Below are 69,090 nucleotides of genomic sequence, written 5' to 3' on the forward strand. Positions count from 1 at the left end.
AAGACATACCAGAGGTGGAGTGGAACAACCCTTTGTCTCTGCTGACACAAGAAAATAGAATCACCTGGTTGGAAAAGACCTGAAGAACATCGAGTCCAGCCACAAAGTTTGTGCTCATCTGTGAAGGCAAAGTGGAGACAAAACACCATGACACACCTTGAGAGCGAGGATGGGAACACCACCTCGAGAGCTCTTCCTAAGATGTGGTAGAACCAAGAGCTGCAGAGGACATTACCAAGGAAAGAGGCTCAATAAACACTGCTGTGGCTGACTGACTGCCAAGGACAGCCACGGCAGGAGCCTGCAGGCACTCACAGTTCTCTTGCATGGGTTTTCAAGCAGCCAGAACTCATTCCCAGAGCTCTATCACTCTAAGCATCTCCAGCATGACAACTCATCACCATCTCTTCACAGCTCTTCTTTCTCAAGGTTATTTTCAGACCTGCAACCTGATCAAACCTGAGGGCGGAAGGGCTGAGCCTGCTCATACCACTTTTGAGTCTGAACTGTGCTTCATCCAGGACACTTTTAACTTGCACTGGGCTGTGTTCTGCCTGGGCTCCAGTCTTCTTCCACTGTCACCTTGAAATGTGATTCTCTTGAAAATCAGACCCCACCTGCAGTGCTGGGGCCAGCTCTGGAGTCCTCAGCACAGCAGAGACAGGGACCTGTGGGAGTACAGCAAGAGGAAGCCACAACGATGAGAGGAGGGCTGGAATCTCTCTGCTGTGAGGCCAGGCTGAGAGAGCTGGGGTTGTTCAGCCTGGAGAAGAAAAGGCTCCAGGAAGACCTTCTGATAGTCTTTCAGGCTTGGAGGGGCCAAGAAGCAAGCTGAGGACAGACTTCTGAGCAGAGCCTGTTGTGACAGGACAAGGGGTGATGGCTTGAATTAGACAAGAGAGATTCAGACTGGAGAGAAGGAAGAAATATTTGACACTGAGGGTGGTGAGAGCCTGGCCCGGGTTGCCCAGAGAGGTGGCAGCTGCCCCATCCCTGGCACCATTGCAGGTCAGGTTGTTTGGGGCTCTGGCAACCTGCTCTAACTGCAGCTGTCCCTGCTGACTGTGTAGGGATTGGACTAGGAGACCTTTAAAGGTCCTTTCCCAGCTGAAGCTCTTTAAGATTTAATGAGCTGCTGAAAGCCAGGCCACTGGAGCAGCAGTGGACAGGATCACACTAACACCACTCACAGCCTCCTTCTCTGTGCTCCTCCACTGCAGCCCTCTCTGCTTTGCTGAAAATGCTCCTCAGGAACCGGCCACAGACATCACCAGACATCTCATTGTCTTCTGTCACCTGCTGCTGGTGCTTTCCCCAGCTTCATTTTCAGAAGAGCAGACACCTCCTGCCCTCAGAGAACTGTTGACTCCACGCTTTCATTGACATCATCCCCTTCCTGGTGGGGCAGGGAGGCTGGCACCATGGCCTCATGCCACCAGCAGCTCTGCTCACAGCAGGGACCTTGTGCTTCAGCTCTTCTGCTGCGAGCCAAGCAAGGCAGCAGGAGTTTGGGTGACGGCTGGCCGCAGGGAACGCGCTGCGCTCTGCGTGACTCCTGAGCCCCACAGGCTTCCTCCTGGAGCTCGGTGCTCAACACGAGGCAGTGAAGAAAGGACCAAACAAACCACCAGGCTTGGGTGCTAAAAAATAAGCAAAGAGGAAAAAGAAAGCAGCACAATTCCATGGAAGGTAATGGATGGGTGGCTTGCAGCTTGGCTTCCTGCCACCAGGACATACAAGTCCATGCAGTAAGCACCTTCCCTTAACTGCATCACCAACGAGCAGAGTCTTACTCAAGGTCTGCTGTCACCAGCTGAGAACATCATGGATGCTGCCAGGTATTTTCCAAAGAGGAAAAGAAAATGCATGCAGTGAGAGGCAGCAAGGAATGAGGCCTCAGAGAGAAATGTGGGGTAGGATCCAGCTTTCTAATGGTGCTCTGACTTAAGTGTCTACAAACCCAGGTCTGAACTTCCACAAACCCCGAATTAAATGCCTACAAACCCTGTTTTAAATGCCTAGAATCCCTGGTCTGAACTTCTTCAAACCTTAGTGTAAGTGTCTACAAAACCCTGCATGGACTTCTACAAGCTCTGGTGTGGACTTCTGCAGCCCCTGCTTAATCAAGCCCTTGCTGGAAGCGATGCTGTGAGCAGTGCAGATGTGGTGTGAGCTAGAAGAAGCCAGAGGGTGAGAAGATCTGTGCTTAATTAAAAAGCAGCTGGTATTCGGAGGTTTGCAGGGTACAGCCTCACGGAGCTCACACATGAGGTTTCAATGGACTCTGCCAGCTCTCCAGGAAACTCTGGCTAAGGCTGGCCAGAGAGGTGATAGAGACCCCATGCCTGGAACCACTCCAGGACAGGTTGCCTGGGGCTCTGAGCAACCTGATTTAGTTGAAGATGTCCCTGCTGGCTGCAGGGGGGGTTACATTACATGACCAAGAAAGGTCCCTTACAACCTAAGGGACCAGCCTAGGATTCTATGAAACACGAGAAAGAGAAGATAAACAACAGAGTGGATCTGTCTCAGGACTGGGTGGATCTGAGGACCGGATACATCTCAGGACTAGATCTGGATCAGGTAGGACGGATCTTGGGACTGGATGCATCTCAAGGCTAGACCTGGATCAGGCAGGATGCGTATCAGGACAAGCTCACTCCCAGGAGGGGGATAAATCTCAGGACAAACCTCCCTCTCAGCAAGGCAGGAGGGATTTCTTTCCTTCCCCTTGCCCCGCTCCCTCCCCCGCCCCAGTCCCAGCAGCCACTCGCAGCCGCTCGCAGCCAGCCGTGCTGGAGTTTCTCACTCGAATTGGTACTCTCCGCTTTTCACACCTCGGGCTCCTTCTGCCGGTAAAAGTTCCTGTGCGCTGCCCTTTCCCAGGCAGAAACCCCGCGGCAGGGCAGGGTCTGGGCTGCGGAGGGGCTGTCAGCCAGCCCCGGTCCGCTGGCGGGGGCCGGGGCCGTGCGGAAGCGGGAGGCTGCGGGGGCTCCGCAGTAAGTATCCCTGCGCTGGGGCAGGGCTCTGCGGCAATCTCCCCTAAAACGGGCTGAGGGTGGGGGGGGGGAGGTAGGTCACCGAGGCTGTTGTGGGATGCTCCTGCTCTGGGATGATCCTGTCCTGGGAATGGTCCTTGCCTTGGGATTGTCTTTGCTCTGGGATGATCCTGCCTTGGGATGCTGCCTGCTTTCAGATTGTCCTTGTTCTGGGACCATCCTGCCTCGGGATTGTCCTTGCTCTGGGGTGATCCTGCCTTGGGATGCTGCCTGCCTTCAGATTGTCCTTGTTCTGGGACCATCCTGCCTCGGGATTGTCCTTGCTCTGGGGTGATCCTGCCTTGGGATGCTGCCTGCCTTCAGATTGTCCTTGTTCTGGGACCATCCTGCCTCGGGATTGTCCTTGCTCTGGGGTGATCCTGCCTTGGGATGCTGCCTGCCTTCAGATTGTCCTTGCTCTGGGACCATCCTGCCTCGGGATTGTCCTTGCTCTGGGGTGATCCTGCCTTGGGATGCTGCCTGCCTTCAGATTGTCCTTGTTCTGGGACCATCCTGCCTTGGGATTGTCCTTGCTCTGGGGTGATCCTGCCTCGGGATGCTGCCTGCCTTCAGATTGTCCTTGCTCTTGGATGTTCTTTTTCTCCGGGTGCTTGTTGCTCTGGGATATTCGTTGCCTGCCCTGAGATGCTGGCTACACGCTGGGAAGGAGCTTTCTGGGGGACTTCATGACTGAAGGTCCATCCTCTAGACATCATGCCATCCTTTCCTCCACTTCATGAGATCTCATTAAATACCTTGTGCTTGGCAGCTCTGCAGAAGAGTCGCTGATCTCAGGCAGGATGGCATCAAGGTAGTGGTTCTCCATGCTTGGAGCACAGGGCACCATCATCCTCACTGGTCCTGGTGGTGGTGGGAAGGTTCCCTAAAAGCACAGAGAGTGTTGCTAGCATGGGGCAGGCAACAGCTTGATTTGGACATAGCCTTTTCTTCTGGGTGAGGTGTAAGAAGCATTCCTCTTTCCACATGTGTTGGGTTGGTTGTTCTCACAGGTTCCTTGTGAGACCCTCAGAGCAGAAGCTTTGCATGGAGCTCTCCTAGGGGGACAATTTTGGTCAGACATTGGCCCAGGTTACCCTGGGAAGAGATGGAGTCACCATTCCAGAAGGTGTTCAAGAATTGTGTGGGCATGGCACCTGGGGACATGGCTGATGGCCTCGGTAGTCTTAGCTCGATGGTTGGAGTGGATTATCTTAGAGCTCTTTTCCAACCCAAATAATTCTGTGATTCTATGAAGTGGGGACAGGGACATAAAGCAGTGGTTAAAAGCAAACTACAGAGTTTTAGTGCCCAACGAATGGTTTTATGTCAGAACTGGAGCTGACAATGGCACTATGGGGATCAAAACATCCATTCTGCAGCCTTTCTGCTGCCACTGCAGATTTCCATGGAGATTGCCCTGTAAGGAGAAACTTTCTGTGCTGTGAGGGTGCTGGAGCCCTGGAGCAGGTTGCCTGAAGAGGTTGTGCAGTCTCCTTGTCTGGAGAGCTTCCAAGCCCAGCTGGGCATTGTAATGCTGGGCAAGCTGCTGTGGGTGCCTCTGCTTGAGCAGGGGAGTTGTGCTGGCTGACTTCCAGAGGTCCCTTCCCACCTCCACCATGCTGGGATTCTGTGAGATAAATGTGCACAGAGATAATTTTACACTCTGTGAACACCTTCAGAGCTTCCTCCACCTTGTATGTACCAAGATAAGGTCCTTTATTATCTTTAACCTATGCACAGTGATCTCATTTTCCCCTCACTGACGTGGAACCTGGAGGTTTTCTCCTCTTCTTAACCTTTTTATTTTGCCACACATTTTTGCTACAAGCTGAAGGTTTTGCCCATTCCTTCTTCAGTTCTTACTCTGCTGGCAGCTTACACATTTTGCTGCCCTCCCACGACGCTGCACAAATTGTCTCACACCTAAATTAACAACTGATTAAAATCATTTGGCTGCCCCAAGGAGTTGTGGATGCTCCTTCCCTGGATGTGTTCAAGGCTTGGCTGGATGGGGCCTTGAGCAGCCTGGGCTGGTGGAAGGTGCCCTTGCACATGGTGATGGGGTGGATGATCTTTAAGGTCCTTTCCAACCCAAACCGTTCTGTGACTCTCTGGTTTGAAGTGAGATGTTCTCTGTTGACTCAAGTGTTTTGGGTGCAGTTTTGCTGTCAGCAAACATCTCTTTGAAGGATGTTTATGCAGTCATGGGGCAATTTCAGTTTATTGGAAGGCAACAACACTTACTTGAAGAACCTTGGTGCTGTGATTGCTCATCCTTGCAGTTACGAATCACCTACAGAAGGCACCGCGGCAAGCGGCACAGAGCGAAGCTGAGGCTCTGCAGCAAACCTGCATCTGCCTGTCTGAAGAACATCTGCACCAAGGAAAGAGTTGAATTGCAACCAGAGCAAGTGTAGGGTGCTGCACCTGGGGAGGAAGAACCCCCTGCAGCAGTACAGGTGAGGGGTGACCTGCTGGGAAGCAGCACTGAGAGGGATCTGGGAGTGCTGGGGGACAAGTTCACCATGAGCCAGCAGTGTGCCCTTATGCCCAAGAAGGCAAATGGTCTCCTAGAGAGCACGAGGAAGAGTGTGGCAAGAAGTTCAAGAGAGCTTCTTCTGCCCCTCTACTCTGTCCTAAAGAGGACACATCTGCAGTCCTGGGTGCAGTTCTGGGCTCCACAGGAGCCCAAACAGACAGGGAACTACTGAAGAGAGTCCAGGAGAGGCTACAAAGGTGCTGAGGGTCCTGGAGCAGCTCTGTAAGGAGGAAAGGCTGAGAGCCCTGGGGCTGTAGAGCCAGCAAAAGAGCAACCCCAGAGGGGATCTGAGCAATACTCAGCAAGAGCTAAAGCACCTCTGGGGGGAAGAGGATGGGGCCAGACTCTTCTCAGTGGCGTCCAATGACAGGACAAGTGGCATAAGGCACAAACTGGAACCCAGGAGGTTCCACCTGAAGAGGAGGAGAAACTTGTTTGTTGTGAGGGTGCTGGAGCCCTGGAGCAGGCTGCCCAGAGAGGCTGTGGAGTCTCCTTCTTTGAAGAGCTTCCGACCCCAGCTGGGCATTGTGCTGCTGGGCAAGCTGCTGTAGGTGCCCCAGCTTTAGCAGGGTGGTTGGGCTGGATGACCTCCAGAGATCCTTTCCAACCCCACCATGCTGGGATTCTGTGACCATGGTACAACTGTGGAGAATGGTCAGAGTGCAAATTTTCACTATATCACAGGCCTACATAGCTGTAACTCTGTGATGAGTCAAAAGCTCTGAGAAGTGGTTCTTGGTGTGGTCACTTCTGAGATAGTCTCACTACTGCTGTAGATCTGCAGGGGAAGGACAAAAAGGGAAACAATTCTAAATTCTGCTTTCAAAACTCTATGGGAACAAATTTAGCTTAGTCTAAACTGACCTGGGGTAATTTGTGTTCATCACAAGCTCACAGGATGTCAGGGATCAGAAGGGACCCAAAGAGATCAAGTCCACTCTCCCTGCCACAGCAGGACCATACAATCTTGCTCAGGTCACGCAAGAACACATCCAAACAGGCCTTGAGAGGCTCCACAGAAGGAGACTCCACAGCCTCTCTGGGCAGCCTGTGCCAGTGCTCTGGGACCCTTCCAGTCAAGAAGTTCCCCCTTGTATTGAGCTGGAACCTCCTGTGCTGCAGCTTCCATCCATTGCTCCTTGTCCTATCCCAGGGAGCAAGTGAGCAGAGCCTGTCCCCCCTCTCCTGACCCCCAGCCCTCAGATATTTATAGACATTGATTAAATCCCCTCTCAGTCTTCTCTTCTCCAGACTAAACAGCCCCAGGTCCCTCAGCCTCTCCTCCTCAGGCAGTGCTCCAGTCCCCTCATCATCCTTGTAGCCCTCTGCTGGACCCTCTCCAGCAGATCCCTGTCCCTCACCTTCCAGTAGTGATGTGTGGCTCCAAACACCCAGGTTTGCTTCTGGACAGACACCTCGTGGAGTTTTAAAACAATTAAAGACCTGTTTCATTTGGTTAAGTGGTTAACAGTGTCCTCGTGGAGGCATCTGTCCACCAGGGTACAGCTCAGCAGTCCCAAAGAGGCCGCGGGGGAGGTTTCCTCTGGGAAAGCAGTCAGGAGATTGCTGCTTCACAAGGTCTTATCCAAAATTTTGTGTAATACTCAAGGCTGGGAAGCTCCAGACTTAGTCATCGGGGTTGAAGTCACCTCACTTGGATCTGGAGTCATCTGCACAACAGCTGAGCCCAGGCAGGCTGCAGGGCAGGTGATGCTCCTGAGGAGGTCCAGAAATGAAGATGCTCCATCCAGGTGGGACCGCAGGAGAGAGTGGGATGTGACGGAGTAGGGCACAAAAACAGTGTCCTGCAGAGAAACAGCATGAGGAGGACTGAATCATAGAATCACTAAGGTTGGAAAAAACCTCTAAGGTCATCGAGTCCAACCACTAACCCAAGACCACCGTGTCCCCTGTTCAAGAAAGCTGTGGCCATGGCACTATGGGACATGGTTGGATGGCCACAGTGGAGTTGGGGTGATGGTTGGATTTGATCTTAGAGGTCTCTTCCAACCCAAACAATCCTATGCTTCTATGTCCATTCATTTCTTAAACACCTCCAGGAATGGTGACTCCAGCACCAACCTGGGCAGCCTGTTCCAACACCTGACCACTCTTGCAGCAAAGAAATCATCTCTCACATCCAACCTAACCCCCCCAGTACCACCTGAGGCCATTTCTTCTTGTCCTGAGGGGTCGTTCTCATCCTTAGCAAGAAGAAATTTGCTTCTGGAGATCTTTGGGAGGGAAGTGAGGAAATATTTCTTCTTCTAGAGCCCAGAGTTGTCTTGTTTTGAAATGCACACAATTCTGTCATTCCCCCAGCTCCTGTGCCTGTCACTGAGAGAATCACCTAAAAACTCAGCTGCTGCTTCACATAGGCTGCCCACAGTCCCAGCTTCCCAGTGCTAACAGAGGATGTTTAAAAGGGCAGAGATCTGAAGGAGAGAGTCCAGGGGAGGACTATGAGGATGCTGATGGGACTGGAGCACTGCCTGAGGAGGAGAGGCTGAGGGACCTGGGGCTGTTTAGTCTGCAGAAGAGAAGACTGAGAGGAGATTTAATCAATGTCTATAAATACCTGAGGGCTGGGGGTCAGGAGAGGGGGGACAGGCTCTGCTCACTTGCTCCCTGGGATAGGACAAGGAGCAATGGAAGCTGCAGCACAGGAGGTTCCAGCTCGACATAAGGTTGTTGAACTTCTTGACTGTAAGGGTCCCAGAGCCCTGAAACAGGCTCCCCAGAGGGAGTCTCCTTCTCTGGAGCCTTTCAAGGCCTATCTGGATGTGTTCCTGTGTGACCTGAGCTAGATTGTATGGTGCTGCTGTGGCAGGGGGGTTGGACTGGATGATCTCTTTGGGTCCCTTCTGGCCCCTGACATCCTGTAAGCCTGTGATGTGAATCAGAAAAGCCTCATGAAATCAGCATTTTGGAGTTTCTGAGGCTATAAACCAGCAAATATCCATGAATGCTTGCCCCACTTTTGAGTAGCTGGTGAAAGATCTTCCTCTCTCCCTAGGGAGCAAAATGCTACTGGTATGGACTGTGCTCACAGCATTTGGGTTGTTGGTGAACCTTAAAGCAGGTAAGAGCTGAAGGTGGTGGAGAGCAAGCAGTGCTGATGAGGTGTGCAGGGAGTAAAGTAGCTCTCTGGAGAAGAATCTGGGAGTGCAGATGGACAAGAAGCTCCCTACCTGCCAGCAAAGTGCCCTCGTGGCCAGGGTCAGTGGTGTCCTGGGGTGCATCAAGAAGAGTGTGGCCAGAAGGTCGAGGGAGGTTCTTTTCCCCCACTACTCTGCCCTAGAGAGGCCACAGCTGGAGTCCTGTGTCCAGTTCTGGACTCTGCAGTTCAAGAGAGACAGAGAACTACTGCTGGGAGTCCAGGGGAGGCTACAAAGATGCTGAGGGGCCTGGAGCAGCTCTGTGAGGAGGAAAGGCTGAGAGCCCTGGGGCTGTTGAGCCTGCAGAAGAGCAGCCCCTGAGGGGATCTGAGCAATGCTCAGCAAGAGATAAAGCACCTGTGTGGGGAAGAGGATGCAGCCAGACTCTTCTCAGTGGTGCCCAGGGACAGGACAAGGGGCAAGGGGCACAAACTGGAACCCAGGAGGTTCCACCTGAACAGGAGGAGAGACTTGTATGTTGTGAGGGTGCTGGAGCCCTGGAGCAGGCTGCCCAGAGAGGTTGTGGAGTCTCCTTGTCTGGAGAGCTTCCAAGCTCATCTGGGCATTGTGCTGCTGGGCAAGCTGCTGTGGGTGCCCTTTTCTTTAGCAGGGGAGTTGGGCTGGGTGATCTCCAGAGGTCTCTTCCAACCCCACCATGCTGGGGTTCTGGTGAAAAAGGAGTTCTGATGGATATTGTGTGGGGCTGGGCAGCTTTGTACAATGCCTGGCAGCTCGCCCATGGTTTCTGAGCCCAGTGAGTCAGACTGGGCACCCTGGCATGCTGTGAACTTACCACACAGAAACTCTTGCAGGATAAATTTGGGAAGCCTTTTTCTTGAGCAGACAGAGTGCTGGACCAGAGAGGTGATGTCTTTGTGTTTGTTTTCCCATCCTGTGGCAGAACCCTGCAGCCAAGGGACCTTGTCCCCCACCCAGTGTCCCCTCGGCACCGTGGAAATCTGTGACAAAGGGAACATGAGCACCAATGCATCTTCTTGGGTCCAGCCTGGAACCAGCATCAGCCTCTCCTGCCACCTGAATCCTCTGCCATCTCCTCAGCAGTGCAGGACTGCTATCTTCATTAACAGCTCTCAGTTACTGAGCTGCAGCTACTGTCGCTCGCTGAGCACCACGTTTCTGGTCCGCGCCTACGGCAGGCACATGTTTGCCTGCAGACAGATTTGTGACCACAAGAGAAAACTCATCTGTGGACTTGATGTTGAATCTGGAAGTAAGGAGGATGTCCTAAGCCCTTGCTCTGAAATGGCTCCTGTGATTTCTCTGAGATGTGGGTTAGGAAGCAGTAGTGGGTGGCCTTTCCCAGGGGAAACACTACCTTTGGGGTCTCTCTCGTAGAATCATTAAGGATGGAAAAGACCTCTGAGAGCAGTGACCCAACACCACCATGGCCACTAAACCACACCCCAAAGGGCAAGGTCCAGGTGTATTCTGAGCACCTCCAGGGACGGTGACTCCACCACCTCCCTGGGTTTTGTATTTAATACTCCTGGGTGGAAAACATGCAACTCCTACATGAAGCTGTCTGCTCAGAGCAAAGACCACACACTCCTGTCCCACCTTGGGCAACCACCAGCTGCCCTAGGGCACAGGGGACTTGCAAGGGAAGTTTCTAAGGCTGCTTCATATTTTCTTCTACTTAGGAAGAAGTTCTTCACAGCAAGAGTGATTGGCATTGGAATGGGCTGCCGGGGAGGTGGTGGAGTCACCGTCCCTGGGGGTGTCTAAGAATGGTCTGGATGAGGCACTTAGTGCCATGGTTTCATTAATTAGAAGGTGTTAAGTGACAGGTTGGGCTCGATGATCTCAGAGGTCTTTTCCAACCTGGTTAATTCTGTGATTCTGATGAGCTGCAGCAGCCATCACCTGCTGCATCAGTTGTGGAGGTTTGTTTTAAACAAGGGCAATGCTTGATTGCTTCAAGCACACCCCGTGGTGGCCAGCTGGAAGAGCTCTGAAGCACCTGTGTTCACCTGGCAGCCTTGGAAAGCCACTTGGGGTTTCACTCTAGCTGCTGTTGGATGAGATGATCATTAAGGTCTTTTCCATCCCAGCCCATTCTATGGTTCTGTAAGTGTCAGAGGTCCCAACAGGCTACAGAAGTCACAGGTTCAGGAGTCTCTTCCTCTGGAGAGACTTTAAACCCACCTGGACATTGTGGTCCCAGGCAAGCTGCTGTGGGTTTCCCTGATCAGGGGGTTGGACTGGATGACCTCAGGTTGCCCAAGCAGGTTGAGGATGCTCCCTCCTTGGAGGTGTTCAAGAAGAGGTTGGATGAGTTCTTGAGCAACCTGCTCTAGTGGAAGGTGTCCCTGCCCATGGCAGGGGGTTTGGAACTAGATGATCTTCAAGGTCTCTTCCAACCCAAACCATTCTATGCTTGTATGATCTCCAGAGGCCACTTCCAACCCCTCACCGTTCCATGATTCTGAACACTTTGTCTGTAAGAAACCCAAACCAACTTCTAAAATAAGCATTTCTCAAAATGCCTCCTGTCAACACCCTCAAGGAGGAAACTGACCCAAGTATCTGCTTAAGGTCCTCCAGATGAGCCACAGAATGTGTCATGTATCCAGTATGGGACAGATGGGCACCCCACCTGCACCTGGAATAAAGGGAGGCTCACCTACATCAGCACAGCCTACGTGCTACTGTAAGTAACATGGGGATGGAGGTGCTCCATACCTGGGGCTGTACTTTCTGCTTTCCCATGGTGGACCTCCTTGGTGCTGTAGGTAACATAGGGATGGAGGTGCTCCATAGCTTAGAGCTGCTTTCCCCTGGTAGACCTCCTCTGTGCAGTAAGCACCACAGGGACAGAGGTGCTCCATAGCTTAGAGTTGCTTTCCCATGGTAGACCTCCTCTGTGCAGTAAGCACCACAGGGACAGAGGTGCTCCATAGCTTAGAGCTGCTTTCCCATGGTAGACCTCCTCTGTGCAGTAAGCACCACAGGGACAGAGGTGCTCCATAGCTTAGAGTTGCTTTCCCATGGTGGATCTCCTCTGTGCAGTAAGCACCACAGGGACAGAGGTGCTCCATAGCTTAGAGCTGCTTTCCCATGGTAGACCTCCTCTGTGCAGTAAGCACCACAGGGACAGAGGTGCTCCATAGCTTAGAGTTGCTTTCCCATGGTAGACCTCCTCTGTGCAGTAGGTAATGTAGGGATGGAGGTGCTCCATAGCTTAGAGTTGCTTTCCCATGGTGGATCTCCTCTGCCCAGTAAGTAATGTAGGGATGGAGGTGCTCCATCCTTAGACCATAATTTAGAGCTGCTTTCCCCTGGTGGATCTCCTCTGTGCAGTAAGCACCATAGGGACAGAGGTGCTCCATAGCTCAGAGCTGCTTTCCCATGGTGGATCTCCTCTGCCCAGTAAGTAATGTAGGGATGGAGGTGCTCCATCCTTAGACCATAATTTAGAGCTGCTTTCCCATGGTGGATCTCCTCTGTGAAGCATACCCTAACACTGAGCTTTCTGGTTGCAGCAAGAGGAGCACTAACCAAGCAGCTGCCTTCTCTTGCAGGCTATCCGAGGGGACAGATGTCTCCTGTTTCTCAGCAGAAGGTGTGAATCAGACAGTTGGCTCCCTAGCTCTCAGCAAGTTGAGCTTTGACTCAACATACAAGGTTGTGGTTGTGGCCTCCAATGAGCTAGGAAGTGCTTCTTCACGGCCCCTTGTCTTCATGCCAGCAGACATCGGTAAGCGCCAGACTTCTGCCTTGCAGCTGCTCCCAACCCACTTGAGATGTGAACATAGAATCATAGAGTGGATTGGGTGGGAAGGGACCTTTAAAGGTCAACAACTCCAATCCTCCTGCAGTCAGCAGGGATATCCCCAGCTAGAGCAGGTTGCTCAGAGCCCCACACAACCTGGCCTGCAATGGTGCCAGGGATGGGGCAGCTACCACCTCTCTGGGCAACCTGGGCCAGGCTCTCACGCCCCTCAATATCCAACATTTCTCCCTTCTCTCCAGTCTGAATCTCCCTCCTTTGGTTCAAACCACCACCCCTTATCCTGTCACAACAGGCCCTGCTCAAATGTCTGTCCCCAGCTTGCTTCTTGACCCCTCTAAGCACTGAAAGGCCACCAGAAGGTCTTCCTGGAGCCTTCTCTTCTCCAGGCTGAACAAGCCCAGCTCTCTCAGCCTGGCCTCACAGCCCTCAGATCATTTTTGTGTACCTCCTCTGGGCCTGCTCCAGCAGGTCCATGTCCTTCTTGTGCTGAGGACACCAGAGCTGAAGCACTTTCTTGTTCAGACCTCTCAGAAAACCCACCCACCCAGTCTAAACCAGTAGCTCCTGCTCTCACCTAGCCCCCAGTTACATTCCGAGCTGTGCCATGACTCTGAGCACCACTTACCTCTTCCTGTTCTTGCTGCTAGTGATACCACATCCTCCCAGCTTTTGGGTGGAATTTGAAAACTCTTCTGAGAGCAGCTGCACCTTTGTTTGCTCCAATGAAACCCAAGAGAGACACTGCAGGCTGAGATACCGACCCCTCAGCAAGCACTCCTGGAGCATGGTAATCCTCTTTGGAAGAGTAAAGGGAATTGTGAACCTTGGGAGTTCATTGGATGGTCAAAAATGATCTGTGGATGAAGGTAAAAGGCTGATGCTGTCAAAAGAAGAGTTTTCCTGATGGCAGTGTCTGTGTGATGCACAGAGGAGTGAGAGGTTATGTTTCATCCACCGTCCAGCCATTGGAACAGGCTTCCCAGGGAGGTGTTGGAGTCACCATCCCTGGTGGTGTTCCAGAAACATGTGGGCATGGCACTTGGGGACATGGTTTAATGGGCATGATGGTGTTGGGTTGATGGCTGGACTTGATGATCTTAGAGTTCTCCTCCAGCTGAAATAATTCTGTGACTCCATGATTCATTGGAAGATAGTTTGGTTGATCTAGTTCAGGACACCTCTGCCTACTGCAGAGGAGCTTGGACTAGATGACCTTTGGAGGTCCCTTCCAAACCAGACCATTCTGTGATTCTGTGGTCATATCTTCCCACCAGAGCTCAGACCTACAGGCAGGCAACTCCCAAACATTTGGGCCTTTCCCAGTGTCAACTCCAAGCCTTTACTTTTCCTTTCAACACTAAAAGAAATTAACTGCACCAACTTGAGAGAATGAAAGTAAGAAGAGATCCTGCACATAACTGAGAGATTTTTGAGGTGAAGAACCATAAATTCCATGCATCATTCTTTGAGTTATTAAAGTTGCCTCAGCTCAGAGTTCTCTGCACTGATTTTTAAAGATGTGTTTTCACAGAATCCCATCATGGTGGGAGTTAGAAGTGACCTCTGAAGACCATCCAGTCCAACTCTGCTGCTAAAGAAAGGGGCACCCATGGCAGCTTGCCCAGCATCACAATGCCCAGCTAGGTTTGGAAGCTCTCCAGACAAGGAGACTCCACAACCTCTCTGGGCAGCCTGCTCCAGGGCTCCAGCACCCTCACAACAAACAAGTTTCTCCTCCTGTTCAGGTGGAACCTCCTGGGTTCCAGTTTGTGCCCCTTGCCCCTTGTCCTGTCCCTGGGCACCACTGAGAAGAGTCTGGCCCCATCCTCTTCCCCACACAGGTGCTTTATCTCTTGCTGAGCATTGCTCAGATCCCCTCTGGGGCTGCTCTTCTGCAGGCTCAACAGCCCCAGGGCTCTTAGCCTTTCCTCCTCACAGAGCTGGTCCAGGCCCCTCAACAATGTTGTAGCCTCCCCTGGACTCCCAGCAGTAGTTCTCTGTCTCTCTTGAACTGGGGAGTCCAGAACTGGAGGCAGAACTCCAGATGTGTCCTCCTCGGGGGCAGAACCATCACCTGCTGGCCACATCTGTCTTCATACCCCCTAGGAGATCATTTGCCTTCCTGGCCATGAGGGCACATTGCTGGTTCATGGGGAACTTGTGTCCCAGCACTCCACAGAGCTGCTTTCCAGCAGGTCACCCCCAACCTGTACCGCTGCAGGGTAACCAAGGCATTGGTAACTCAGCCTGTCACTACCTGAAGCCTTTCTTTCTCCGAGTTTACTGTTCCATGTCCTTTGTCTCCATTGAAGGTTGAGAGCTCAGTCAGTGGCAACTGGAGTCTGTGTGGGCTGGAGCCTTACACAGAGTACCAGTTCCAGCTCAGCTGTAGAATTCACCCCGAGCGCGGACGGTGGAGCAACTGGCACACGTACCAAGCCTGGACTCCAGAGGCAGGTAACACAGCAGTCCTCAGCACAGCACAGACAGGGACCTGCCAGAGCAGGGCCAGGGGAGGCCACAGCAGTGATGGGAGGGTTGGAAGGGCTCTGCTGGGAGGCCATGCTGAGAGAGTTGGGGTTGTTCAGCTTGAAGAAGAGAAGGCTCCAGGGAGACCTTCTGGTGGCCTTTCAGTGCTTAAAGTGGCCAAGCTGGGGACAGAATTATTAGAACAGAATTACAGAATCAACCAGGTTGGAAGAGACCTCCAAGATCACCCAGCCCTGTCCAATCAACCAGACCATGGCACTAAGTGACCCATCCAGGCTTTTCTTCAACACCTCCAGGGACAGCAACTCCACCACCTCCCTGGGCAGCCCATTCCAATGCCAATCACTCTCTCTGGCAACAACTTCCTCCTAACATCCAGCCTAGACCTCCCCTGGCACAACTTGAGACTGTGTCCCCTTGTTCTGTTTCTGGTTGCCTGGCAGAAGAGACCAACCCCCACCTGGCTACAGCCTCCCTTCAGGTAGCTGTAGAGAGCAATGAGGTCTGCCCTGAGCCTCCTCTTCTGCAGGCTGCACACCCCCAGCTCCCTCAGCCTCTCCTCACAGGGCTGTGCTCCAGGCCCCTCACCAGCCTTGGTGCCCTTCTCTGGACACCTTCCAGCACCTCAACATCTCTCTTGAACTGAGGGGCCCAATTTGAATTTGAGCAGAGCTTGTTAGGATAGGACAAGGGGTGATGGATTGAAGTCAAAAAGAAGAGGATTCAGACTGGAGAGAAGGATGAGAAGTTTGACACTGAGGGTGGTGAAACTCTAGCCCAGGTTGCCCAGAGAGGTAGCAGCTGCCCCATCCTTGCCACCACTGCAGGTCAGGTTGTTTGGGGCTCTGAGCAACCTGCTCTAGCTGCAGCTGTCCCTGGTGACTGCATGGGAGCTGGACTGGGTGACCTTTAGAGATCCTTCCAGCTTGAACCAGGCTGTGATTCTGTGACCCTTGCCAGGTGCTCAGGAGAGATCCCACCAAGAATTAGGTGAGTAAAGAGTGTCACTGCCCTCGAGCGAGGTACAGCAGATGCCATGGACACAGAGCACCAACCTGAGGGCACCTCTGCTAGTTTCTACCAACTCTGCCTTGGGCTGGCCACAGGCTCCCATGCCTGCCTGTCCTCACCTTCAGCTGCATAACCTCAGAAGCTGCAAAACTTTTGGCTCTTCTACATGAGGAAAGATTCTCAGAAGCTTGTGCTCCGACCCAGAGGTGTAGGCTGCTTTGCCATCCCCTCCTTTCATCTCCCCCTTGGCTTCCGCTGCTCTTTTGTGAGTTACTGCCAGCTCCTCAGGCTGGTTCCACTTTTACTCATCCTCCCTACCACTACAGACAGCAGCAGCTGCTGTAAGGAGCATTGATTGATGCAGAAGGTGTGAACTGCTCCTTCTCTCCCCCACCTTCCTCTCTACAGTCTGCTAAATCTTCTGGCTGCACCCAAAGAGTGGCTGTTGGTAGGTCCAGGGCCCACTGCAGGTAGAGACAAGTGGAACCCCTCAGGGATCAGTCCTGGGACCAGTCCTGTTTAAAGTCTTTGTGGGCACAGTGGCACTCAGGCACACTTAGCAGGTTCACTGACAACACCAAGCTGTGTGGTGCTGCTGACAGCTGGAGGGAAGGAGCCATCCAGGACAGGCAGGAGAGCTGGGCCCAAGCCAACCTCATCATGTTCAACAAGACCAAGTGCAAGGTCCTGCAGCTGAGTCGAGGCAACCCTAAGCACCAATGCAGGCTGGGCAGTGCCTGGCTTGAGAACAGCCCTGAGGAGGGGGACTTGGAGGTGCTGGTGCACAAGAAGCTCAGTCTGAGCTGTCAGTGTGCTCTGGCAGCCCAGAGAGCAACCAGAGCCTGGGCTGCAGCAAGAGAAGTGTGGGCAGCAGGGCCAGGGAAGGGATCCTCCCCCTCTGCTCTGCACTGGGGAGACCCCACCTGGAGTACTGCATCCAGTTCTGGAGCCCCTGGGACAAGAGGGATATGGAGGTGCTGGAAGGTGTCCAGAGAAGGGTCACAAGGGTGATCAGAGGGCTGGAGCTGCTCTGCTGTGAGGACAGACTGAGGGAGCTGAGGCTGTTCAGTCTGAAGAGGAGAAGGCTCCCAGGTGACCTCATTGTGGCCTTGCAGTATCTGAAGGGGGATACAAGAAAGCTGGGGAGGGACTTTTTAGGCTGTCAGGCAGTGACAGGACTGGGGGGAATGGAACAAAGCTAGAAATGGGTAGATTCAGCCCTGCTGCTCACACTTCTCTTGCTGCAGCCCAGGCTCTGGTTGCTCTCTGGGCTGCCAGAGCACACTGCTGGCTCAGATTGAGCTTCTTGTGCACCAGCACCCCCAAGTCCCTCTCTCCAGGGCTGCCCAGCCTATATTGGTGCTTGAGATTGCCAACTAACCTCAGTTTTCATACAAAGAGCTAATGCTGTCACTTCAATGGTTTCTTTGGGAGCCATCCTGATTATCAAACACAGGATAAAGTCACCAAGAGAATAAAATCCTCTCCTGGGTCTATGGTTTGTGTTCTTCACGAGTTCCACCATCAACCCAGCTAAATCACAGCCTCACAGAGTGCACGGGGTTAGAAGGGACCCCCAAAGCTCTGCTTGTCCAACCCCCCTGCAGTCAGCAGGGACTTCTCTGACTAGATCAGATTGCTCTGGGCCACATCAATGCTACCCTTGAATGTCTCCAGGGATGGGGCCTCAACCACATCTCTGAACTCTAGTTGCAACACCCAAAATGGGCTGGCATCTACCGCATCATTTCAGGGCCATGCTCAGTCTTCGTTTGACCTGTCCCTGGGGGGGCTACCTTCATCTACTCAACGCTTGGTGGCTTTGCTTCAAAAGAATGTTGCTCAACTTCTCCTTTCACACCAGTGCCAACTGGGCTCCTGGATGTCTGGTACCGACAGCAGGAAGTGGACACCCAAAGACAGAACATCTCTCTGTTTTGGAAGGTAAGCTAAGGGTGAAAACTGAGCAGAGGAGGAGGAGCTCTGCTTACTGTGCTCTCAGAAGACCAAGCTCAAGGAGAGCACCGTGCCTTTACCAGTGGCAGGGGCATGAACCACCTCTGCCACCCAAGGCTTCCCTCCCCAGGTTGGTTCATCAGCTCTTTTTCACCTACCACCTCTCCTTCACAGTTACCCAAATTTTCTGTTGTCCTGCCCTTGGGCTTCAAGGTCCTGTAAGGGCAGGATGAGGAGGAATGGGTTTAAACTGCAGAGGAGATGCTTAAACTGGATGTTAGGAAAAAGTTCTTTCCAGTGAGGGTGGTGAGGCACTAGCACAGGTTGTCCTGATCAAAGATCACATTCTGTGATCCACAACCTCCCTGGAGGTGTTCAAAGGCAGGTTGGATGAGGCCTTGAGTGACCTGTTCTAGTGGGAGATGTCCCTGCCTGTGGTGGGGGGTTGGAACTGGATGAGCTTTGAGGCTCCTTCCAACCTAAACCGTTCCATGACTGTCCCCAGGTGCTGGGGCCACAAATAGCCAAGCACACCTTCCTCCACGTGAAGGTCTGAGACCTTCCTGAGGCACCTCAGCTTGCTGCCAGCAGCTTTCTGCTTGCTCTGCTTGTCAGAAGAAGAGAGCAACAAATGGTCTTTCCTCACAGGCTTTGAGCAGGGCAGAGGCAAGAGGGAGAATCCTGCAGTACACAGTGACCTTTGAGGCCCTGGACACGTGGAGCTCCTCAAAAGCAGCACATGTTGTCACCCAAACCAGCTGCACCAAGGTCATGCCAAGGATGGACTACAAGATAACAGTCACGGCTGAGAACTCGAGGGGCAGGTCACCCCCTGCAACCATCGTGACCAACCTGGGCACCCAGGGTAAAGGCTTCCCCTGGCTCTGGACCTCTGCCAGTAGCACCACACTTCTGCTTTGTGCTGTTAACCTGGACCAGCTTGAGGAGTGGTCCCATGTGAACCTCACAAGGTTTAACAAAGCCAAGGGTGAGGTCCTGAACCTCAGCTGTGGCAGTCCCTGGTATCGACACGGGCTGGGCATGAAGGGCTGGAGAGCAGCCCTGCAAAGGAGGACTTGGGGATGCTGGTGGGTGAAAAGCTGGGCATGAGCCAGCACTGAGTGCTGCCAGCCTTGTCCTGAGCTGATTCCCAGCAGTGTGGGCAGCAGGGCCAGGGAGAGGATTCTGCCCCCCATGCTGAGCCTCCACCTGCAGTGCCGAGATCAGCTCTGGAGTGCTCAGCACAGCAGAGACAGGGAGAAGGGCCAGAGGAGGCCACAGCAATGATCCCAGGAAGGGGCTCTAAAGTTGTGTGGATGTGATGCTGAGTGATACGTTGGAGTGGCAAACTTGTTGGTGGGCTACATGATCCTGAAGGTCTCTTCCAACCAAAATCTGTCTATTCTGTTCCTGCAGCACCAAGATCACCCCCACGTGAGGAGCTTTCCCTTCACCTGCAGTTAATTGTCATTGATTCATAGAGCTGTTGGGGTTGAAGGGACCTTGAGGATCATCTAGTTCCAAAGCCCCTGTCATTGGCAGGGAGTGCCCTCACTTAGACCAAGGCTGCTCAAAATCTCTCCCAACTTGTCCTGCCTCACATGTGCCAGGGTGGAGAAGAGCCAGTAAGAAACACACATCAGACTTACCGAGTCCTTCGGAGGCTGCGTGTGTGCTGACCATGTCCTTTGTGTCTGGCTGTGTTGGCAGAGCTACCTCCTCCTCAGAAGGTCTCTGCCACAGCCAGGGGAAACAGAAGCATCCTGGTCAGCTGGAAACCACCCACAGGATCAGCTGTGCCCATCAGCGGATACGTGCTGGAGTGGGGAGGTGCAGGTGGGGACACGCACGTGGAGCCCCCTCCAGCCTGGGTGAAGCTTCCAGCATCCAACCTGTCCACCATCCTAGCAGGTAACAGCCACCTTGGGGCAACAGCACTGAGGGACCCTCTTGTCTTGAAGACCTTTTAAGTCAGATGGTAAAGTTTACTAACTGAGCATAAAAACAGAGGAGGGCATTGAACACTTCCTCTGTAGGAGAAGTCAAAGAGTCCGCGGCTGCTCAGGGCCATAGCAGGGAGATCTTTGGTTACAGCTGGACTCAATCCTGTAGGATGGCTCTTTGCAGTGAGGGTGGGTGAGGCTGCCCAGGGAGGCTGTGGTTGCCCCCTTGCTGGAGGTTTTCAGAGCCAGGCTGCATGAAGTCCCAAGCAACTCTGTCTAGAGGAAAGTGTCTCTGCCTGTGGCAGGGGATTTGAAGTAGGTGATCTTTAAGATCCCCTCCAATCCAAACCATTCTGTGATTCTAGAGTCTTCAGATCACAGCAGCCCCAGAGGGGATCTGCTCAATGCTCAGCAAGAGATAAAGGACCTGTGGGGGGAAGAGGGTGGGGCCAGACTCTTCTCAGTGGTGCCAAGGGACAGGACAAGGGGCACTAACTGGAACCCAGGAGGTTTCATGGTAACAGGAGGAGAAACTTGTTTGTTGTGAGGTTTTTGGAGCCCTGGAGCAGGCTGCCCGGGGAGGTTGTGGAGTCTCCTTATCTGGAGAGCTTCCAAACCTATCTGGGCATTGTGCTGCTGGGCAAGCTGCTGTGGGTGCCCCTGCTTTAGCTAGGGGTTGGAGTGGATGACCTCAACTGGTCCCTTCCAACCATGCTGGGATTCTGTGAAAGATCCACCTCACACTGCAGCAGCTGCTATAAGACCCTCAGCCAGGACTGTCAGTACTTAGCTGTCCCTCTTTGATGTCTTTAGAGCAGATAGAAGACAATGTGTGCTATCAGATCAAGGTGTTTGCCCTCTACCAGGGCAGAGCTGGACAAGTGGCATCAGTCATGGGACACTCGACAGCAGAAGGTAAGCTGCAGTCACACTCCTCCAGCTACCTTACAGGTAGCTCAAGTCCAGATCTAAAAGCCAAACTTGTGTCTTGCAGCACCATCAGCTGGGCCTCAGATGTACACCACACCACGAGCAAATGGAGTCCTGGTGTCATGGGAAGCCATCCCTGCTCACCAACAAAGGGGCTGCATCAGAGGCTACCAAATATACCTACAGAGGAAGGATGGGCAAGGAGCCCCTGACGTCTATGGTGAGTGCCTGTCGACGGGCAGCATGGCAGGGAAAGCTCCACCTAAGCGTAAGGAGAAACCTCTTTACGTCGAGGGTGGAAAGGCACTGGAGCAGCCTGCCCAGAGAGGCTGTGGAGTGTCCTCCTCTGAAAAGGGGAAGGAAATGGAGATGCCTTCAGAGAGCTCATGGTAGCCAAAGAGACAGAGAGGGGTGGTCTGCCAGGAGGGGCAGCAGCAAGAGTCAGTTGGGTCTCTCTGCTACAGCTGCCCTGCAGCAACAGGAACACCTCCTGAGGGCTTTCATCTAGTCCGAATTCATCCTGTTTCATCTCACTCTCTCCATGCTCCAAGCCCTGAAAACTTAGTTCATGGAATGACAGAATTGCTTGGGTTGGACAAGACCTCAGAGAGTCCAACCATCAACCCAGCACCATCCTTCTGAGCAAAGCACAGTGGGAAAGAGGGTTCAGGTGCTTCAGGTGTTTTTCCTGCTTCTCCTTCCAGCCATTTCCAACACAAGTGGCCAGCACTCACTGCACATCCCTGACCTGCAGCCTGGCAACTACATCCTGTGGATGACAGCATCAACAGCTGCTGGTGAGGGACCCTCAGGCAACAGCGAGCTCCTCCGCTTGGAAAGTAAGGAATGTCTGCTGGGATGGGGCAAGGAGAGGTCCTGGCCCATTGCCACAGACTGGGAATGACTTTCCTATTCCTCTTCATTTACTGAAGATCTCTAGATCTTGAATTCTTCCTTCTATCTCAGCTCTGGTGAGGCCACAGCTCCAGTACTGGGTTCAGTTTTGGGGACCTCACTCCAAGGAGCACATGGAGGGGCTGGGGCAGGTCCAAAGAATGATGATGAAGTTCATGAAGGGTCTGGAGAACAGGGCTGGGGAGGAGCAGCTGCTGAGGGAAGTGGGAGTATCCAGTCTGAAGAAGAAGAGACTGAGGGGAGACCTCATTCTCTCTACAACTCCCTGGAAGGAGGTTGGAGGCAGGAGAAGGTAGGTCTGTTCTCCCAAGGAACAAGCAACAGGACAGAGGAAATGGCCTGAAGTTGCACCAGAGGAAGCTTAGGTTGGACAGGAGGAAAAATTTCTTCAGCTTGAAGATTGTCCAGGCCTGTCCCAGACTACCCAGGGCAGTGGTGGAGTCCTCATCCCTGGAGGGGTTCCAAAGCTGTGAAAAAGCAGTGCTAAGGGCCATGCTTCAGTGGTGCCCTGGCAGTGATGGGCTAAGGCTTGGAGCTGGTGCTCTTAAAGGTCTTTTCCTAACCCAAACCAACCCAAATTCCATGATTCCGATTGGGTGTTTTGGGTAACAGACTGCGTATCTCAGGAGAGTTGAACAGGTATCTTTAGCTCTAAAGCCCTGTTGTCCCCAACAGCCCATCCAGATTCCTGATTTTAAGCCCAAAAGCAGTTGGCATATTGGCAGGTGGCCACACACCAGGCCATGACTGATCTCCAGCTTGGACCACACATTTACTTGAAGGGCCTGATTGAATGAAGATGTGTAAGGAGTGTTCCATCTTGCAGGTGCTGGGGACTGGTTGATTCTTGTGCTCACCTGCAGCTTCTTCATCCTCTCAGCCTGTGTTTGTTCTGTGCCTCCAGTGAGGAAAGCGTGAGTGGATCCATCTGTTACGCTACAACATGCCATGGAATCGGTGCTGGAAGGGACAGTCGCATCCTTGCAGGGCAGTGCTGCTGTGAAAGAGCAGTTCAGAGTGTGTGAATAGTGAGGAAGACACACATTGGACTTAAAGCCCAGCTTAAGCTCATAGCCATCACGATTTTTAAGCCAGTCCTGAAGGTCTCTTCACAGGCTCACAGGATGTCAGGGGTTGGAAGTGACACAAAGAGATCATCGAGTCCAACCCCCCTGCCACAGCAGGACCACACAATCTATCTCAGGTCACACAGGAACACATCCAGACAGGCCTTGACAGGCTCCAGAGGAGACTCCACAACCTCTCTGGGCTGCCTGTGCCAGTGCTCTGGGACCCTTCCAGTCAATAAGTTCCCCCTTGTGTTGAGCTGGAACCTCCTGTGCTGCAGCTTCCATCTATTGCTCCTTGTCTTATCTCAGGGAGCAAATGAGCAGAGCCTGTCCCCTCTCCTGACCCCCAGCCCTCAGATATTGATAAACATTGATTAAATGCCCTCTCAGTCTTCTCTCCAGACTAAACAGCCCCAGGTCCCCCAGCCTCTCCTCCTCAGGCAGTGCTCCAGTCCCCTAATCATCGTTGTAGCTCTCTGTTGAACCTTCTCCAGCAAATCCCTGTCCCTCTTGAACTGGGGAGCCCAAAACTGAAGGCAGTACTCAAGAGGAGGTCTCACCAGGGCAGAGGAGAGGAGGAGAATCTCCCTTGATCTGCTGGACACACTCTTCTTAATGCACCCCAGGATCCCATTTGCCCTCTTGGCCACAAGGGCACATTGCTGTCCATGGATGTTATCCAGCAGCACTCCCAGGTCCCTCTCCACAGGGCTGCTCTCCAGCAGATCACCTCCCAGCCTGTACTGGTGCAGTTTATTATTCCTCCCCAGATGCAGGACTCTGCACCTGTCCTTGTTGAAGCTCATTTGGTTCCTCTCTGCAGGAGGATCCTGCCCCATCCAGGTCTTGCTGGATAGCTGCACAGCCTTCAGTTGCAGCAGCCAAGCCTCCCAGTTTACTGTCTTCCCACCAAGACACAACTGAAGAGCCCCAACCCTTGGCTATTAACCTAGGAGAGAAGATAAGCCCTTGGGTTAAAATCTTAGGGAAACACAAACTTGTCCCTAGCCTTGTTCTCCAAGAGTGGGACTCGTGGTCATTGCAGGCAAACACAGGGCAGGAGGATGGTGCTGAGAAACATCTGCTGCTCTCTATTTGCTGTCTGAGCAGCCAAGGTATCAGCAGCTCTCTAAGACAGATTCATGCTTGCACCAAGCTTCTGGGTGCTGTCCCAGACTGTGCTTCAGATATCAACATCACATCAAAAGAAGGGTGAGGGGGTTGGAGTCAGTCTCTTTGGGTCCCTTCCAACCTCTGACATCCTGTGAGCAGCAGGTCCAGGGAGGTGATTCTGCCCTTCTGCTCTGGTGAGACTCCACCTGGAGTACTGCAACCAGTTCTGGTGCCTCCAACACAGGAAAGATGTGGAACTGTTGGAGAGAGTCCAGAGGAGCTCACAAAGATGATCAGAGGGATGAAGAACCTCCCTATGGAAACAGGCTGGGAAAGTTGAGGCTGTTCAGCCTGGGGAAGAGAAGGCTTCAAGGGAGACCTCAGAACAGTCTGTCAGCATTTGAAGGAAGCTACAGGAGAGCTGGGGAGGGAGTTTTTACAAGGGCTTGTAGTGACAGAACAAGGGGCAATGGTTTGAGCTGGAAGAGAGTAGATTTAGACTGGAGATTAGGAAGAATATCTATCCAGTGAGGATGGTGAGACACTGGCACAGGTTGCCTGGGGAGGTTGTGGATGCCCTCTCCCTAGAGGTGTCCAAGGCCAGGCTGGATGGAGCCTTGAGCAAGCTGGGCTGGTGGGAGGTGTCTCTGCCCACATTAGCAGGGTTGGAAATGGATGAAATCGAAGACTCCTTCCAGCCTAAGCCTTTCCATAATTGCATGATTCATGCTTCTCACTGAGCTTACTCTGCCCGCAGATTACACCTGCTCCTCTCCACACTGGTGCCCCAGTGGCAGAGCAAAGCCATTCCAGACCCAGCCAATGCTATGTGGGTGAAGAAGTATGCAGCTATGAAGGTAAAGGGTAGCTCCCTCTTCCCCCCACTTTTAATCCCAACATTTTCACTAAGAAAGTCACTGGAGTTGTGCAAGTCAGTGGTGTGCTACCAGGGCAAATCCAGAGATCCCCAAAAGTGGTCAAACTCTGCCCTCCTCAGCTGATCTGTCTGGGGTCTGTCAGGGTTTGGCTGGGAAGGGACCTTTAAAGGTTACCTAGTCCAACATCCCTGCAGTCAGCAGGGACAGCTACAACTGGAGCAGGTTGCTCAGAGCTCTGAACTACCTGACCTGCAACGGTGCTAGAGATGGGGCAGCTACCACAACATCTCTGGCCAGCCTGAGCCAGGGTCTCACAACCTCAGTGCCAAACACTTCTCCCTTCTCTCCAGTCTGAATCTCCCTCCTTTGGTTCAAACCATCACCCCATGTCCTGTCACAACAGGCCCTGCTCAAAGGTCTGTCCCCAGTTCTCTGATTGATCCCTTGAAGCACTGAAAGGCCAGCAGGTCTCGCTGAAGCCTTCTCCTCTCAAGCCAGAAACAATGCAGTGATCTTTAATTTTCAACCTCAAGTGAATAATTTTCACTCACTTGAGTGGTGAGTTCCTGGAAGGGGTTGCCCAGGGAGGTGGTGGAAGCCTCATTCCTGGAGGTGTCCAAGGCCAGTCTGGATGAGGCTCTGGATAGCCTGATCTAGTGTGAAGTGTCCCTGCTCATGCCAAGGGGGTTGAAACTGGGTGATCCTTGTGGTCCCTTCCAACTCTGACTGGTTCCATGATTCTCTAAGTTGTAACATGAGAGGTTTAGACTGGACATGAGGAACAGTTTCTTCCCCAAAAGGGAACAGGCTGCCCAGGGCAGTGGTGGAGTCCCCATCCCTGGAGGGGTTTCAAAGCCATGGAGATGTGATGCTGAAAGCCATGGTTCAGTGGTGAGCTGGCAGTGCTGGGTAAAGGGTTGGAGTTGATGATCTTAAAGGTCTTTTCCAACCACAGTGATTCTTGATTAGCTGCTAGGGACAGGAGTTTTGCTTTCTGGGGGTGGGAGGTCACAGGGCATCAAGCAAATAACTACCACTGCCACATCATCCCCCTCCACAGGCTGAGCTGATGTTCCCCTCCAGTCTCTTCCTGCCCTACCCCAGCAGCTTCGAAGAGCCTGAAACAACCCAAGTGGAGGAAGCCTTCCCAAAGCTCAGCCTCCAGGACAAGCTCCTCTTGAGTGGTACTAGCAGGAGGAGAAATGGTGACTGGGCAGTGCAGGAAGAATCTGAGTATCTGGTGCTGCCTGGCACCACAGATGGGGAAGTCGGTGAGCAGCAGCTTCCTGACCTCTACAAGCGAATGGCGGTGGAGGTGATGGAGCCAGCAGAGATGGTTTCTGAGTACACCACCAACCCCATCACTGACATGGCCACCACATACCTAACCCTGGTCATGGGCATTCCTGAGGAGCTCCCTGAACTCAAGTGTCAGCCATTCTCCATCTTCCCAACAGCTTCTTTGGCACCTTCCTTGGCACCTTCCTATGGAGGGAACCTTACCTTGGACCAGGTGAAAATCGGCTGCAGTTCTTTCAGAAGTCAGGAAGGAAGTGAGGGTGATGGAAGCCTGGTCTGACCTTTTGCACTCTAATGAAGTATTTTGGTGTGCTTCAGCACAACCAGCACAGGAACTTGTCCAGTGTTGCCTTGGAGTCATGAAAAACTCAAGTCACAAACCCTTCCAGCTCACTCTGCAGTGCGCAGCTCTTCACCCAGCCAGCAGGCTCAGGGGGAATCCAAGAGAGAAGACTGGGATTGCCACCCCTGCATGACTGGATTCTGGAGATGGTATGAAGAAAGGCTGAGTTAGTGTAGTTCAGTCTGGAGAAGGCTCCAGACAGACTTCTTGGTGGCCTTTCAGTGCTTCAAGGTGCCAAGCAGAAAGCTGAGGACAGAATTCTGAGCAGGACCTGTTGTGACAGGACAAAGGGTGTCATTTTGAAGCTCTAAGACAGAGATTCAGACTGGGGAGAAGGAAGAGATGTTGGACAATGGGTGTGGTTGTCCACAGAGGTGGTAGCTGCCCCCATCCCTTGTACCAATGCAGGTCAGGTTGTTTGGGGCTCTGAGCAACCTGATCTAGTTGCAGCTGTCCCTGCTGACCTCTAAAAGGTCTCTTCCAACCCAGACCAGGCTGTTTCTGTGAAGCTACCTCAAACCCACTGCCAGGCTTGGACCACCACAGGAACCAGAGCTCTGCCAACCACAATTTCCACTGCTGCTCACCTAAGAGCTGTTCCATGGAGGTGTTGGGTGGAAGGTTAAGGCCCGATCTTAGAGGTCTTTCCCAATCTTAGCAATGCACTGCTTGGAGCTCAAGATCTCAGCAAGGCTGTGGCTGCAGCTCATCTCCTCCAGCTGTCCATGTGACAGGCCACGGTGACATCTACCTCCGCAGGTTGCACTCACTGCAGCCCCAGCATGGCACTCAGTCATGTAGTTCCTAGTCACAGCAGAGCTCCAGTCCACAGGGCTGCCAAGGCACAGGGCTGTGTCCAGCCCACCTTCAGGGTCAAGGGTAAGAGGAATCCTCACCAGGAAGCAAATTAACAGGCAGTGCCCCCCTGCAGAAGTCAGATGGAGTGGTGGGAAGAATCCCAAGCGTTTATTTAAGTATCCTAGTGACAGGTCTGAAGGATGAGTTGCAGGTATAATGACTTTGCATAGATACATACACACACAAATAAAGTCTTGGAAACCTGGACCTTGCTTCTTGCCTCCTCTTAGTCAAACTCAAGTTTTACCTGCAGCTCCACACCAAATAAAAAGTCATTAAAATCATCCTTAAAAATACGTTGCTCCTAAAGAGGAAGTTACTCAGACCTGTACTTACCTGGAGCATCCTCTTCCTCACCTCCAGGACTGCTGCTGAGCAGTGGGCATAAGCTGGTGATGAACTGCTGCTGTGATACTACCATCTTGGAGCATCTCTATGAACAGCTCTCAGCAGCCCCACAAAGGTCTCCTTGCACCACGAGGATGCTAGCTCCAGGCCATGGTGTTTTCACCACCTTTGGCTTCAGTCACAGAATCGTGGGGGGGGTGGTTGGAAGGGAGCTCTGGAGATCATCCAGTTCAATGCTCTTGTTCAAGCAGGAGTTCCCAGAGCAGCTTGCCCAGGAACACAATGTCCAAAGTGGAAGCCTTCCAGAGGAGACTCCACAACCCTTCTGGGCAGCCTGCTGCAGGGCTCCAGCACCCCCACAGCAAAGAAGTTTCTCCTCTTACAACAGCTACAAACTGTCTTCTTCCCACCAGGTAACTCACCACTCGCTGGAGGACAGGAATCTTCACCCTGACTACCCAAACACCTGGTGTGAGCTCACCATGCTCATAGAAGAAAATCATAGAACAGTCACAGATGGTTTGAATAGGACCTTAAGGACCATCTAGTTCCAACCCCTATGCCACAGGCAGGGACACCTTCCCACTAGCCCAGCTTGTTCAAAGCCTCATCCAGCCTGCTCTTAAAACTTCCAGGGATGAGGCATCTACAACTTCTCTGAGCAACCTGATGCTCTCACCAAGAACTCAAGAGGCTCTCCCCAGACAGCACACAAGAGCCTCATGCTGAAGAGGTGCACCTACTCCTGAAGGCAGGGCACACCCAAGTGATGCTCACAGCCCACCTCCCACCCACTCTTAGAACAGGCAGAACTTTGGTCTCTGGGCTCCCAACAAACCATGTGAGGAGACTTTGCATCAGCTCAGCAACAAAGCCTTACTCGTGAAGCCACCATAAATTCACAGAATACTTTGGGTTGGAAGAAACCTTCAAGATCATCTAAGTTCCAACCTCCTGCCACGGGCAGGGACACCTCCTATTAGACCAGGCTGCTCAAGGCCCCACCAATGTGGTTCTGAGCACTTCCAGTGCTTGGAGCCATCAGAACTTCTCTGGAAGGTCATGAATTGTCAAGAAGCTCCTCAGGAAACATTTTCCCAAGGCAAACTCTTAGAAGCACCTGAGCACCATAACGACAGAACCTCTTGGGCCAGGACCTTGGTGAGACACTATTAACCTAACCTAAATGGTTCCATCTCCACCTGATGCTTTTTGTCCTTCCATAACATTTGTTAGAAGAGCACGAAAATAAACCTTTATTTCAGTTAACACCCACCAAGAGTCAAGAGAACATGTTCACATTTTGAGTTCTTGACACAAATGGACCAAAAAGAGGCAAATGTACATCTACCAGAACAGCAGATAGAGAAGTCTGGAGTGCAAGCTGTCTTGGAAACCATAGGCGATGCCATCAGACACCTGCTCTACAGAAGGTCAAGCTTCTGGCCACGTCCAGATAGCAGGAACTCAAACAATTCTAGAGGAGGAAAAGCTTCTGACCATGTCCAGTTAGCAGCAGGAATCCAAATAACTCACTGGCAGGCCCAGAAGTCACCTGGAATTGAAACTGTGGCCACTGGAAGAGCAAGCTGACAGCTGGGCTAGGAGGAGGAAGGTTTATCTCGCAGTGAAAGCTTCTCCTCCAAGTATGGTTCTACACATGAAGGTGTTTAATGGTACTAACCATGGTGGCCCTAACACTGGGCATGCCCAGCCACAAAACAGGAAGAGGAGCAGCTCAGTGCTAGGACCTCTGATCTGCAGAGGGTCAGGAGAAACAAACCAAGAGGCTTTAGCATCCACTGGTGGAAGCGTTGCTGTCTCCTGCCAGTACGCTTCCTCCAACTACAGGGGAGCCTAACACCCAGGGGTAGAAACAGTGGAAGCAGAAACTTCTGCAGAAGAGTTCAGATGAAGCAAGCCAACTCAGCACCTCAGCTTAAGAGTTTGATAGCTCAAAGATCTCCAATTAATTCTTTTTGACTGTCCTGTACAGCTTCTTGCTGTCTACTTCGTTATGAAACTACAAACATCTGTCCAAAGTGTAAAGCCTTAAAGACAAGAAACCTGATTCTAGTCTCCTGACCAAAACGCTCCTCAGTCATTCCCTCAGCACCTTCTGTGTCCTCAAGTGCTCACATTCCTGCAACACAGGGGTTAAATTAAACCTACAGTGTGTTCCTGACCTCTGAAAAACATTTAGCAGTCAGCTGTCATTCGGAGCGGACACGGCACAGAGCCACAGCAGAGCTTTCACACACCAGTTTGGAAGAGACCTCAGGGATCAGATAATCATCAGATGGTTTGGGTTGGAAGGGACCTCAAGGATCACAGAAGCAACAAGTGCTTTGAGTTGGAGGGGTTATCCAAGATTATGTAGTCCAACCCTACTAGTATGGGCAGGGACACCTCCTGCTAAGGCAGGTTGATCATGGTCCTGTCCAACCCTTCTTGGATCATCTGGTAGAGTCTCTCTTGGGAGGGACAGTCTAGACAAGTTGGCCCAGCACCTAGAACCTTAAAAGCATCTAATACTGGGAATGCTGGAATGGTGAAGCATTGTGGGGATTGTTCTCTATCTTTTTAGAATTGGTTTGGTTGGAAAAGAGCTTTAATGTCCTTGAGTCCCAACCATTCACTTACTCTACCAAGGCTGGTAATGAATCATGTCCCTCAGCACATCTCTGCCTCTTTTCAGTATCTCCAATGTCAAGGGATTCAGCTACCTCCCTGGGGAACCTGTTTCAGTGTTTGATAACGCTTTCAGTCAAGCAATTTCTTCCAACGTCCAACCTAAACCCACCCTGCTGCAACTGGAGGCTGTTTCCTCTGGTCATTTAGTGCCGTCTCACAAACGCAGTGTCTCAGTCTGCAGTGGAGGTAGAGCTCCACCCTGTGGTTCCTCAGAGGCCCTGCTGCTCTTGCAGCAGCAGTGCTGTGGGCACACTCAGAACAGAACTAGCCAGGTACTGCTGTACCCATACTGACACTCTGTGGGTTCAATTCCACATCCCATCCACAAATCCTGTTGGACACCAGATCAAGCTACCACCTTCCTCCACCTCCCACCTCCAAGAAGAGGAAAAGTTACTCCCATTGACAGGGAACCCACAAAATAAAAAGGAGGTAATTAAAAAAACTTTTTTTGGCCACAGAGAATGGTTTGGGTTGGAAGGGACCTTCAAGTTCCAACACCCTGCCATGGGCAGAGACATCTTCCACAGCACCAGGGTGCTCAAGGCCTCATCCAACCCAGCCTTGAACACCTCCTGGGAGGGGACATCCACAACCTTCCTGGGCAACCTGTTCCTCAATATATTTTATAGGAAGAGTTTGCATCAACCACACAGAAATGTTTTTGTTTAGGCTGAAAGCATTAAAATTAACTCCTGGAATAAGTTAATCTTCCAAGCACCCACTAAAAACCTTCTAAAAAGGGGAGGTGCAATAATTAAACCTCAAGGTTTTTTTTTGGGGGGGGGGAATGCTGCAAATGAAAACACCTTCCAAACACTCCACTAAAAACCTGCTAAACAGAGGAGATGCAAAGATTAAACCCCAGTTTTTGAGGGGAAAAAAACAACTAACAGGCTGCCAAATGAAAACATTTTCTGAGCACCCACTAAAAACAGGAGGTGCAATGATTAAACCCCAGTTTTTGAGTGGAGAGGGGAAATAAAGGCTGCCAAATGAAAACACCTTCCAAACACTCCACTAAAAACCTGCTAGAGAGGAGATCCAAAGACAAAGCTCCAGGTTTTGAGGGTAAAAAAAACAAATGAAAACATCTTCCAAGCACCCACTAAAAACCTACTGAAGAGGAGGTGCAATGATGAAATCCCAGTTTTTGAGTGGAGAGGGAAAAAAAGGCTGCCAAATGGAAACACCTTCCAAACACTCCACTAAAAACCTGCTAGAGAGGAGATGCAAAGATTTAGCCCCAGGTTTTGAGGGTAAAAAAAAAACAAATGAAAACATCTTCCAAGCACCCACTAAAAACCTACTGAAGAGGAGGTGCAATGATGAAATCCCAGTTTTTGAGTGGAGAGGGAAAAAAAGGCTGCCAAATGGAAACACCTTCCAAACACTCCACAAAAAACTTGCTAGAGAGGAGATGCAAAGATTTAGCCCCAGGTTTTGAGGGTAAAAAAAAGAAAACATCTTCCAAGCACCCACTAAAAACCTACTGAAAAGGAGGTGCAATGATTAAATCCCAGTTTTTGAGTGGAGAGAGAAAAAAAACCCAACACAACAGAGGCTGCCAAATGAAAACATCCTCCAAGTATCCACTAAAAACCTACTAAAAAGAGGTGGTGCCCCATTTTTTGAGAGGAGAAACCCCCAAAAAACCCAAAACAACAACAAAACCCCCCACCTTCCACACACTCCACTAAAAACCCAAACTGCTAAAGGTGCAATTATTTAAACCTGGAGGAGGGGGGGGAAAAGAGGAGGGAATTTTGGAAAATTCCAAAGGGAAAGAAATAAAACAAACCCCCAAACCAAAACCAACCCCACAAACGAAGTGAAAGCTTTGAACTGGTACACACTGTTCACACCTATATTTTTTTTTTGTTTGGTTTTTTGTTTGTTTGTTTTGTAGGCTTTTTTTTTTCCTTTTTTTTTTTTTTTTCCTTTTTTTTCAAGTTTGGAAACGCATATTTTCAAGCAGCAATACAAAAAAGTATCCATGAAGAATGCATAATCTCTGAAAAAATTATGAAAACATCCCTGCTACCATTACATTTCTAAATACAAAACTGACTACCATATTTGTTGCTTCTTGTGTAGCGAGAGAAGTTCATTTTCAAAACAGGTAAAATTCAGTCTTTAGGTGTGAATGGTATGAATGACAGTCTCCTTTTTTTTTTTTTGTTGGGTTTTTAGTTAGTTTTTTTTTTCTCTTTGTGTGTGGTATTTTTCTTTTTTTTTTTCTTTACATTTCTTAAGTTGTTTAGGATCCTTTTAAGCATGCAAGCCTCGGAGAGGAAGGCCCAACGAGGGCAGGGTTGGCTTATGACATCCAGTTTAGGACAGAGCTGGGAAAGCCTCTGGGTCATCTACATCAGGAGCAGAAGCACTTGACTGAAAGAGAAACAGGACAGAGTTATTACAGTTTCAGTAGAACCCAGACCTAGGGAGTTAGCAGACCTTCAACAGGGACCAAAGGTTTTCTTCCCTTTCTTACTCTGCCCTAAGTAGGCCTAAGCTGGAGTACTGGGTTCAGTTTGGGGCTCCCCAGCTCAAGAGACAGGGAACTACTAGAGAGAGTCCAATGGAGGCTCCAAAGATGTTGAGGGGGCCTGGAGCATCTCTACGAGGAGGAAACACTGAGAGAGCCTGGGGCTGTTGTGCCTGGAGAAGAGCAGCCTGAGAGAGCATGTGGTGAAAACTAAAGGGGAAGGGGAAAGAGGATGGGGCCATAATCTTGTCAGTGGTGCCCAGTGATAGCACAAAGTGCAATGGGCACAAACATTGTAAGAGCATAAAGTTGAAAGGGGCATCAAAGATCATCTAGTCCAAACTTTCTTGAGAAAGACAGCTACTGCCAAGGGATCTCCTTCCCCTAAGTGGGGAGAAAGGGGCTGCAGCAAAACCCAGGAGGTTCCATGTGAACGTGAGAAACTTCTTTGTTGTGAGGGTGCTGGAGCCCTGGAGCAGGCTGCCCAGAGAGCTTGTGGAGTCTCTTTGCCTGGAGAGCTTCCAAGCACAGCTAAGCATTGTGATGCTGGGCAAGCTGCTGCGGGTGCCCTGCTCGAGCAGAGGTTCAGACTGGATGATCTCCAGATGACCTCCCCAACCTTCATTGCTGTGTGATCTGCAATTCTCTGCAAGAGGGTCAAACCCCTGTCCCACTGCAGACAGGCTAGGCAGCACTTGGACAAGACAGGAATGATTTCTCTGTGCCCCAAAAGGGAGAGGGAATTCTTCCTCTTTAGAACTACTTTAACCTGAGGAGGGTCAATAGGGAAATATTTTGTTTCACAGGGCACAGTGAAATAAGCCGTCTAAAGCTGGACAGGAACAGCTTTTTCCCCACCATGATAAGCACTAGTTTTTTATCCCAAGGACTAGAAAGTCTATTGTACTACTTTTTGAATCAAAGCCACCTGAGGAGGCTTTATAGGCAGACAGATCATGTTCACACACAATTATCAGACAAGGCAACTGCTCTTTTTCCATGTGGGTTTGCACAGAAGCATTGATTCTTACAGAGAGACACAAATGAACTGTTACAGAAAAGGCTGAATTACATTTCATACATTACATTCTTCCTCCCTAAAACTGTTCATAAGAAAAAAAGTCATTTTAGTGCCAATTTAGGTCTAGAAGTCCATACATTAAGCAAGATTCTCCTCACTGCTTCACAACAGAGGCTTTTAAAGGCTCTGTACCCACATGAAAAAAAGAGAAAATGCAGAAATTAAGTATTTTGGAATAATCTTCACTTCATCCATGAGGGATGTGGAAGAGGAGGAGAGAGGGGAGAGGAAGGGTAGTGGGATTTGGGTGTAAAAACATTAATTTATCAAGAGATAGATTTAAGTCATCCCAATAAAGGCTGGATCAACATCTAGAAGAGACAATGCACTGGAGCAACAGCCAGCCCACAAACAAAAGAGGTAAAAAGCAAGGGTAAATGAAGCCTTACTATCTCTCATTAAAAAAAAAAATGTGGATAATTAAGCCCAAAAAGCCACTGCTCTGCTGCAGAAAGGAAGTTACAAGGAAAAAACAGATCACCAACCTGGTTAGGTGTGTGGATCACATCAAACTCCTTAACCAACTGGAAGGAAACAAACAAAAGAATTAACATATAAAACTTTTCTGCAGTTTATTTAACTTAAGCATTCTTGAAGAAGTAGGAAGTCAAATTAGTGAAACAGCTCCAAGAAAACACCACCACCATTTAATTTCAGTCCCTTTAAACCTTACTGACGTTAATGGAGTTTTCCAACTAATAAGCCTAAAATTTCAAGTGCTTTTAAGGTTCAAGGTGCTGGGCCTGCTTGTCTAGACTATCCTCCCAAGAGAGGCTCTACCAGATGATCCAAGAAGGGTTGGACAGGGCCTTGAGCAACCTGCTTCAGTGGAAAGTGTCCCTGCCTATGCCAGGAGGGTTGGACTAGATGATCCTGAAAGTCCCTTCCAACTCAAACCACTTGTTGGTTCTGTGATCCTTAAGATCCCGTCCAACCCAAAGCAGTCTGTGATTCCATACTACAGTACTTCAACTTCACACCTTCTCTCCCCAAGACCACTCAGAGCTTCTGTTGGGTGTTTTCTTAGGGATTTAGGAGGAGAAAAAAAAAATCATGTGGATTGCAAAAAAAAACCCACCAAAATCCCACAACATTGAGAGTCTTAATTCCACATGCAAACTCTGGAGTTCCTCAGATTAAAGATCTAACACGCAGCTGTAAAAAAATCAGCCTTTCACCACAACAGGTCACAATGCAGATACAGCAACCTGTGTCCAAAAGGAACACTTGGGGTTCTGCTCCAGAATTCAGAAGGCTGTCATAGACCTGTCCCTCTGAAGAGTCATTTGTTTGTGGTTAGATATAAAAATGGGCACTTTTTTAAATTCCAACCTACTCCTCACCCTCTGCTTTTTGTGTTTAATACAAGCACTGCTAGAACACCCAGCCCTTTGTCACAGACATGGGCAGGGACATTTCAGACTAGACCACAAGCCCCATTCAACCTAGTTTTAAACACTTCCAAGATTCAGAATCTCTGCACTGCAATCTGTTCCAGTGCCTCACTACCCTCAATGGGAAGAATTTCTTCCCAATATCTAATCTCAATCCAGCTTCTTATGATTTGAAGCTATCACCCCTCATCCTATCACTCCAGGCCTTTGTAACGAGTGCCTCTCCAGCTCTCCTGTAGCCTCCTTCAAATACTGGAAGGCTGCTCTAAGGCCTCTCTGAAGCTTTCCTTCTCCAGGCTGAACAACCCTAACTCTCTCAGCCAGCCTTCACGAGAAAGATGCTCCAGGCCTTGGATCATTTTTGTGGCCTCCTCTGGACCAAGAAGAGCTCCACTGTAATTGCTCCATATCCTTTTGTTAGGGGAGCAAGAGATGAAGCTGTCCCAGTGACTCAGTTTAAAATAAACTTTGTATGAACAGACCCTTTTCTTGAGTTTTGAACATTAGAGCCACTTCCCCAGAAACAGGGAAGACACAGAATGGTAGCAGACAAAAGGCATCTCTGGAGACCATCGAGTCCAACACCTCTGCCAGAGAAGCACCACACAGAAATGTGTGTGGGCAAGTTTGGAATGTCTCCAGAGATGGGGACTCCAGCACCTCTCTGGGCATCCTGTTCCAGTGCTTATCAGCCTCAAAGAAATTCCTCCTCACGTTTAGATGGAACTTCCTATGTTCAAGCTTATGCCCATCACCCCCTGTCCTGTCGCCTGGCACCACTGAGAAGAGCCTGGCCCCATTTTCCTGACACCTAAAACCATGCACGAAAATCCTGACAACAGTTACAGCTAGAACCCCTCGCAGACGAAACCTGTAGCTCCTTACCTTGTCAGTTCTGCCACCACGGCTGGCCCTGCCACCACGTCCTCGGCCACCTCGGCCCCCTCTGCCGCCACGTCCGGGGCGGCCAAGGTCTCCAAAGTTGATCTCCAGTTGGGATGTGATGTCATTTGCTGGCTTGCGGAAGTGATGATCCATTACAGAGTCCTCAGCATGAGCCTGAAACGAGAGTTTGTCCAGAAGTAAGAAAACAACTCACCAACAAATGGCCCCCCACCCAGCGTGGATGGGTCCTCCAGCAGCCTGGTCTACTGGAAGGTGACCCTGCCAACCCAAACTTCTTTGTGGTTCTATGAAGACCTTTGCAGCTGCAGATTGGCTCTTGCCACCAAAGCACCTTCATCTCCGAATCACTCTCAAACTGATAGTTGACAGATTCAGGTCCAAAACCAGTGCAGAAATAACTAGAAATTAAGCTTTACCACTCCAGCAGGTCCATCTCCTTGGACTGAAAGCCCCAGAGCCTGACACTGCTCCAGGTGAGGTCTCACCAGAGCAGAGTGGCAGAATCACCACGATTCTTCTGATGCAGCCCAGAAAGCCATTGGCCTTCTGGGCTGCAAGCGCCCATTGCTAGCTCATATCCAGCTTCTTACACACCAGTACTTCCCAAATCCTACCCTCTCACTTCATTCTTTTTAATAATTTACTTTGTAACCTATCTTTTAATTTTTGCTCAGTAAAAGTAGGGAAGTAATAAGAATCCCTTCCTAGTTTGCATGAGCCGTAACAACCAGCAAAGGAGGCATCAACAGCTCAAACACCACCTGACTGAAGGAGTCAAAGCATTAATGCTAGAAAGCTCAACAATTGAGCTGAAAAGTGATTCTCGCTCCTTTTGCTGTAAAAACATGTGCTCATAGACGACTGGTTTGCAGTGAGAAACCAGAACCTTGAGGAACAAGGTAGATACCCAAGCCCTGAACTTCTGGCTCAGTTTTTTCCTCCAGAAATGCAAGCTAAATCCTCCTGACTTAATCTTTCTTGTGGTGTAACTGGACAGCATACTGACTTAAAGACAGATTGTGCAATCAAACCCCAGAGCTTTTAATTACCTTTTGTGGATCCTTTTGTACAGCCAATGCATTGCCAGAGTCTGCAGTCAAAAGACTGGAAGTTGCTTTCAGGGGTTCTCCAAGTCAGCCACAAGCACCATGATATGCAAAACCACGAGGAGCCTTCTTCACTCTACCAATTTAACTCATTAACTACCCCCTACTTCTCCCCCACAGATCTCACTAACTACGTTTGGCCTCCACAATGTTCTAAATTGTGGTGTCCCCCACTGTAATCTGGCACAACAACAAATACCCTTCTTCCCATGCTGCTTCATCTCAAAACTGTTCCACTAACATGAATTCTACTGATCCTCATCCCACTCCTGGTTTTACAAGTTTGAACTGATTACAGTGGAAAGAAACCTTTCTGGGTCATGCACATATAACTTGGTCCTCATCCCACCTCCTAGTTTAGCAACATTTTTTCATGCAAACAAGTTTTACATAAGGGTTTTAGAGTGATTTAGCTTCTAAAATGGAACCACCACAAATCAAACCTGAAGAAATCCCAGACTGGTTTGGGTGGGAAGGAACCTTTCAAGGTTCATCCATTCCACACCCCCTGCAGCCGGCAGGGAGAGCTGCAACTAGAGCAGGTTGTTCAGAGTCCCAAACAACCTGCTCTGCAATGGTTCCAGGGATGGGGCAGCTACCACCTCTCTGGGCAACCTGAGACAGGGTCTCCCTTCTCACGATGAAGGGAACTGCACACTCTCCTCTCAAATGCCCCTTTTCTAAACTTGAGAAATGAGCTGAGTGTTATTTTTGAGGGAGAAGTCATTCCACATCTCAGCCTGACACAGCACTACTCAAATCTAAGTACCCCAACCAGTTGCAAACCAAAACATGATACATTTTGTTATGGTTTTCACTGTTGTTTTTTTTTACTATTTAAGTTACATCTTGGATCACTGCAGGGTACTGAGATTCTACCTCCAGGTCACTGAATATCCACACTGGACATTCTCTTTTGAGAGGTGTTGTCAGCAGCTTTCTACAAGAATTCTCTGTATTTCCTTCCCCTACACTGCTAATGCTTCAAAAAGAAACATTGTAACCTACCAAAACCATTCTCTTTTCATAATTTATCAACCACAAAGCAAAGAAATAGTAAAATTCCACCTGTAACCCAATGATGTCTTCACTCAAAACACCAGTAAAAGACTCAGCATGTTCTCCTCAACTTCTTCCATCAATTACGTGATGACATGGAAATATCGTACAAACTGCTTATTCTGAACCGTTTTGGGGAAGTATTTCATGTCTTTTGGCAGCTCTCAGTAGTGCTCTGATCTAAAACCTGACTGCTTCCAGGAGGCCATGCTGCTCTTGGGGATCTTAGTCTGGTGGGAGATGTCCCTGCTCATGGAACTAGATTTTCTTTAAGGTCCCTTCCAATGCAAACCATTCTATGAATCCATGAAATCAAGACCAAGCTGCTAAGGAAAGGGAGCCTTCAAAGCAGGCAGTGAGATGTGGAAAGAGATCAACCCCAGAGCATTAGGATTCAATATAAGCACTGACAAAGCTTTGGATTAGCTCAACATTAGGAGCAAAGATACTAACGATGAAGGGTTGTACATGGTGCAGTTAGACAACAAGCACGGACAGAAGATCTCCAAGAGTCTAGTTGAATTCTCTGGTTTTGTGGCTTAACATCTATCCCTTCCTTTCAGAAGGGGCTGCCATGAACACAGAGGTATTGCCAGGTAGATAGAAAGGATCAGTACCTCATTTGACTCCAGCAGACTCCCCTGCATTTCTGTCATCGCCTTTGTCTGATGAAAGTTGTGTGTCCACACCAATGTGACAAAAAGGAACAAAGGGAGAAAACAAAACGAAGAAATGAGACTCAACTACGTACAGAAACAACAGGTAATAAGGTCAACATGAACTGGCTGGGTAGAGATGGCACTGAGCACAGGAAGCAGCACAAAGGATGAGATCAACAAGCAGAGGGAGCATCCAGAAGGATTAGTGAGAGGATGGACTGGGACCACAAGAGTGAAAACAAGATATAAAAATGCAGATGGACACACACGAAAAGAAAGGTTTAACACAAGCTGCTGTAAGCTCAGCAGAGACCAGGCATGCAGGCTGATCTCCAGCACAGAGGGAAGAGGGTGGGATGGTTAAAATGTCTGTTAAAGAGAAAAGGTCCCTACACAGCCTTGCTTCAAGAGTCATCCCTTTATGTTCTATGATGAATCTTTCCTATTCTCCTGTTGCAACTTCCTCTAAAGAAGTGATTAGATGAGCAAGAAAGCTCGAAGGCACAGGGATCAGACACAACACCATAAATAGAGGAGTGGATCTCCTTCAGCACTGATCTTTCCAGGAGACTTGCATTCATCTTTTGAGTCAGATTTTAAGACCTCTCCACAATGTAATCCTTTCCTAGAGTCAAGTCACTAAACCAGCTGCAAAGAAGGGAAAAAAAGAGGGTCTCTATTTCATGAAATAACCAAACCTACTCCTGGAAAAGTCTCACGAGACTAAGGCAGCCAATACATATGGATTTGATGTTAAACCAGCACAAACCTAGGACAGGATCATTGCATTGCAAACACGAACAAGAGAAAGACCTCAGACAGAACCAAGTGTTTCATCCCTTTAAAGAGCACAAGGAGGAGAACAACTCTTGAACAAGAATAAGGCAGATGAAACATGACTAGACCCTTTTCCCAAACTCCTAGTGCATTCTTCCAGTAGTTCTCCAGCTAAGGGAATAAGGGCGGTCACCACAAAGCTTCACTCCAAGCTTCCGAGGAAGTCTGTTGAGGCATATTGTGATTTTTCAGCTGTCAAAGTAGGGATGTGGGGCCAAATGCCAGCATTTACCTATAAACCAAGTCTCTTCCACACATCAGCTTCCTTCTCCTCAACAGGAATCACATAAACCTTAATTTTATTGCTCATGAAGTACATCCAAGAGAACAAACTAATCACTTGCTGTTTTTTGCTAGAAGTTTTACTCCTGACTTCTAAATATTCCACTTTCTGAACCTGCTGGCAAAGGAGCTGCACTGAAAAGCATCTCCAGTGCCTGTATTTTTGAGATGTTCTGTTATAACACCAAGCAAATATAATCCACATTCTGTTGTTTCCCAAAGGATGAGGGAGCAATGAGTAAGTGAACTGGATAGAGACAGACATCTGATGGCCACAGAATAAAAAACAGTGTAAAAGCAGACAGATTTCAAGACAGTATCATTAATTCCATCACTTCTATGAGCAAGGAGCTGTTAACTTCTTATACCAAACTCACTTCTTGGAGAAGTTAAACAAATACATCTCTCAAAATCTACTTAGTGCATCATTTTTTGCCAAGAAAATACTTGGGATTATTTATTCTCACTGCTTCTACTTGTTTGTTTTTGTTTTTTTTCTTTTGAGTTGCCTACTGATTAATCTTTCAACTGGAATACTTAGCATGGAACTAGAAAAGCTTTTAAATCCCTCCAGAGCAGCACCACTTCATCACAGACACAGGTAAAATGACTGTTTTCAGATTATTAAATGCCAAATAAATCTGATCTAGGAGAAATTAGGGCTTGAGAACTGTAAGGGCTTCAAATCTTGGTATCAAGTAAATCTTCAGTAAGCCTTGGTAAAGCACACCAGTATTTCTGCTTTAATATACTCTTAATGTACAGTGATTCATAAATTCACAGAAGAGACCTTCAAGATCATCTAGTTCCGTGGGCAGGGAGCACCTTCCACTAGACCAGGACTCTCAAGGCCTCATACAGCCCTCCTGGGATGGGGCACCCACAATCTCCCTAGGCAACCTGTTCCACTGTCTCACTACCCTCACTGGAAAGATTTTCTGTCTAATATCCAGGCCACGAAAAGCAGCATTTAATGAACACCTCACACAATGCACATGAAAAAAGAAATCAAATCCTTTAAAGAATAGAACTGCCTCACACAGCAAGGAAAGAAAACAACACAAAAGCCAGCACAAAGTCAAACTCAAGTCGAGTGAGATCAGAAATGAAGTTTTCACTGCCAGATCCCTCCCCAACTGCATTATGTTTCCAGCTTATAAGAGAAAAAAAACAAAACCAAACAAACCAAGGTGTGAACAAGTAGAAATATATAAAGATCAAATAGAGAAAGACTGAACAGTGCATGCCATGGTATAGCTGTTTCAAAGGTAGCCACAACCATCTGGCACACAGTAGTTGTAAGCTACTGATTAAAAGCGAGCTGCTGAAGGCATGAGCGGGAAAGAGAGATTAAACCCAAAGATTAACCCAGAACACAGCTCTCAGCATCTCCCTCCTGTGCTGAGTGGTCTCCTTGCCACTCCCACTAGCTTGGAACAGAATTAAGACTCTGCAGTGACTGAAATGAGCACACCACCATAATTCTACAGCAACTGCGCTGAGTATCACTGAAGCACACAGATTTGAACTGGTTGAACCTCAAATACTGACCAGTTTTGTAACCCTCACTCAAAGGACAGAGAGTCTAAGTGGAATCATCGAATGGTTTGGGTTGGGACGGACCATAAAGATCATCTAGTTCCAAGCACCTTGCCAGGGGAAGGAACACCCACTAGATCAGCTTGCTCAAGGCCCCTTCCAACCAGGCTTGGAGCCTTCACGGCTTCTTTTTCCAGCATCCCACCATCCTCATGAAAAATAACTTCTTCCTAATGTTTCATCTAAGTCCATCATCTTCCAATTTGAGACCATCACCCCTTGTCCTGTCACTCCAGGCCTTTGTAACAAGTCCCTCTCCAGCTCTCCTGTAGCTGCCTTCAAATACTATAAGGCAGCTCTAAGATCTCCCTGGAGCCTTCTCTTCTCCAGGCTGTACAACCCCAGCTCTCAGCCTGGCCTCACAGCAGAGGGATTCCAGTGCTCCCATCACTGTTGTCTCCTCTGACCCCACTCCAAAAAGTCCCTGACTATACTTGTGCTGAGGACTCCAGAGCTGCCCCCGGCACTGCAGGTGGGGCCCCAGCAGAGCACAGAAGGATAGAATCCTCTCTTTGCACCTGCTGCTGGGGATTAGAATCCCCAGGTCCTTCTCCTCAGGGCTGACCTCCAGCCAAACTTCAGCCCCCATGGCTGGACTTGTGTTTGAGATTGCCCCAGCCAGGCAGGACCCTGCACCTGATTTTATTGAACTACATGAAGCTGTCAGTGATCCACCTCTCCAGACTATCCAGATCACTCTGGATGGATCCTTTCCTCCAGCATGTTGACAGCACCACACAACTCAGTGTAATTAGCAAATAATTCAAAGCTGCCTTTAAATAAACTTACCATTGGCAAACCTCTTCTGAAACACTCACCAAGACAACCCTTACAAGCATTCCAGTCTAATCTCTAGGTGGTATCACAGTATACACCAACCTAGGGGTATAGCGCAACTGCTAAGAGTAGCTACTTGTAACATCAGGTTTAGCACAGAAATGTTATTCTCACTTCACAGACTTAGCTATGAGTCAGCATCTCAAACAATCATAGAACTGCTTTGGTTGGAAAAGACCTCTAAGATCAAGCCCAGCCACCAACCTAACACCACCATGGCCATTAAACCATGTCCCACAGTGCCGTGGCCACAAATTTCTTGAACACCTCCAGGCATGGTGACTCCACCACCTCCTTAGGCCACCTGTTCCAATGCCTGACCACTCTTGCAGTTAAGAAATTGTTCCTAATATCCAACCTAAGCCTCTCCTGGCACAGTTTCAGGTCATTTCCTCTCATTCTATCACCTGATACTAAGGAGAAGAGACCAACCCCCACCTCATCCCAACCTCCTTTTTTAGGTAGCTGTAGACAAAGCTTCTACTTCAAGATCAAGAGACTAGAATCAATGCAGCAATAAAACAACACAAGCTAGGTATTAGAAATAATGAAATGGATTTTACCTCCTCACTCTTTGACTTGTGGAGAACAAATCCTTTTTTCCATTGCCCATCAGCACCCTCATTTGGTTTACGGATGTTGAACTCCACTTTTGCACGATCCTTACTTTGAATAGCTTTCCACTCATCCAGGGTCATTTCCTTAGGGCCTTCTTCCTTTACTTCTTCAACCTCATTCTCTCTGTAGTGAATTTAGGGATGTTATGACAAGAACTTTTAAACTCACATTCTAGATACAAATTCAAAATGTTGCTAAAAGCAGATCTGCTGAGGGGTTAGCAGTTTGGAGATAAGCACAACAAAACATGATGATATATAAAATATATTTACACTGACTTATGCCATCTATTCCCCACTCTAACCTCCATTTTCTTCACAAATATGAAAGGCCCAACTTCTGCAACAGAATTCTTTGGAGCTTTCCTCCCCATTCCTCTTTCTGAGGTATCTCTGTCCCACAGACTCAGGTTAAAGCACTGAGGGAGTTGTTCTCAACACCACTTTTGAGACTGTTCACTTTTTAGAAGCTAGAACATAGCCAATTCTGGGTAGTCTGCTTCCTTCTGCCAGAGAATCCCAGCAAAGTGTATGTATGTGCAGCAAAACAATCATGAAAGCCTCAAGAGAAAACACCACTCCCGATTTTTAACCTGAACCTTCCTGGCAACTTGGAGCCATTTTCTTTTGTTCTATCACTTATTCTTTGGGAGATGAGACCAACCCCAACCTGGCTGCAACCCCCTTTCAGGCAGTCAGAGAGCCAGAATAGGCTCATCTGAGCCTCCTTTTCTCCAGGCTGAACACCCCCAGTTCCCTCAGCTGCTCCTTCCTGTCCTTGTTCTCCAGACCCTTCACCGACTTTGTTGCCCTTCTCTGCACCTGCTCCAGCCCCTTAACGTCCTTCTAGGAGTGTGCGGAGTGTGTTCAAAACTGAACCCAGAACTCAAGGTGTGGCCTCATCAGTGCCTAGTACAGGAAGACAATCACTGCCCTCATCTTGCTGGCCACGCTATTGCTCATCCAAGCCAGGATGCTGGTGGCCTTCTTGGTCACCTGGGCCCACATCGATTCATCTTCAGTCACTGTCAACCAAAGCCCTCTTCTCCTTTTCTGCTGGGCAGTTTCCAGCCATTCTGCCCCTTGGCGTGGAGCATTCATGGGGTGGCTCCAGCACTCAGCCTTGTTGACCCTCCTCCCATTGATCCAGCCTGTCCAGGTTCCTCTGTAGAGCTTCCCAAATCTCCAGCAGCTCAACACTGCCTCAAAGGTTAAGTTTGCAGATGACACTACTGAGGGTGCATCAATTCTCTTACCCAATCATTAATAAAGATACTAAAGAGAACTCGCCTCAGTACTGAGCCTGAGTAACTCAACTTGTGACCACTGCCACTTTCTTCTGAAGCCACCAAAAAGCACATTCCTCATTAAAATGAAACATTTTATTGTGTTATGCTGCCATAAAATCCTGTATTGTGTTTTTATACCAACTTAAAGAGTCTCTACTGCTCCTGCTTGTTCTGTTTCTCTAGTTACTTTATATCTTTCCTTTCCTCCTTGGTTTCTCCTGTAACAGCGTCAAAGTGAAGGTCAAGCAAGGGACTGAACTTCTTTGCCCGATGCTGATGGAGGAAAAGAGATACAATCTTTCTTCTAGAGCTGGTCATGCAGTCTCAACAGCTACTCTAAAACTACGTTTAAAACAAGTTGTCTTCAACTGTCAGAAAAACACTTTGTTGCTATACCTGCTAGTTCTAGGTAGTTAGGAGCACAGATACTTTTGGATTTGCAGTCCCAAGACTCTGTGCGCCTATTAGAACTAATGAACTAAATCTGAAAGTGACCCAAGAGCTTGCATGACAGAGTTTCTTGACAAAGAGTTCTTAAAAAGGCAGCAACATTGCTGAAGAAAATATAACGTGAGTTTGGTAAAGCAGAAGTAGGAAGGTCGGGTGTAAAGTAAAAGCATCTTTGAAGCAGTCAAAGACACCAAGAGGGGCAGCACTCACTTGTTTTCAGAGTCAGCAGGTGGATGTTCCTCTCCCTCCGGCGTTTCCTCAGTAACAGCTGACTGATCCAACTCACTGCAATTACATCATGTGGAGAGGTTTTGTTTTAAAACAAGTTCAGCCCCATTTCAAGTTCTACAGAGGATTGTGACAACCCAGTCTTCTTTAAGAGCTATTTCTAAGGATTGGTGCTTTCTGTGCATTTACCTTCTGTGCTTTCCACCCTTCTCATTGCTCCCCCCAAGGCTTGCTAGAACCCATCTGATACCACCCAACGAGGCACAAAATGGGATTTGGGTGTTAAAACCACTGGTTTTAATCTTGTATTTGTTTAAACACTTGCTTAACCTGATCAAAATTAAATTATTCTACTTTAAGTAACTAGAACAGCCTCCCCCTCCATTCCAAATTTCTCCAAAACTCTGATTTCAACAGCAAAATAATATTTTTTGGTATAAAAAAAGTTTGCTTGGTTCCTACATTCTCCAAAGGTTCCTTTTAAGGGCAAACATCATCAACAACAAAGGTTAAAAAAAAGTAGTTAACATGCTTCACCTGACCAATATTGTCCACTTGTTCTACTTTAAAAAGCAACACAAAGTCTCCCTACTCCAAACTTCTCCTAAAGTCTATATTCAACAGCAAAATCATCTTTCATGTTACAAGAAATTGCCTGGTTCCTGCATCCTCTAAATTTAGACTCCTTTTACGATCACAGCAAAAATCTTTTAAGAGCAAAACTGATCCAGACCAAAGGTACTCTGCAAGCCCTAACTAAGAATGAGGAATTCATTAACATTCAGCTAATAGTTTTCTGAGCAATGAAGCTACTAACGTTAGTTCATCTTTGACGGTTCCCCAGTTGTGCGATCCGCTGCCACCGCGCTTGTCCTCGTGCTTTAGCCCGCTGAAATGTGAAACAGAACTAACAAAACTGAGTTAACATTAAAGCCACCTGAAATTCACAAGGCAGTTCTCAATAGATCTCAGTATTCTATTTAAAAAAAGAAAAAAACCAAAACAAACAGCCAAAAAGCAGCAGAAACAGGTAAAGACTTACGATCTATCGCTGCCACTGTGCCTGTCAAATTCACGCTTGCCACGAGAGTCAAAGCCATCTCCTCTGCCCATGCCACGGCCGCGGCCACGGCCTCTGCCCAGTCCACCACGGCCACGCATAGGTCGGTCAAGGATGGGTCTAGCATGGAATAGATAAAAGGTGAGTACACCTTAAGGACAAACCAGGAGAGTTAAGGTTATTCAGCCTAGATAAGGGCTCTGGAGAGGCCTTCTGGCAGCCTTCCAGTACCTGAAGTGGATCTACAATCTGGGGAGGGACTTGTTTACAAGGGCTTGTTGTGACAGGACAAAAAGGAATGGATTGAAGCTGAAGAGAGGAGATTTAGACTGGAGATGAAGAAGAAATTCTTTCCAGTGAGGGTGGTGACATGCTAGAACAGCCTGCCCAGAGAGGCTGTGGATGCCCTCTCCCTGGAGGTGTTCAAAGCCAGATTGGATGAAGCCTTGAGCAACCTGGGCTGGTGGGAGTTGTCCCTGCCCATGGCAGAGGGGCTGGAACTAGATGATCTCTGAGGTCTTTTCCAACCCAAACTGTTCTGATTCTCTAAGTATTTCATCCTCCACGATTTGGTATCATAGTTTTTAAAGTTTTCTACTTTGCCTTTTCAGAATTTTATTTACTCTTCCTTTGATTATTACTTTAAGTGTGACAAGGCCTCAATTTCAATCTCAAATTACCAAACTCAAAAAACTTATCGTGTTGGAAGAGATCCTCAGAGGTCATCTTGTCCAATTCCCCCCACAGTAAGCAGGGACATCTGCAACTAGATCAGGTTGTTTAGGGTTCCATCAAGTTTGACTTTGAACATATGCAGAGATGGAGCCTCTACTACCTCTCTGGGCAACCTGTTCCAGTATTTCATGATGTTCATTGTAAAAAGCCTCCTCCTAACATCCAATGTGTGTCGCCTACATAACACTTGTATTTTAGAATCTCAGCAGGGTGGGAATTGAAAGGGAGGTCTGGAGATCATCAAGTCCAATCCCCTCGGCTCAAGCAGGGGCACCTACAGCAGCTTGCCCAGCATCACAACGCCCAGCTGGGTGTAGAAGCTCTCCAGACAAGGAGACTTCATAATCTCTCTGGGCAGCTGGCTCCAGGGCTCCACTCTGTCCACTGCCTCTTCTCCTGTCACTGGGCATCACTGAGAAGAGCCTGACTCCTTTCTTTTGCCCCCATAGGTCCTTTAGCTCTTGCTGAGCACTGAGAAGATGCCCTCTCAGGCTGCTCTTCTGCAGGCTCAGCAGTCCCAGGGCTCTCAGCCTCTCTTCATCAGTCTCCTCATCCCCTTTGTAGCCCTGAATCTAGAAACAAATGCTCAAGACAATCACTGCCCATTTGCATCTTTGGGCACTACATTTCCTGATTTAGGTATTCTGTTACATAACTAAATGGAACTATAACTTCAATTAAACTCACATCTACCTGACCTACTTTTCCAATGATTTTAACTTTGGCTACTACTATGTTAATATATGAATAATCCTTTCAGAATGCTTCAGATTCTGAATCTTCCACCTTCACAGAATCGCAGAATCATTTTGGTTGGAAAAGACATTTATGGTAACAGAGTCCAACCATTCCCTAACTCTATCAAGTCTGATGCTAAACCATGTCCCTCAGCATCACATCTATGCATTTTTAAATGTTGCCTAGATGCAAGATGGCTTCACTACTTCTAGATTTGAAGCCACTGTAGCCAAAGTGTAAGCACCAGCATGGACAAGTTAGCTTGAAGTCAGACATGTGGATTTAAACAACAGCTGTAAAAGGATCTGCAGGCAACAGCTACATTTGAGTTCCTTTTTTCCTTTTCCTGAGCTATCTGCAACAGACTTATCATAGAATTGCTTCAGTTGGGAAAGACTTACAAGATTATGAAGTCCAAACATCAACCTAAGACTACCATCTCTAATAAACTACATCACAAAGTGTTGTGTCCATAAATGTCCATTTAGGGAGATATGGTGGAGATTTTAACAATTTAAACTGGGGTTTGTGTAGCTGTACCAATGGAACTGTTCATATTAGATCACTCCCAGACTAAAGTTTAAGTCAAGCTTGTAAGTAAAATCACAGAAACCAGAAGTTATAATCTGCATGACTTACTAAAGTTCATTAAGCCAATTTAATTTTGATCAAATTAGCTGTCTGCTTAGAGCACTGAGTCTTTCAAGTCTGGAAAAAAAAGCAGACTGAGGGGAAAAGTCATCCATACTTTAAGAGTGGGTGTCAGGAGGACAGGACCAGGCTTTTGTCAAGACAAGGGTTAAGAGGCACAAACTTACACGTAGGAAGTTCCACCTAATAATGAAGAGGAACTTCTTTAATTTAAGGCTGATAGAGCATTAGAACAGGCTGTTCAGTAAGCTGAAGGAGTGCCCATCTCTGGAAACATTCCAAACCCACCAGGACAGGTTCCTGTGTGACTTTCTCCAGGCGAACCTGCCTTGGCAGGGGGTTGGACTTGATGATCTCCAGATCTACCATTCTGTGGTTTTAGCTTGATGGCAAAAAGCAGAACAGCCCCTTCCTGTCAAAGCTGGGTAAGCTCTCTGAATGGAAGAAGAAATTCTTACTTATCAACAGAAAATTCTCCTCCTTCAGCTTTCTCATCGGCAGGTTTCTCGAAGCGGCGCTCACGAGGAGGTCGTCTCTCTGGTCTCCTGTCAATGGGTTTGCCTTCACCCTGCTGCTGCTGCTGCTGCTGATCAGGCCTCCTGCCAATGCGCCTTATCCCTGAAACATCAGGCCAAAGACATTAACGGTACACGAAGCTGCTCTGGGACAGATACCAACTCTTAGACACCAGAAAACAGCACTGAAGGGATGTTGGGATGGAAGGTTTTATTCTGCTGGTCTTGGGACTTAATAATCTGACCACTTTTCTCTATAAAAGAGTCAATGTAGATCACTTGACTCTCCTCCTTCCTATTTTTTGTGCAGCATTTCAATCTAACTGTCTCTGGGAGGAAACCAAACCTGTCAGAGCACACACTACATTAGTAACCTGTGTTAAAATGCTGAGGTCAACCTTCAAAGCAGGGTTGAGGTAAGCAAGGTGTTTATTAGTTATTTTTTCACCTCCTTTGAAAGGTGCTTTGCAGGAAAACTAGTGGGTTTTTTCACTTTGATGCACACCACAATGAAGTCAGAGCCACCATGCTGAAATCAAGTCCCTGTGGCAGCCACCTTGCTTCGGCCCTTTGTGGTGCTCTTGGGAGCTTTTTTGGGCAGCAGAGTCACAGCAGGACCCCCTCACCTGGATGGGTGTCACTTGCACCCCAGTGCAGCAGGAACTACTCAGTGACTAACCAAGGTGTTCATTCGCACCAATCTCCCAAGTCCTACACAAGACTCCTCTTGTTGTGTACACTGTGCCACCACCAAAGCTGGCCCCAGCTTTTCCTTCCCTCTCTTTGCCTTCTCAGAGCTTTTCTTAAACTAATAACCTCCCATGGGCATTGTCTTCTTAAGACATCTGAAGGACCTTAAACAGTTTTCCTCTCCACTCATCTAAAAACCCTATTCAGTCTTCTTGTGAAGGATCTGCATAAATACATTATATTCCCTTATTATGCACTGTTTTGGCTGGCTCTACAGTTGTGAACTGAAACGAAAAGCTCCTGATATTTAATTTGAAAAATGTAAAAACGAGTAGAGTTCCTGTTTGACAAGCAAGGTCCTATTTGGGTGGGGCTAATGATATCCAAGCCAACACACCCAAATGAACAATGCCTTCCCTACCTGACGAGCTGTACTTAAAGTGAAGTTTGCATGACATGAGTTGCTGGCTGAGTGATTCTTCCTCCCTGAGGAACCACAGGGGTTAAACTCATTCAGGTTGACTTGAAAAAGGTCTCTCAAGCTGAGGAGGTGAAGTTCAGGAGGCAAGGGAAAGGGCCAGGGTCACAGTGAAGAACTAGGATAGATAATCCATGTCTTTGGAATTCCAAGTTCAACACCCTGCACTCAGAAAAAACACTGGTGAAGCCTAACTAAAAGCAATTCTTTTCCCTCTCAGAAAGCTTTGGACTGCTTAATTCACCACTCACCCTGCGTCTTGAGCACAGTGGAATTAACTGCAACACATCCATACAGGACACAACCCCTGACCATATCATGGAATCAAATTCCTTCACGGTGTCAAAATTTCTGCCCCATACCCAAAATGACCATTTTCAAACTGTAAAGTGAGTGTTTACTAAAGCACCCCACACGTACTGCTGTGAAAGCAGCCCTTTCTCTGTTTCACTCCTGCAAGCTACAAAACAACTTTTCCTAGTGTAGTAGTGCCTGAAAATGGAGGTGAACCCCAAGAGGTGAATATTAGACACACCAAACTCCTCTGTGTTCTCCCTTGTGTGCCCATGCTTGATGTTTACCTCACGAGGGACAATACCATCATTCTCCATCTGACTAATATTTCCAGAGGACACTGCCTCAGCAAATGGTCACTTGGGAATAATTATTGCGTTCCTCATACGGAAGGAAAAAAAAAACCAAAACCTCTCAGGTGCTAAAACACAAAATATCCTTAAGCAAGGAGTATCCTCCAGCTCCTCACACAGTTCTTCACCTGTACTACTCATAAGGCGTTTTCAAACAACACATGGAGGTCCAGCTACTCAAACCAGAAGAACGAAACTTCTGTCCTGAACAGCATAAAATACAGTGGAGAATCAGCAAACGTCTCAGTCAGATCCTTTCAGCCAGCACCATTCTCTTCTGAAGCAACCGCCTCGGAGTTAAAAATGCACTTGGCAAGTTGTCTCCTCACCCACACATCAACTGCTGTCACCACACCTTGATGCATTTTAAGGATTCCAATTTAATACAGCTTCTGACCCATTTGGTGTATCCCAAAGTTTCTACGTGGTACAACTGCCCACCACGTGACACGAGGGTACAAAATCGACCCCTCTTAGTGCTGTGTTCTCCTAATCACTTTGCCCAGAGCATGTTTATTTCACCTTTTTATACTTCGATTTCTTTACTTTAACAAAGTTTCTCCCGTGGGGATATGTTATGGGATTTATACAGCTAAGAAATTCACACAGCCTATATTAAAACGTATCTATGGTGCCCATCCACACCATTCCCAATGATCCAATCGAATCTTTCCCTCCAAAAAACGATCTAAATGACTTTGGAAACGCCCAGGGAGCGCCAAACACCCTGCCAAAGATGTCAGGACCCCCTCCTAAAATAAAAGCGACTAAAAGTTTAGGATGAGGTTTTCTATTCTGCAGGCAGCCCTCCCTTCTCACACCAGCATGGAGGCACTACCCGGGAATCCCACGCCCGCCCTTCCCCGACTCCATTTTGAGCGGGCCGGCCGAGCCGTGGGGACACAACCACCCGCGGCCACGTGTGGCCGAGCTGCCACCGGCGTAGGACAGTCCCCACTCCCTCTCGAAGCTCCGGCTGTCCGGAGCCCGCCGTTAACGGGTGGTTCCCCTCGACACAGGTGCCCCGGGCGCCCTCCCGCCATGCGCTTCCCCACGTGGGTGCGAGGCCGCCGAGGGCACGGAGCTGCGGCAGGGGCCTCTCTTTCCCGCGCCCCCCCCGCACCTCCTCCCGCCGCGCTCCGCCGCCTTCCCGCCGCCTCCTTTGTGCGCGCCGGGACGCGGGGCGGCCCCGCCGGCAGCCCCCCAGTTCCCTCCCCCGTCGCAGCCCGCCGCTCTCACCCTCCTTGCGCAGCGGAGCGCCGGGCTGGCCGCTGCCCTCCTCTCGGCGGTCACCGGGGCCCCCAGCGGAGGCGGCGAAGGGGGGCAGCGGGTTCTTGCGCTCCTTCTGGGACTCCCTGCGCAGCTGCTTAGCCGCGCTGCCGGGACCGCCGCCGCCAGCGCCCGCCTGGCCAGGGCCTCCACCGCCAGCCCCGCCGGAGGAGTTGGTCTGGGAGCCTGCCGGGCCACCGCGGGCCCCGCCGCCTCCTTGGCTCCCGCCGCCACCGCCGCCGCTCTCTTTCCTCCGGGTCTCGGCCGCCCGTAGCACCTCGAAGGGGTCGGACTCGTCATCAAAGAGCTGGTCGAAGCGGTTGGTGACGACGCAGCCGAAACCCTCCTGCAGGTGTCCGGGCATGATGGGCCCCCGTCGGCGGGATCCTCCTCCGATGCTGCCGGGGCCCCCCGCGCCCTACTTGCTGCCGCACAAGATGGCCGGCTCCGAAGAGACCCGCTTCTCTTCCGGCGGCGGGCACATCCGGGCACCTCACCCCGCGCGGGGCACGACGGGGCCGCCCGCCCAACTACAACTCCCGGCGTGCACCGCGCCGCCATTGTGTGCGGCGGGCGGGGCGGGCTCGGGGCCGCTGCGCCTTCGCTGCTGCTGCTGCCGCCGCCATCGCCGCTGCCCTGGCCCGGCTGGGCTCAGCCATCCCTCACGGGCCCTGACGGCTCGTCGCAAGGCCCCCAGCGGCCCTTGGCAGCTCCTCACAGACTCCCCCAACAGCCTGAGGGAGGGGGCTAAGGGCTGCCCTGGCGGGGGGGGTGTGACAGCGATGACATCAGGAGTGAGGCGGTGAGGCTGCCTCTGAGCTCCGGGCGGGTGGCGGCAGGCGCCATTCGCCTCCCAGCCCGCTCGCCTCTGGCCGAGCAGGAGCCGCAGTGGGCAGACTGCTCAGACTGAGGATAAAAAGGGCGGAGAAAATCCATACTCCCAGCTTTCTAAAACGAACTTTGCCAGAGACTGGTCATCTCAAGCTCTCAAGCATATACTGAGGGGGAAAAAGTGGGGGAAAAGCCAAGCACGGGGCTTTTTTAAACACAAACACCCCTTCAAAGTGCCACGAACCACCAGGGTTGTTTAAGGATCGAATAAGGCAGACTGACTGCGTGAAAGGTACAGTTTGGGGCAACAAAGTTCCAGCTTTTAATTAGCTTTAGAGGCGCTTTAAGCAGGTACTGGTAGGCCTGAGCGAAAGTGTGACCTGGTCACCAGTTGCACAGCGTCACAGACTGGTTTGGGTTGGAAAGGATCTTGCCCATCATTAGTCCACCCACCCTGCCATGGGCAGGGACACCTTCCAATAGACCCAGTTGCTCTAAACCCTGCCCAACCTGGCTTAAAACACTTCATGCTTGCATGTAGCCAGGCTAATGGGCTGTGACAGTTTGGGTGTTCCTCGCCCCCCCACACTAGAAATCACCCAGACTAGACTCAGTCGGCTCTGGAAATATGAATGAAGCTTATATTTACAGCAGCACTGTATACAAGCAGATATTTACAGTATATACAGTTATAGACAGAAATATACAAGGTAAAAGATAATACAGAAACACAACTCCCCTCCCAGAAACCTGAGTCCCCAGGAGGGGCTCTCAGCCACCCCTACACCTTCCCCCTACCCCTCTCAACCTTACCCCAGTCCCAAGGAAGAATGGAGGTTCAGCCAAGAGGTTAAGAAGCAAAGTGGTAGCCCAAAATGGAGGGTGAGGTTAGAGAGTAAGATGTAGCTCAGCCAGCAGCCCAAGCGAGAGTGAGAGAAAAATGGCAAGAGTGTTATCTAATGTTTTCATTTCTTGTTCTCATACTTCTTAGCAAGACTGTGAGCGAAGTAGACATCACCCTTGTTTTCCTTTCACAGCCTGCAATCTAGTTCTTGTCACCAAAACATTCTAGCCTGCTTCAAACTAGCACATGGGCTGACATATGAAACTATGGACTGCCTCACTCTGTTCTTCACCACCTTAAAAACAATCTGAAAAGCACAGAATCATCAAATTGTTTTGATTGGAAAAGACTCCAAGATTACTGAGTCCACCCATCAACCCAATCATGGCCATTAAACCATGTCCCACAGTGCCATGCCCACAGGTTTCTTGAACACCTCACAGTATCACAGTATCACACAGTATTATCAGGATTGGAAGAGACCTCACAGATCATCAAGTCCAACCCTTTACAACAGAGCTCAAGGCTAGACCATGGCACCAAGTGCCACGTCCAATCTTGCCTTGAACAGCCCCAGGGACGGCTACTCCACCACCTCCCCGGGCAGCCCATTCCAGTGTCCAATGACTCTCTCAGTGAAAAACTTTCTCCTCACCTCGAGCCTAAATCTCCCCTGGTGTAGCTTGAGGCTGTGTCCTCTTGTTCTGGTGCTGGCCACCTGAGAGAAGAGAGCAACCTCCTCCTGGCCACAACCACCCCTCAGGTAGTTGTAGACAGCAATAAGGTCACCCCTGAGCCTCCTCTTCTCCAGGCTAACCAATCCCAGCTCCCTCAGCCTCTCCTCGTAGGGCTTGTGCTCGAGGTCTCTCACCAGCCTTGTTGCCCTTCTCTGGACACACTCAAGCATCTCAATGTCCCTCCTAAACTGGGGGGCCCAGAACTGAACACAGTACTCAAGGTGTGGTCTAACCAGTGCAGAGTACAGGGGCAGAATGACCTCCCTGCTCCTGCTGACCACACCATTCCTGATGCAGGCCAGGATGCCACTGGCTCTCTTGGCCACCTGGGCACACTGCTGGCTCATGTTCAGGCGGGTATCAATCAGCACCCCCAGATCCCTCTCTGTCTGGCTGCTCTCCAGCCACTCCGACCCCAGCCTGTATCTCTGCATGGGGTTGTTGTGGCCAAAGTGCAGCACCCTGCACTTGGAGCTATTGAACCCCATCCCATTGGACTCGGCCCATCTGTCCAGGCAGTCAAGGTCCCGCTGCAGAGCCCTTCTGCCTTCCAACTCAGTCACATCTGCCCCCAGCTTAGTGTCATCTGCAAACTTGCTGATGACTGACTCCATGCCCTCATCCAGATCATCTATGAAGATGTTAAAGAGGATGGTGACTCCCTGGGCAGCCTGTTTCAGTGCCTGACCACTCTTGCAGGAAAGAAAGAGTTCCTCATGTCCAACCTAACCCTGCACTGGCACAACTTCAGGCTATTTCCTCTCATTCTATCACCTGATACAAGAGAGAAGAGATGAAGGTAGCAGTGTTGATTTGAATGAGGGTAGAGAGGCTCTGCAGAAGGAGATAGGACAAGGGGCAGGGGACGTTTAGGCTGTGCATCAGGAGGAAGTTCTTCACAATGAGAGTGGTGAAACACTGAACAGGTTGCCCAATTGTGGTTGAGGCCCCATCCCTGGAGAAATTCAGGATCAGACTCAATGTGGCCCTGGGCAGCCTGATCCAGCTGGAGGTGTCCCTGTTGGTTGCTGGAGGTGTCCCTGTTGATTGCTGGGGTGTTGGACAAGATGACCTTTGAGGGTCCCTTCCAAGCCAATGCAGTCTGTGAATCTGTCAGATGTACATTGAGGGTTAGAAAAGTGCCACAGGGCTGCATCTGAAAGCAAAGTCATTCTTCAGTCATGTTCCCAGATCATGGTGGCAAAGATGGTTCCCATCAGTGCTCAAGGCAGCTCGGGTACGGAGGCTGGGCAAGCATGAGTGCGGACACTGTCCTGCTGTCGAGAGATGGAGGTGACACAGGGACACATTGCTCTGCTGAAGGTACAGAGCAGTTTTGCATCCAAAAACTGTCAGTCTGACACCTCTCACTACCTTTAAATTGCTTTTTACAGCTTAGGATGGAGATAAATGTGTGTCTTTGAAGGCAACTTCAGCTGTTAGAGACAGAGTAAAAGCGGCAGATGATCTTAGATCTTAACATTTCCTGCTGTCATTAACATTCACACTCATCTCCTTAGCAGATATGCACAATTAGCAAGACAATATCAAGCAAAGCTGGTAAATATTTGCAGTATTAATTAGTCTTTATAGCTGTAGATGCAGCCAGAGGGAGTTCTATCAAGAGTTTAAAATCATATTTAACTGGCACCACTCTTTCCTGTGCTCTCAGTTTGGATCTTCAAATAAGCTGTCAGAACCTTCTGGTATCTGTTAGGATAATGAGGTTGATCTTCAGCAAGGATTATACTTCTAATATTTGTCTTGCCTCTTCTGAGAAGTCAAACCACTTTAAATAATGACTCTGAGAAATCAGACCACTTTAAATGATTGCTTTAGAAGGTCATTTCGTGCTGTTTGCTCACTTCTGGAATGCTCCTTGCCAATAAATTGGAGACTCCACAAACCAACTGGGCTTAAAAAGTAAGGGCACAGTTGAGTTTCTTCTATATTAGCAGAAATTTTGGTTGGGTTTATTGTTCTTCATCAGCTTTACCTGCAGTACCACTGCCACCTCTGTCCTGGTTTTGGAAGTCACTTCTCCTGCAGTACCACCAGCAGGTCTAACAGGGATTGAAGGATTAGGTCACTCACAAGAAGCTCTCCCTTTTCATGGATTCATAGATTCATAGAATGCTTTGGGTTGGAAGTGACCTTAAAGATCATCTAGTTAAAAGCCCCTGCTGTAGGCACAGACACCTCCCACCAGCCCAGGTTTCTCAAGGCCTCATCCAACCTGGCCTTTAATATCTCCAGGGAGGAGGCATCCACAACCTCTCTGGGCAACCTGTGCCAGTGTCTCACCACCCTTACTGGAAAGAATTTGTTTCTTTCTGTTCTCTGTTAAGAAATCACTATGATTTCCATCCCCAGAACTCCCAAATATTTTCTCCAAGCAAGGCTTGGAATGAATCAAATGTTACCAAGCACTACATTACTAAAACTCACTGTTTTTAGACAGCAGATGTTTTCAGGAGCAGCTGTGCGCCCAAGTCAGCACTAAGGTTACAATTGCATTGCTTACCTTTGATGACCCAAACACAAATAGTTCTTACTGGATGTTGGCAAAATTTCCTGCCAGAGAAAAATTCGTGCAGCTGAACCCCATTTGATCATGAAGGTCTGAACTGCAGATGACCATTGGCTGGGAATTGAAAGATCCAAGCAGTCCAGAAGCCAACCATCTCCTGGGCTGCATCTTCAGCAGCTGTGGGCAGCAGGCAGAGGGAGGGGATTCTGTTCCTCTGCTGCACTCTGCTGAGACCCCACCTGCAGTGCTGGGGCCAGCTCTGGAGTCCTCAGCACAGACAGGGACCTGTTGGAGTGGGGCCAGAGGAGGCCACAGCAGTGATGGGAGGGCTGGAAGCCCTCTGATGTGAGGCCAGGCTGGGAGAGCTGGGGTTGTTTAGGCTGGAGAAGGCTCCAGGCAGACCTGCTGTATCTGCTTCGAGTCCTTCAAGGGGGCAATCAGAGAGCTGGGGACAGATTTTTGAGCAGGTCTGCTGTAATAGGACAAGGGGTGATGGTTTGAAGTAAAAGAGGGAGATTCAGACTGGAGAGAAGGAAGAGATATTTTATACTGAGGGTGATGAGAACCTGGCTTTGGCTGCCCAGAGAGGTGGTAGCTGTCCCATCCGTGGAACCTTTGCAGGTCAGGTTGTTCGAGGCTCTGAGCAACTTGCTCTAGTTGCAGCTGTCCCTGCTGAGTGCAGTGGGCTTGGGCTGGGTGACCTTTAGAGCTCCCCTCCAACCCAAACCAGTCTAGAATTCTATGATTAAGGACTGCAGCTTAGCACTCCAATTTCCACCTCAGGATGTAACTCTTGTATTAGAACTCCCAAACCACTGAAGCCTCGCAGGATGGTCTCAGCACAACCATCTCCCCAGTGCTGCTCGCCAAAGCACTCATCAGAGGCCAGCAGACAGCGTGGGGACAACTCAGCCATGCACAGAAGTCTTCGTGGAGCCAACATGCCCAAGAGTGGCCAATCTGCTGCACTTCTCCTGCACAGCAAACACTTGTGCTATCATTTCACACTGGAGTAAACCCAACATTTCACCACCCAAAGGAGTGGGTCACTGCTGCTATTTCTGGCTGGGACATACAGAGCTCCTTGGCTGAGGTTGGTCTCCGGATCAGCTATGTCAGGAGCCGCGCCTGCAGCACCGACCAAAAGAGGACACGCTGCGCTCCTCAGCTATTTTCAAGCCTTGCCAGCAGCTGTTGGCTGTCTGCTTAGTAAGCAAGACTAGGAAATGCAGCAGGCTGAGGGCACGGGGAGAAGAAGGAGAAGGGGAAGAAGAATTTGTTTTGCTCCTCCGCTATATTCCCACCTTGTATTTTTCCTGTGTTTGTAACTTTAGAACCCATAATGAATCTGCTTTGCTAGTTTTCTGCAGGTGCATGGGACACTGTGATGGTGGAGAGGACAGTAGTCTGGGGAAGAGGAGGCTGAGGGGAGACTTCATTGCTCTCTGCAACTCCCTGACAGGAAAGGCAAGTGTAGGGTTCTGCAGCTGGGAAGGAAGAATCCCCTGCAGCAGTACAGGTGAGGGGTGACCTGCTGGAAAGCAGCTCTGTAGAGAAGTACCTGGGAGTGCTGGGGGACAACAAGTTCCCCATGAGCCAGCAATGTGCCCTTGTGGCCTAGAAGGCAAATGGTCTCCTGGGGTGCATGAAGAGGAGTGTGGCCTGCAGGTACAGGGAGGTTCTCTTGCCCCTCTACTCTGTCCAAATGAGGACACCGCAGGAGGACTGGGTCCACCTCTGGGCTCCCCAGGTCAAGAGAGATGGGGAACTACTGGAGAGAGTGCAGTGGAGGCTCCAAAGCTGCTGAGAGGCCTGGAGCAGCTCTGTGAGGAGGGAAGGCTGAAAGCCCTGGTGCTGTTGAGCCTGCAGAAGAGCAGAGGGGATCTGAGCAATGCTTAGCAAAAGCTAAGGGATGGGGGGCAAAAGGGTGGGGCCAGACCCTTCTCGGTGATGTCCAGTGACAGGACCAGGGCCACAAAGTGGAACCCAGGAGATTCCATCTAAAGGGGAGAAACTTGTTTGTTGTGAGGGTGCTGGAGCCCTGGAGCAGGCTGCCCAGAGAGGTTGTGCAGTGTCCTTGTCAGAAATGCTTCCAACCCCAGCTGGGATTTCAGTGACTGTGAAGCTCTGGAACCGAAGCCTCTCAGGGGTGGTGTCCCCTCGCAGGCACCTGCCTCCCCAGCGTGAGCAGCACAGCCTGCGCAGGGCCCTGAGCTGCTCCCTCGAAGCCCACAAGAAGATCTCACTGCTGTCACCGCGGGGAGCGCAGGAGCGCGCAGCCAGCGCGCAACCCACGCCCGGCGGCACTCCTGGCTTGCGTCTTCCCCTTCTGCCCGCTGCGGGGCTGCAGCCTGAGCCCAGAGAGCCTGAAACAGAACAGCTCCGTGGAGGAGGGGGGAAAGTCCTCATCGTTCCTTTTTTCCAGTGGGATTGGGGCCGGGATCCAGCTGCGGGTGCAGGCTGTGGGCGGTGTGCCGGCACCGCAGCGGCGACGGCAGCGTGTGGGAGGCAGCCGGCAGCGAGCAGAAGGGTGGCAGCCGAGCTGGGAACGTGCCCATGGAAGCAGGAGCCAGTTTTAGCAGTCAGGGAGGAGCAGTTTTCTGCCCAGACAGTTACCAGCTGGCCCAGCGAGTTTGACTCTGGCACGTCCCGGTCTTCCCTGTGCCGCTGCACATGGCTGTTGGCCCTTATTTGCTTATGAATACCTAAGGGGTGGCTGTCGGGAAGGGGGGGCAGACCCTTCTCAGTGGTGCCCGGTGACAGGACAAGAGGTAATGGGCATAAACTTGAACTTACGAAGTTCCATCTCAACATGAGAAAGAATTTCTTTCCTTTGATGGTGCTGGAGCAGGCTGAGCAGAGAGGTGCTGGAATCTCCCTCTCTGGAGACTCTCAAGGCCCACCTGGATGTGTTCCTCTGTGATCTGCTTTAGGTGATCCTGCTTGGGCAGGGGAGTTGGACTTGATGATCTCCAGAGGTCTCTTGCAACCCCTACCATTCTGTGATTCTCTGATTTTACTGAGGCACTTTGAGTTTTTCCCCAGTTTCTCCCAATAACAGCCCTGAGAAGACCTGTGGTGGGTGCTGGTGGCTGGAGCAGCTTGGTGAGAGCTGGATGCTGGAGTCTGCTGCATCTTTGAGCTGAGGTTCTTGGTACAGGATTGTTAACAGCATCATGGATGCCCCCTGCCTGTAAGTGTTCAAGGCCAGGGTGGATGAGGCCTTGAGCAACCTGATGTAGTAGAAGGTGATCTGTGATTTAAACCCTGATAGTGGTAGGTGCTGCAGTGCAGATGCCCTCTTGCTCTTGCAGCATGCAAAACCTGTGGTCCTTGTGCTCTTCTGAGCCTTCTGGGAAGAGGAGAACATTTTTCACCCTTTTCCTTCTCTGTCTTCTCAGCTGGCTTTCCACACAGCTCTCCTTCCTTCAGGTTTGGTCCCAAGGGAGCTGTTGGATCCCCAATGTGGCTCCTGCATACTTGGGCCTCTCCTAGAACCTCACCTCCACGGAGAGATGGGTAGAGGAATGCTGGTAGAAACAAGCCCCACAAAGCCCCTTGTGCTTTGGAAAGTTCCAGTGCTGCTTTTCTAGGCTCAAAACCTCTTCTCTCTTGCCACTTGCCAGGCAGGTTGGTTAGGACTGAGGGGAAGAAAGTTCAAGCAGAGCTCAATTAGTCCAGCTTCATTTGCAAGCCAAGTTGTGTGTCTGCATGATTCACTTCTCTTTGTGGTGCCTTCCAGCACTAAGAGCCCTGCTGGGCTGGTTTGTGTCTCAGTGCACGTACTGAACGTAGCAACTCTGCTGCTGCTCACGTGCTGGCAGCTCTCCTCCTCATCAGTGAGAAAGAGCACCTACTGCTGAGCCCAGCTGAGCAGCATCACCAAATCCCGGCGCTGTGCAGGCTGCAGGGGACCTGTGCAGATCATCCAGTCCAACTCAACTCCCCTGCTCAAGCAGTGGTACCCACAGCAGCTTGCCCAGGTGGGCTGGATTCTCTTCAGACAAGGAGGCTCCACAACCTCTCTGGGCAGCCTGCTCCAGGGCTCCAGCACCCTCACAACAAACAAGTTTCTCCTCTTCAGATGGAACCTTCTGGCTTCCAGTTTGTGCCCACTGCCCCTGGTCCTGTCATTGAGCACCACTGAGAAGAGTTTGGCCCCATCCTTTTGCCCCCCATCCCTTAGCTCTTGCTGAGCATTGAGCAGATCCCCTCTCAGGCTGCTCTTCTGCAGGCTCAACAGCCCCAGGGGCATCTTTGTGGCCCCTGATGGACTCTCTCCAGCAGTTCCCTGTCTTCCTTGACCTGGGGAGCCCAGAACTGGACTTAGTACTCCAGGTGTGGCCTCCCTAGGGCAGAGCAGAAGGGCAGGAGAACCTCCCTCTACCTGCTGGCCACGCCTTTCTTCATGCTGTGCAGGAGATCTTCAGCTGACCCTGTTCCTGATGGAGAATCCTCTTGGTGGAGATGAAATTGCTCTCAGCAGTGCTTCTTCCAAGGCTATTCAGGAGAGCTTCAGCTAGTTCCAGTCCTGCTGGAGAAGCAGCCCTGGAGGTAAAGCTGCTCCAAGTAGTGCTTCCCCCAAGGCCTGCCAGCACCAAGCCCAACTTCATGCTGAAAACCAGCTTGGCCTGTTTGTGCACCAGTCTCAGAGCAGCATGGGCTGCAGGGTGTGGAGGGCAGCTGGCCAGGCTGCTGAGTGGGCAGCTTGGCAGGGACATGGTGGGACAAGCTGTGAAGTTAGGGCAGGTGAGCCGTCTGTGAGTCACCCCTCAGCATCCTCAGTGTCCCTCCAACCGGAGGCTCGGCTGCTCCACAGAGCCTGGATTTCAGCCATCACACAGATCAAAAGGGGCTTTGTGCTTCATGGAGAACAATGCAGGGCAGGGAATAAGCCTAGGCTGAGGTTGGGGCAAGGCTAAGAAGAAGACAAATCTTCCCACACCTCAGCTACAGGAGAGCATGGAGCATTGTGGCTGTTTGAGCGGATTTTGTAGCTCAGACATAGGGGAGAGATGAACACTCCAGGGATAGGCCATGTAATGGCAGCAAGAGATCAATTAATATCATTTCATTGAAGCATCAAGAGCTTAATGTCTAGAAGCACAGATTGTTCTCCCCTTCTCCTGCTGGCTTCTGCTGCTTGAGCTGTGCCTGCCTGTCTTCCCCGGCTGCTGTTTTGGCTGCTGCTGCTTCTGCTGCTTGGCCGCCACTTGGCCCCTCCCCCATCTCCCTTAAGGTTATTGTACTGGTATTCTTTCTTCCTTCTCTAGTTGTTATCTCTCTTGACACTGTTATACTTACACTGTAAGAAATACAATTTCATCTTTCCCTGACTTTGAAAAGAAATCTGTGTTGTGGTGAGTTGATTTCTCCCCGGGGGAGGGCTCTGCCCTAACCCAGGACAAGCAGGAGCAAGACTGTGGAGCTGGCCACTCCACCACACTCCTCGCTCCACTGACAGACCCCTCAGCCTCACGGCACTGCAGTGTGGTACTGGGCTGATCTGGTCTGAAGCACAGGATCCCAGCATGCCAGCATGGTGCAGGTTGGAAGGGACGTCTGGAGATCATCCGTTCCAGCCTCCCTGATAAAGCAGGGGCACCACAATGCCCAGCTGGGTCTAGAAGCTCTCCAGACAAGGAGACTCCACAAACAGGGCTCTCAGCCTTTCCACCTCACAGAGACACTTCAGGCCCCTCAGCATCTTTGGAACCCCCGCTGGACTCTCTCCGGTAGTTTCCTGTCTCTTGAATTGGGGAGCCCAGAACTGTAGGCAGTACTCCATGTCTGGCCTCCCTAGGGCAGAGTCGATTGGCAGGAGAATCTCACTCTACCTGTTGGCTACTTTCTTCTCCATGCACCCAGACCATTTGCCTTTTTGGCTATGAGGGCACATTTCTGGCTGGTGGTGAACTTCTTGTTCCCCAGCACTCCCAGGTACTTCTCTGTGAACTGCTGTCCAGCAGATCACCAACTCATCTGTGCTGGTGCAGGGTTTTATTCCTGCCCAGGGGCAGGACCCTACACTTTCCCTGGTTGAACTTCTCGAGGTTCCACTCCATCAGTTCCCTGTGAGGTTTGTGTTCCCAGAAGGTGATTCTCTGGGTGCTGGCACCATCCCCAGGTAACATCAGCTTCAGTCAACACACATGTCCCAGGAGGTCTTGGACCACGTACGCTTGACCATACCTTAGCTGGGTGAGGGAACGCCAGAGCAAGATCAAAGGCACTAAAAGCAGGTCACAGGATTGTTGCTGCTGGGGCTGGCAAGACAACTGCTCATTAGGCTGGTGACAGGCAGAGGAGCACTCTAGCCCTCTGCTAACCAGTGGTGTTGGCTGCCTGACCTCTGCAGGTCGCCTCAGCCCTGGGGCTGTTGTTGCATGTTGAGTTCTGGAGGTTTTTCCCACTTGTCCAGCTTGTCCCAGTCCCCTGCCCTGCAAAGTGTGCTATGACTGTAGCATGTCCTGTGCAGGCTGGCTGTGCATCCCTGAGGTGTCAGGGAGAGCTGAGATGTTTCTTCAGCCCCTCTGGGCTATGCTGTTCCCAGTGTGAGCTCGTTGCTGACAGATGGACAGAAGAATGGAGATGGAAAGCCCATCACTTCCCATGGATAGAACAGTTCTGGGGCTGAAGGAGGCTGAACCTCATCCACGGAGGCTGGTGAAGCTGGCAGAGAAGCACACAAGAAGGCTGCACACAAGCAGAGCATGGAAGATCTGGTTCTCCATCACATAATCATGAAGGCCTCAGAAATGCCTAAGGAGGGTATGAAATTGGTCAGGAGGCGTTTCTCAGGGATCTTGAGTACATTCATCTCCTTTCCTGGTGGTGAAACACTTGCCTGGCCACCCATCCTGCCTGGCTCTTGTGATGGTAGTCCTCTCATCCACCAGCAACTTGTGGGCATGCCCCAGTACATTAGTCAAATGAAAGGTGCTTGTCCTGAGAGGAAGACTTCCAACATCTTCCCATGCAGTTGGTTTGACCTGGTGTGGTTTGTTGTCCACATTGCTTTGCTCCTTGACTGTCCCAGAGTGAATGCCCCAGAGGATCCCCACAGCTGCTGCTTTAGATAAAGAGACAAAAGGGCAGGCAGCTGCTGGGCTGCTGGCTCAGATAAGGAACTGCAGGGAGCAAGGTCCCCAGGCTGGTGCTTGAGGTGGAGGTTCTGTTCAGAGCAAGGTTGTGTTCATGATGGGTCCTGTTCATACTGGAGGTCCTATTCATGGTGGGGGTCCTGTTCATACCAGAGGTCTTGCTCATGATGGGTCCTGCTCACAGTGGAGGCTGAGCTGAAAATAAAGCTGGGGACAGAGTTTCGTGTAGGGCCTTTTGTGACAGGAGGAGGGGTGATGGTCTGAGCCAAAAGAGGGAGATTCAGACTCTCCCGAAAGAGAGAGAGAAGGAGGAAATGTTTGATGCTGAGGGTGGTGACAGCCTGGCTTTGGTTGCCCAGAGAGATGGTAGGAGCCCCATCGCTGGGACTATTGCAGGTCAGGTTGTCTGGGGCTCTGTGCTACCTGCTCTAGTTGCAGATGTCCCTGCTGACTGCCAGGGGTGGCAGTAGATGACCTTCCCACCCAAACCAGTCGGTGACTCTCTGATTCAGCTCCTTGTCCCCCCTTGCAGTCAGGGAAATCAGTGCCACGGTGGCATCGCGTTTCCCCCAGTGACAGGGCTGTGGCCAGTCACGTTGGTAGCCCCCAGCCCTGCTCCTGCCTCACAGGACATAGTTGCTCCATGAGTCTACCCAGGAAGCAGCTCGTTGGAGATGCCCTGGAGCACTGGTCAGGGCATTCTTCTGCTTGTTTCATACCTTCTCATTGCTTCCTAAGAGCTTCTGAGCTGGGGGTAGAGAGGCCCTGGGGCTGAGTCAGGCCTTGCCTAGGGTTGCAGCCACTCCCTGTGCCCAGGGAAAGGTCTGATGGGAGATGCCATCAGGAGAGAATGTTCCCATCTGCAGCCAACTGCTCCTGCAGCCAACTGCCTCCGTCCTGCGTGTTGCAGGAAGGTTCCTCACCCCTTCTTCTCCTCTGGTTTTGCAGCCCAAGTCATCCCCTCCGGGCTCAGGAGAGGCAGGGACCTGTTGGAGCCAGGCCAGAGAAGGCCACAGCAGGGATGGGAGGGCCGGGAGCCCTCTGCTGTGAGGCCAGGCTGAGAGAGTTGGGGTTTTGCGGCCCGGAGAAGAGGAGGCTCTAGGGAGGCCTTCTGGTGGTGGCCGTGGGGTGGTGCAGGGCACTGCCCCTCCTGGCCGCCAGGGGGCGCAGCAGAGACGGCACAGCCTCCGCCCCGCCCCCAGCGCACGGCCACGCCCCGCGTCTGGGCAGGGCAGGGGCTGCGAGCAGGGGGCGTAAGCTGCAGCAGCAAGAGCAGGCAGGGCTTGCAGGCAGGAGAAGGTAGAAACAGGCAAGGTTTGCAGGCAGGAGAAGGCAGAGCAGGCAGGGCTTGCAGGCAGGAGAAGGTAGAAACAGGCAAGGTTTGCAGGCAGGAGAAGGCAGAGCAGGCAGGGTTTGCATGTAGGAGAAGGCAGAGCAGGCAGGGCTTGCAGGCAGGAGAAGGCAGGAGCAGGCAGGGCTTCCAGTTAGGAGAAAGCTGGAGCAGGCAGGATTTGCAGGCATGAGAATGCAGGAGCAGGCAGGGCTTGCAGTTAGGAGAAGGCAGAGAAGGCAGGGTTTGCAGGTAGGAGACGGCAGGAGCAGGCAGGGTTTGCAGGTAGGAGACGGCAGGAGCAGGCAGGGCTTGCAGGTAGGAGAAGGCAGGAGCAGGCAGGGCTTGCAGGCAGAAAACACGCAAGGTTTGCAGGCATGAGAAGGCAGGAGCAGGCAGGGCTTGCAGGCAGAAAACAGGCAAGGTTTGCAGGCATGAGAAGGCAGGAGCAGGCAGGGCTTGCAGGTAGGAGAAGGCAGGAGCAGGCAGGGCTTGCAGGCATGAGAAGGCAGGAGCAGGCAGGGCTTGCAGGTAGGAGAAGGCAGGAGCAGGCAGGGCTTGCAGGCATGAGAAGGCAGGAGCAGGCAGGGCTTGCAGGTAGGAGAAGGCAGGAGCAGGCAGGGCTTGCAGGCAGAAAACAGGCAATGTTTGCAGGCATGAGAAGGCAGAGCAGGCAGGGCTTGCAGTTAGGAGAAGGCAGGAGCAGGCAGGGCTTGCAGTTAGGAGAAGGCAGGAGCAGGCAGGATTTGGAGTTAGGAGAAGGCAGGAGCAGGCAGGTCTTGCAGGCAGAAACAGGCAAGGTTTGCAGGCATGAGAAGGCAGGAGCATGCAGGATTTGGAGTTAGGAGAAGGCAGGAGCAGGCAGGTCTTGCAGGCAGAAACAGGCAAGGTTTGCAGGCATGAGAAGGCAGGAGCAGGCAGGATTTGGAGTTAGGAGAAGGCAGGAGCAGGCAGGTCTTGCAGGCAGAAAACAGGCAATGTTTGCAGGCATGAGAAGGCAGGAGCAGGCAGGATTTGGAGTTAGGAGAAGGCAGGAGCAGGCAGGTCTTGCAGGCAGAAACAGGCAAGGTTTGCAGGCAGGAGCAGCGAGGATTTGCAGGCAGGACTAGGCAGGGTTTGCAGGCAGGACTAGGTAGGAGCAGGGAGGATCAGGCATTCTTGGCCACCGTGCCCCTAAGCTCCTCGTCTCAAGGTCTTTTAAACCACTCCGGAGCTGGTGACTCCACCCCGTCTCTGGACAGCCTGTGCCTGGTGACCCCTTCAGCGGCTGGCTGATGTGGAGTGACACAGCCGGGAGCGGCGTTTCACCGCCTGCTACCAAGGGGTGCAGGCTCTTTGGTTTGAGAGGAGAGCTGGCTCTGGTTTGAGAGGGGTGCAGGCTCTTTGGTTTGAGAGGGGAGCAGGCTCTTTGGTTTGAGGGGGGTGCAGGCTCTTTGGTTTGAGAGGGGAGCAGGCTCTTTGGTTTGAGAGGGGAGCAGGCTCTTTGGTTTGAGAGGAGAGCAGGCTCTGGTTTGAGAGGGGTGCAGGCTCTTTGGTTAGAGAGGGGAGCAGGCTCTTTGGTTTGAGAGGGGAGCAGGCTCTTTGGTTTGAGAGGAGAGCAGGCTCTGGTTTGAGAGGGGTGCAGGCTCTTTGGTTAGAGAGGGGTGCAGGCTCTTTGGTTAGAGAGGGGAGCAGGCTCTTTGGTTTGAGAGGAGAGCAGGCTCTGGTTTGAGAGGGGAGCAGGCTCTTTGGTTTGAGAGGGGAGCAGGCTCTTTGGTTAGAGAGGGGAGCAGGCTCTTTGGTTAGAGAGGGGAGCAGGCTCTTTGGTTTGAGAGGGGGTGCAGGTTCTATGGTTTGAGAGGGGAGCAGGCTCTTTGGTTTGAGAGGAGAGCAGGCTCTTTGGTTTGAGAGGGGAGCAGGCTCTTTGGTTTGAGAGGGGAGCAGGCTCTATGGTTTGAGAGGGGAGCAGGCTCTTTGGTTAGAGAGGGCTGCAGGCTCTTTGGTTTGAGAGGAGAGCAGGCTCTGGTTTGAGAGGGGAGCAGGCTCTTTGGTTTGAGAGGGCTGCAGGCTCTTTGGTTTGAGAGGGCTGCAGGCTCTTTGGTTTGAGAGGGCTGCAGGCTCTTTGGTTTGAGAGGAGAGCAGGCTCTGGTTTGAGAGGGGAGCAGGCTCTTTGGTTTGAGAGGAGAGCTGGCTCTTTGGTTTGAGAGGGGTGCAGGCTCTTTGGTTAGAGGGGGGTGCAGGCTCTTTGGTTTGAGAGGGGAGCTGGCTCTTTGGTTTGAGAGGGGAGCAGGCTCTTTGGTTAGAGAGGGGAGCAGGCTCTTTGGTTTGAGAGGGGAGCAGGCTCTTTGGTTAGAGAGGGGAGCAGGCTCTTTGGTTTGAGAGGGGAGCAGGCTCTTTGGTTAGAGGGGGGTGCAGGCTCTTTGGTTAGAGGGGGGTGCAGGCTCTTTGGTTAGAGAGGAGAGCTGGCTCTTTGGTTTGAGAGGGGAGCAGGCTCTTTGGTTTGAGAGGGGAGCAGGCTCTTTGGTTTGAGAGGAGAGCAGGCTCTGGTTTGAGAGGGGTGCAGGCTCTTTGGTTAGAGAGGGGAGCAGGCTCTTTGGTTAGAGAGGGGAGCAGGCTCTTTGGTTTGAGAGGAGAGCAGGCTCTGGTTTGAGAGGGGAGCAGGCTCTTTGGTTTGAGAGGGGAGCAGGCTCTTTGGTTTGAGAGGAGAGCAGGCTCTTTGGTTTGAGAGGGCTGCAGGCTCTTTGGTTTGAGAGGGCTGCAGGCTCTTTGGTTTGAGAGGAGAGCAGGCTCTGGTTTGAGAGGAGAGCTGGCTCTGGTTTGAGAGGAGAGCTGGCTCTGGTTTGAGAGGAGAGCTGGCTCTGGTTTGAGAGGGGAGCAGGCTCTTTGGTTTGAGAGGGGAGCAGGCTCTATGGTTAGAGAGGGGAGCAGGCTCTTTGGTTTGAGAGGGGTGCAGGCTCTTTGGTTAGAGAGGGGAGCAGGCTCTGGTTTGAGAGGGGAGCAGGCTCTTTGGTTTGAGGGGGGAGCAGGCTCTTTGGTTTGAGAGGGGAGCAGGCTCTTTGGTTTGAGAGGAGAGCAGGCTCTGGTTTGAGAGGGGTGCAGGCTCTTTGGTTAGAGAGGGGTGCAGGCTCTTTGGTTAGAGAGGGGAGCAGGCTCTTTGGTTTGAGAGGAGAGCTGGCTCTGGTTTGAGAGGGGTGCAGGCTCTTTGGTTTGAGAGGGGAGCAGGCTCTTTGGTTTGAGGGGGGTGCAGGCTCTTTGGTTTGAGAGGGGAGCAGGCTCTTTGGTTTGAGAGGGGAGCAGGCTCTTTGGTTTGAGAGGAGAGCAGGCTCTGGTTTGAGAGGGGTGCAGGCTCTTTGGTTAGAGAGGGGAGCAGGCTCTTTGGTTTGAGAGGGGAGCAGGCTCTTTGGTTTGAGAGGAGAGCAGGCTCTGGTTTGAGAGGGGTGCAGGCTCTTTGGTTAGAGAGGGGTGCAGGCTCTTTGGTTAGAGAGGGGAGCAGGCTCTTTGGTTTGAGAGGAGAGCAGGCTCTGGTTTGAGAGGGGAGCAGGCTCTTTGGTTTGAGAGGGGAGCAGGCTCTTTGGTTAGAGAGGGGAGCAGGCTCTTTGGTTAGAGAGGGGAGCAGGCTCTTTGGTTTGAGAGGGGGTGCAGGTTCTATGGTTTGAGAGGGGAGCAGGCTCTTTGGTTTGAGAGGAGAGCAGGCTCTTTGGTTTGAGAGGGGAGCAGGCTCTTTGGTTTGAGAGGGGAGCAGGCTCTATGGTTTGAGAGGGGAGCTGGCTCTTTGGTTTGAGAG

At 50.7% G+C, this 69,090-nt stretch overlaps 2 protein-coding genes across 6 annotated transcripts; one reads left to right on the forward strand and one right to left on the reverse strand.

Moving 5' to 3' along the window:
• Positions 1 to 2,484: 2,484 nt before the first annotated feature.
• IL12RB2 (interleukin 12 receptor subunit beta 2) lies at positions 2,485 to 28,626 on the forward strand. Its single transcript, XM_064148258.1, has 17 exons — positions 2,485 to 2,583; positions 2,887 to 2,999; positions 8,594 to 8,610; positions 9,637 to 9,966; positions 11,292 to 11,406; positions 12,278 to 12,453; positions 13,137 to 13,276; positions 14,802 to 14,946; positions 17,855 to 17,934; positions 18,595 to 18,811; positions 19,657 to 19,857; positions 20,703 to 20,804; positions 20,884 to 21,039; positions 22,561 to 22,648; positions 24,675 to 24,774; positions 25,856 to 26,336; positions 28,493 to 28,626. Exons 1-17 carry the CDS (start codon positions 2,485 to 2,487, stop codon positions 28,624 to 28,626), a joined length of 2,694 nt encoding a protein of 897 aa, XP_064004328.1.
• A 245-nt stretch (positions 28,627 to 28,871) lies between these two features.
• SERBP1 (SERPINE1 mRNA binding protein 1) lies at positions 28,872 to 52,432 on the reverse strand. 5 transcript variants are annotated; one of them, XM_064147475.1, is made up of 10 exons: positions 51,923 to 52,432; positions 48,812 to 48,971; positions 46,212 to 46,349; positions 45,987 to 46,058; positions 45,152 to 45,226; positions 43,149 to 43,326; positions 38,989 to 39,036; positions 36,186 to 36,359; positions 34,392 to 34,430; positions 28,872 to 32,728 (listed from the first exon to the last, which is right to left on the reverse strand). In XM_064147475.1, exons 1-10 carry the CDS (start codon positions 52,314 to 52,316, stop codon positions 32,672 to 32,674), a joined length of 1,335 nt encoding a protein of 444 aa, XP_064003545.1. In that variant the 5' UTR covers positions 52,317 to 52,432; the 3' UTR covers positions 28,872 to 32,671. The 5 variants fall into 5 exon arrangements, with proteins under 5 accessions (XP_064003545.1, XP_064003544.1, XP_064003548.1 ...); XM_064147474.1 differs by having other exon boundaries at positions 45,987 to 46,076; XM_064147478.1 differs by lacking the exon at positions 45,987 to 46,058.
• Between the last annotated feature and the right edge of the window lie 16,658 nt (positions 52,433 to 69,090).

Source organism: Pogoniulus pusillus, chromosome 8 (genome assembly GCF_015220805.1).
Source record: "Pogoniulus pusillus isolate bPogPus1 chromosome 8, bPogPus1.pri, whole genome shotgun sequence".
Classification (NCBI taxonomy): Eukaryota; Metazoa; Chordata; class Aves; order Piciformes; family Lybiidae; genus Pogoniulus; species Pogoniulus pusillus.

Excerpts from the sequence above, each read along its gene's own strand:
- IL12RB2 (XM_064148258.1), top strand. The coding sequence starts at position 2,485 with ATGAAACACGAGAAAGAGAAGATAAACAACAGAGTGGATCTGTCTCAG. Across the intron at positions 11,407-12,277 it reads AGCACAGCCTACGTGCTACT|GCTATCCGAGGGGACAGATG; the intron begins GTAAGTAACATG and ends CTTCTCTTGCAG. Across the intron at positions 13,277-14,801 it reads GCAAGCACTCCTGGAGCATG|GTTGAGAGCTCAGTCAGTGG; the intron begins GTAATCCTCTTT and ends TCTCCATTGAAG.
- SERBP1 (XM_064147474.1), bottom strand. The coding sequence starts at position 52,316 with ATGCCCGGACACCTGCAGGAGGGTTTCGGCTGCGTCGTCACCAACCGC. Across the intron at positions 39,037-43,148 it reads ACAAGTCAAAGAGTGAGGAG|ACAAAGGCGATGACAGAAAT; the intron begins GTAAAATCCATT and ends AACTTTCATCAG. Across the intron at positions 36,360-38,988 it reads GTCTGCTGGAGTCAAATGAG|GCTCATGCTGAGGACTCTGT; the intron begins GTACTGATCCTT and ends CTCTCGTTTCAG.